This window comes from Triticum aestivum, chromosome 2A (assembly GCF_018294505.1).
Source record: "Triticum aestivum cultivar Chinese Spring chromosome 2A, IWGSC CS RefSeq v2.1, whole genome shotgun sequence".
Classification (NCBI taxonomy): Eukaryota; Viridiplantae; Streptophyta; class Magnoliopsida; order Poales; family Poaceae; genus Triticum; species Triticum aestivum.
In genome coordinates, this window is record NC_057797.1 from 162996137 (window position 1) to 163068225 (window position 72089).

Below are 72089 nucleotides of genomic sequence, written 5' to 3' on the forward strand. Positions count from 1 at the left end.
AATCCTTTTCAACGAGAATAAGTAGTATGTTAAATCCATTGCTTGTCATCAATATAAATTGGTGAAAGATGCGCATAACGCAATTCTTATTATTGTTTTCATCCAAGTGATCTAATTTCCTGCTTTCCAGAGTGGTTCATCATATCACATTCTCGGTTCGAAGTTGTTCATGATGAATAAATTCTTGTTTTCAGTTGTTCTTCTTTCTTTTCTCGGAGTTCCAATCTCCCGCAATTATATCACCACGGAGATCCATCTAAATCATTGCAAGGATTCACCTTGTGTTTTCAACTTCTCTTTCTTTTCATTTGATCTTTCTTTTACCGGAGTTCTTCATGGAGCCTCTACATTATGGTTCATCAAGGATTCAATTTCTTCTTGAAGTGTTCATTGAGATTCTTTTTAGAGGATTTCAAGCACTCTTCATCTTGCAATCTGGAGTGTAGTTCTTCCTATCTAATCTTTTGAGGTGGTGTTATGTCATTCTTGTCAATTTGATTTCGTGTTTCATGATTCACATCTTGTCAAGAATGTGATATTTTAAATCCATCAATCTCTTCATTGGAATTATCTTGGGTTATATTTCACCAAAGCCTTCCCTAAGGATTGTTCCAATTTATGGTGCTTATAAATGACCCAAGTGCTTCAATTATCCTCCCGGCGAAATAAGTTTCTCGTCTCCTTGTTCATAGCAATCCAATCTATTGTTTCCGTTAGTGGCAGAATTTCATCTCATAGTTTTGAGAAGTTTTTTTTCATAAGCCCACTATAATCTTATTCGTTTCGTTGTTGGTTTTCCCACAATTCCGTTATAACCTTCTTGGAAGGGTGCTCTCCAAGCTCATTGGCGGCAAAAGTTGGTATTTTCTTCTACATTCTTTTATTCCAATGAGTTATCTTCTATTCTTTCTTCTTCCGGAGGCATTGTGATGTTTCTCTATTCTCTCATCATCTCAAGTTGTGAAGATCATGTTCTTTCCTTTATCTAATCCATTTAACCAGAGTGTTGTGTCCTCTGCTCAAGTCCTTTTCATCCTATCAAGTCTTGCATCTATTTTCAACCGGTGTGCTACCCGAATTTGTTCTTCCTTGTTCCTCTTTTCTAACGGAGTGTTTTCAACTTTGTTCATCTCAGTTGTATTTCCTTTCATGAAATTGGTTAACCTCGCAAGGTTTGTGGTTTCACTCGTTTGTCAAAGAAGCAACTTAGTTTCTACCTCTTCTCTTTCTCTTCTGTTTTCGCTCTGGTGCCATCCTAGATCTCGGGACGAGATCCTCTCGTAGTGATGGAGTGTTGTGACGCCACAAGACCGGAGCTTCAGATGCCTTCCAGGGTTTCCGGGTTTCGTCGTGTGTTTTGTTTGGTTCATTGCATTCATCATTGCATCATGTCATCATGCCTTTATTATTGCAACCATTTCAAAACTCTTTTAAATAAATCGTATGGATCTCCGATCCATTTAAATCGAGGGAAGGGTGACTTCTCTTTATAACATATCCTCCCGATAGTAGGGAGCTATATTCAATATTTCTTTAATTTCTAATTCACCATAACACACTTGCAAAAATCCCGATGCTTTAGTTATCACAACTCTTGGCCTCTAACTTTGCCATATGTCCTTTCGTCATTTTCCGAGCTCTTCCTAATTTTCCCAACATTTTTGGACACCTCTAATTCCTAGTCCTTGTTCAAACCATTTGAATTATATTCAAATGACTTTGAATTAAATTATTGCAATCATGCCTCTCCTATTTTTCGTGGACCGTGCACATTTTTACGAGTCCGTGAAAATTATCTACATGTCCAACTTTTTCCCCTAACCTCTCTTCCTTTTTCTTTCATATCTCTGTTTTGTTTTTCTTTTGTTCTTTAGAGTGAGAGAGAGAGAGAGCTAGCCCAGCCGGCCTATAGGCCATTCGCAGCCAGGCCCTTTAGGCCCAGCCGACCCCCTAGGCCTTCCTTCCCCTGCAGGCCAGCCTGCACCTAAACCTAACCCTATCTGATGGGCCGGCCTCCCTGGCCCAAGGAGTCCCGCAGACCCACTGCTAACCCTAGCCGATCGCTACCTCTCCCTCTCGATCCCTCCTCCTCGTTCCCTCGCACCGCCAGAGACCCTTCGTCCCGATCCCCTCGCTCTCTCCCTCGATGGCCCCTCCAGCGCCGCCAGGAGCCCCGATCCCCATCTCCCTTCGCCCGATCTCCACCTCTCCTCTTGCTTCTCCTCGCGGAGCCTCCATCGCCAGCTCCTCCCTCGAACGCCGACGAGCCTGCTCCGCCGCCTCCTCACCTCCCATGCCGCTGCTGTGCCGTCCAGCGACTGCCACTGCCGGAGCTGCTCCTTCTACCGCGCGCCACCCCGAGCCGTCGAGCCTCGTCCTCGACCAGCCAGTGCCTCCACCGTCGCTGCCCCGCGCCGACGTGCGCCACCGGAGCATCAGGACCACTTCCCCGCGAGCACCACCAACCTCCGCCGCCGCTCAAGTCCGAGGGCTCCGTGTCCGCACGTCTCCTTCCTCGCGCCCGACCAGCAAGGCCCCGCATCCGCGCCGACCTCCTTTGTAACACCCCGGATGTAACTTTCCCTATTTGTACTCCGACTCTTGCCGTTTCCGGCGTTAAGTTATATTTATTTCTTGGGTTCGGGTCTTTGTCTCCGTGTGTTGTTTTGCTATCATGCATCTCATATCATGTCATCATGTGCATTGCATTCGCATACGTGTTCATCTCATGCATCCGAGCATTTTCCCCGTTGTCCGTTTTGCATTCCGGCGCTTCGTTCTCCTCCGGTGGTCATTTCTAGCTTTCTTTCGTGTGTGGGGATTAAACATTTCCGGATTGGACTGAGACTTGCCAAGCGGCCTTGGTTTACTACCGATAGACCGCCTGTCAAGTTTCGTATCATTTGGACTTCGTTTGGTACTCCAACGGTTAACCGAGGGACCGAAAAGGCCTCGTGCGTGTTGCAGCCCAACACCCCTCCAATTTGGCCCAAAACCCACCAAACTCTGCTCCATCACCTAGAGCGTTCGATCACGATCGCGTGGCCGAAAACCGCACCTCATTTGGACTCTCCTAGCTCCCTCTATGCCTATATATACACCCCCCCATTCCAAATCCCGGGTCTCCTCCCCCGAAGCCTTAAAATCCCAGATCCGTCGCCGCCGGACGAGTCCGGAGCGGACCGGACAACGTCCGCCGCCCCCACCCAGTCAGACGCCGCCACGTGGCATCTCCGCCGCCACCCGCCGCCGCGGCCCGGCGAGCCCGCAGCGGGCCCGCCCGGCCCATCGCCGCCCGCGCCTCCCCGCGCGTCGCCCCGCCGCCTGGGTCTCGCCCCGCCGCCCCGGAAGCTCGACGCCGGCGCCGCCACCTCGCCGGCCGGCTTCTTCTCCGGCGGATCCCGACGCCGCCCGGCTGCCCCTGCAGCCGTTCGCCCGCGGCCGCGCCGCCCCTTCCCTCGCGCCGCCGCCCAGAGGCGCCGCGGCCGAGCCCCCGCCTCCGTCGGCCGCCTCATCGCCGGTGGGAGGCCCGGCCGCTCCTCCAGCACCCGCCACCGCTGTCAGCTACAGTGTCTCCGCCGCCTCGGGAACCGTGCCCCGATCTGGATCTGAGAAGAGACTAGGGTTGACCCCTCTTTTTTTTACCAAGTCCCAGTATTTTTTTACACCAAGTGCCCATGTTCGTGACCCCGTAACTTTGCATCCGTAGCTCCGATTTGAGCATATAGCATATCAAAATGTTCATCTCAGAGATTACATCATTTAATTCCATTGCATCATTTTCATTAGAGTCCATCTTGATGCCCGAAATGCTGTTAGAAGAGGGCTACTTGAGTTAATTGTCAGATCTGCTACTCCGTTTAGCACTTTTGTCATTTTTGCCATGATTAATGTGTGCATGATATGCCCCTGAGTTCTTCATATGTTTTGTTAAGGGTTTTGTCATCTATCCAGAGGTGCAACCCATGTATTTTTAGGATGTGTGTGGTGACTTGTGCAAGCTTGCAAAGTGGTGCACTTGCTAATTCTGTTTTCAGGGACTTGGTGATTTCACTAAGTCCTGGGATTGTTTATCTCACGATGCCATATGTTCATGCTGTTTCCTAGTTAACCGTGCCTCTTTTGAGGATGATCAGTAAAGGAGTTTTGTTAATCTTGTTATTCTCTATCCATCCATGCCTTTGTTTGCAATTATGGAGAACCCTAGCTTGAGTCAATCGAGCTCTACTTTTGCTTCGTTGTGAATCTGGGCAGATCGTCAACTTGTTTGCGATTTTGCCGGTGTTATTGTAGTTGATCCGTGCATGCTATGCCATTGTTCTTGCCATGTCTAGATTGTATTTTGTGCCTTCTTTAGGGATGTATGCTTGTCTTGCCATGACTTGCACCGTGGTGAGTGCATCGAGCTTGTTTACATGCCTTTGTGAGTTAAATTTCAGCATGTCTCAGTTTTCACTAAGTCTGAAAACTGATTATGTTTTAGCTATGTTCGTGTGCTTGTTAGTATATTTTGTGATCCCTTTTGGCTCAAGGTCACTAAGGGACTTTTGTTAAGCTTGTTGAGTATCTCCCTGCCATTTCTTTCTTTGTCATGTTCAGGTCCTGTAGCATGTTGTTTTGCTGCTCCGAAGAGGGCTTCATGATCTGAAATTCCAGACAAGTGTTAATTTCACTAAGTCTGAAATCTGTTTTCCATTTGCGTTTTTGCCATGCTTGTTTGAACCTGTTAATGGATGAATTGGCCGCAGCTCAGTGCTAGACTTTTGTTAAGCATCTTGTGTGCATCCCTGCCATGTATTTTGTTGTCATGTTTGATGGCTGTAGCATGTTCATCTCTTTGCATTTAGATGCCTACTTGCTGTAAATCGCAAACCGATGTCATTTTTGAATCGCTTGCCATTTCCAAACCGTAACTCCGATTCCGGCGTTCTTTATATCGTTTTCAAGCGATTTCATCTCATATTTCCAGTGGCACCCTTGGAATTCCAAGTTGAGGCCAGGTTCATGCATTTCCTGTCATATCTTGCATTTTGCATCTCGCATCGCATCCCGCATAGCATATCATCTTTGCATCGTGTTGTTTGAGTTTGCATGTGGTTGATTGTGTCCTTGTTGCTTGTATGTCATGTTTGGGTAGAGCCGAGAGACGAGTTCGCTAACGAGGAGCCCGTTGAGTTTGCTCTTGAGGATCCAGTCAACTCTGACAACTGTGCAGGCAAGATGATCATACCCTCGAAATCACTACTATCTTTGCTATGCTAGTTTGCTCGCTCTTTTGCTATGCCATTGCTACGATGCCTACCACTTGCTTGAAAGCCTCCCAAATTGCCATGTCAAACCTCTAACCCACCTTTGTCCTAGCAAACCGTTGATTGGCTATGTTACTGCTTTGCTCAGCCCCTCTTATAGTGTTGCTAGTTGCAGGTGAAGATTGGAGGCCGTTCCTTGTTGAAACATTTATTTACTTGTTGGGATATCATTTTATTGCTATGTTATCTTAATGCATCTATATACTTGGTAAAGGGTGGAAGGCTCGGCCTCTCGCCTAGTGTTTTGTTCCACTCTTGCCGCCCTAGTTTCCGTCATATCGGTGTTATGTTCCCTGATTTTGCGTTCCTTACGCGGTTGGGTTATAATGGGAACCCCTTGATATTTCACCTTGATTAAAGCTTTTCCAACAATGCCCAACATTGGTCTTACCATTTGCCACCTAGCCTTTTCTTTCCCTTGGGTTCTGCAGACTCAAGGGTCATCTTATTTTAACCCCCCCCCCCCCGGGGCCAGTGCTCCTCTGAGTGTTGGTCCAAACTAGAGCCCCTTGCAGCGCCACCTCGGGGAAACTCGAGGGCTGGTTTTAGTTGTACGGATTGCTTATCTGAGTGTGCCCTGAGAAAGAGATATGTGCAGCTCCTATCGGGATTTGTCGGCACATTCGGGCGGTGTTGCTGGTCTTGTTTTAACCTGTCGAAGTGTCTTGAGTTACCGAGATACCGAGTCTGATCAGAACGTCTTGGGAGGAGGTCTATTCCTTCGTTGACCGTGAGAGCTTGTCATGGACTAAGTTGGGACTCCCCTGCAGGGATTGAACTTTCGAAAGCCGTACCCGCGGTTATGGGCAGATGGGAATTTGTTAATGTCCGGTTGTAGAACTTGAACCTTAATTAATTAAAATGAATCAACTGAGTGTGTTACCGTGATGGCCTCTTCTCGGCGGAGTCCGGGAAGTGGACACGGTGTTGGAGTAATGTTTGCGTAGGTTCCTCTCTAGTTTCTCGCTCGTGCTTTGCCTCCTCTTCTCGCTCTCCCTTGCGAATAAGTTAGCCACCATACTTGCTAGTCGCTTGCTGCAGCTCCACTCATATTTTACCTTGCCACACCTATAAGCTTAAATAGTCTTGATCGCGAGGGTGCGAGATTGTTGAGTCCCTGTGGCTCGCAGATTACTATTACACCAGATGCAGGGCCTGATGATTCCGCTCCAGGAGACACGTATGAGCTCAAGTGGGAGTACGACAAAGACTCTCAACGATACTATGTTTCCTTTTCCGATAATCAGTAGTGGTGCCCAGTTGGGGGTGATTGGGACCGTGTCGCATGTTGGGTTCTCTTTTATTTTGGCACCGTAGTCGGGCCATGAGTGTTTGGTTGATGTAATGTTATTTATGTACTTGATTGACGTGGCGAGTGTAAGCCAACTATGTTATCTCCCCTTTTATTATTACATTACATGGGATGTTTGTGAAGATTGCCTAACTTGCGACATATGCCTTCAATGTGATTATGTCTCTAAGTCGTGCCTCGACACGTGGGAGCTATAGTCGCATCGAGGGTGTTACATCCTTTCCTCTGCTTCGTTCGCGGCTCCAGCCGCCCTTTCATGCGCCCCTGTGCTACAGCTGACGCCTCTGCTCGTGGAGCCACTGTACCATGGCCAAGTCCCGCAGCCGTCACCCCTGCATCGTGCCAAGTCCCTGCGACGTGCCCCTGTTGTTGTTGACGCCAAGTCCAACGGTTAGCGAACAGGGAATATGCCGAGTACCAGGTCAACGAAATCGCCAAGTTCGTATTTCGATGTCTCCGAAATCGCCAAGTACCACGACGTCAAGTACCTCTACGCACGGATAACGCTAAGTACATGGATACGCCGAGCTTCTCTCCGAATGTGTGTATGACTACCGTAGCGCCGAAGACCTTGGATGCTCGAACGAGTACCGAACGAAACGCCAAGTACCACTATCGCGGAGTACGACTACTTCCACAATGATACGAGAACAACTACCGTCGACCCTCAAAGCCTCCGTGGACGTCAAGTCCCTCGCCGTGATCCCGAACATCTATGGAAAATTGTGCAACTAAGAACGTGAACGACTACCGCCGCCAAGATCACGAGTACCTCTACTGTCGTCATGTACCCCTACTTCCACTACCTAACATCCCGAGAACGTCTACTTCCCCTACACCGCATCGAACATGAACCCCTCCGATAACGCATGCTTCGAAGGTATAACCATCAAGACGACGCCCGTGGATGAATTCTTGCGGTGTATGAGTTGCACCCTATGTTTGCACTATGTCCGAGTTGTCACTTGCTCGGTCCTCCTCGTTGCCATGCCGTCCATCCGTGGGAACCCGGAATCCGGGATCACCCCACCATCTTTTGCATGCTCCCGTCACTTTTCCTTTTGCACCGGTATTTCCATGAGCTACCGGAACCGTTATCGTTGCCGTGGCACTCCCTTTCTTTCCACCACGGTGACCAATGTTTCTTAATGCTCTTGTCAAATTTTAATAAAAATTGCATAAACTTGAACATGTCATCCGCATCATGTTAACAACTTTAAGATGTTTAAAATTGTTGTTTGCTTTAAATTGCTAATGCACATGAGGATTTGCCAGAATTGTTGTTTGATGTTTCCGGCCTCATTTAAAATGCCTAACTTTGTATTTTAATCATGTTTCAGCTTTTGCCATGTTTAACAATATTTAATATTGTTGGGTACATAAACGAGAGAGAACTAAATAATTGATGTGGTGTTTCATCAATATGCAACTCGTTGCATATTGATCTCCACTTAATTTGTAGTGTTGTTTGTTGCACTTTGCCATGAAATGCTTCATTAAACCAGACATGCATCATATTTGGTTGTGCATCATGCCATGTTTATGGGATGGTTGTTTACTATGTTGTGTGCTTCTTTTCGGTGTTGCTTCTTTGGGTTGATTCCGATAACGTAGCGTTTATGAGGATTCGTTCGACTTCGTTCGTTTGTCTTCTTCATGGACTCGTTCTTCTTCCATGCGGGATCTCAGGCAAGATGACCATACCCTCGAAATCACTTCTATCTTTGCTTGCTAGTTGCTCGCTCTTTTGCTATGCTGCGATACCTACCACTTGCTATATCATGCCCCCCATATTGCCATGTCAAGCCTCTAACCCACCTTTCCTAGCAAACCGTTGTTTGGCTATGTTACCGCTTTGCTCAGCCCCTCTTATAGCGTTGCTAGTTGCAAGTGAAGATTGGGGTTTGTTCCTTGTTGGAACATGATTATTGTTGGGATATCACAATATCTCTTATTTAATTAATGCATCTATATACTTGGTAAAGGGTGGAAGGCTCGGCCTTATGCCTGGTGTTTTGTTCCACTCTTGCCGCCCTAGTTTCCGTCATACCGGTGTTATGTTCCTTGATTTTGCGTTCCTTACGCGGTTGGGTTATAATGGGAACCCCTTGACAGTTCGCCTTGAATAAAACTCCTCCAGCAAGGCCCAACCTTGGTTTTACCATTTGTCACCTAAGCCTTTTTCCCTTGGGTTCTGCAGACTCAAGGGTCATCTTTATTTAAACCCCCGGGCCAGTGCTCCTCTGAGTGTTGGTCCAAACTAGAGCACCGTCCAGGGCCATCCCTTGGCAACTTGGGTTACGTCGGCTCCTGTACGCTTAGCTTATCCGGTGTGCCCTAAGAACAAGATATGTGCAGCTCCTATCGGGATTTGTCGGCACAGCGGGTGGTCTTGCTGGTCTTGTTTTACCATTGTCGAAATGTCTTGTAACCGGGATTCCGAGTCTGATCGGGTCTTCCTGGGAGAAGGAATATCCTTTGTTGACCGTGAGAGCTTGTGATGGGCTAAGTTGGGACACCCCTGCAGGGTTTTGAACTTTCGAAAGCCGTGCCCGCGGTTATGGGCAGATGGGAATTTGTTAATGTCCGGTTGTAGAAAACCTGAAACTTAACTTAATTAAAATGCATCAACCGCGTGTCCGGGAAGTGAACACGGTGTTGGAGTTATGATTGAACGTAAGTAGTTTCAGGATCACTTCTTGATCACTTCTAGTTTCACGAATGTGCTTTGCCTTCTCTTCTCGCTCTCTTTTGCGTAAGTTAGCCACCATATATGCTAGTGCTTGCTGCAGCTCCACCTCATACCTTTTACCTACCCATAAGCTTAAATAGTCTTGATCGCGAGGGTGTGAGATTGCTGAGTCCCCGTGACTCACAGATTACTTCCAAAACCAGTTTGCAGGTGTCGATGAAATTGTGCAGGTGACGCAATCGAGCTCAAGGAGGAGCTCGATGAAGATCGTGTTCGTTGTGTTGTTCCGTTTCCAGTTGAGCAGTAGTGGAGCCCAGTTGGGGCGATCGGGGATCTTTTGCATTAGGGGTGGTCTTCTTTTATTTTGGTTCCGTAGTCGGACCTTGACTGTATATGGTTGATGTAATGCTATTTTGATGTATTGTGTGAAGTGGCGATTGTAAGCCAACTCTGTACCTCTTTCTTATTCAGTACATGGGATGTGTAAAGATTACCCCTCTTGCGACATGCCTACAATGCGGTTATGCCTCTAAGTCGTGCTCCGACACGTGGGAGATATAGCTGCATCATGGGTGTTATACTTCCTATTTAGGGCCTTTCGGAAAGGAGGCTACCAGACAACCTGTGTTCCATCTAACCAAACACCACACACTCAGCATATGCCTAGACAAGCCCGCAACCAAGCAGTGTGATTTGCATTTCTTCGCGGCTAGGCCGAGGAGGATGCAGGCTAATACACAATGTGCACAACATGATTGTTAGCCTGCATCTACTCAGAAAGACCCAACTGAGTCACAGACACAAGGAGGCAAGATGTAGGTAACTAACCATGCTCCTAGTGTTTTGGCTCTCCTCTTGGGTGGGTTCCCCTGTATTTTTCTTTTGTGCCTCGATGCGCTTAACTTGTATTTGTATTGACTGGAAGTCATATTCGAGTTGGAGTACAACAAATAGTGGGGTTCTTCGCCTCACCCACACCCCTTAGTGTCAAAATAAATGTTCATGCAAAATATTTCCACACCTCGACCAGAGAGATCCCTGGGAACTAGTACTTCCTTCGATTCTTTTTACTCCGCATGTAAGATTTGCCTGTAAAATTTGACAACTATTGTCCAACTTCAAATAAATATGGTAAATTTTGATAAAATTTGACTTCAAACAAATCTTACTATGGGAAGTATAAAATGAACGGAGGAAGTATTATTCAGTTGCATAAAGTCGCTAGAGCAAAGATTGAATTAAAAAATGGACTGGGGGAGTATTATTCAGCCTTGATTGATGATTTTTGCAATGAAACATTAGATATAGCTAGACTTAACTATAGTACCATCACACTTGTTCCTAAAAACTGTTGATGTCAAACAAATTCAGAAGTTCAGGGCCATATGTCTTCTGAATGTCAGCTTTAAAATAATTACTAAGGTGCTAATGAACAAATTGAGTAAATGTGTGTCTCAAGTGATATGTACTACCCAAACAACATTTGTTAGAGGAAGGTTCATTATGGAAGGTTGTCCTTCATGAGGCACTCAATTCCATCCATGCTAAAAAACAAAATGTTTTGGTTTTTAAAGTGAACTTTGAGAAAGCATATGACAAAATAAAATGGCATTTTGTTATTCAGATGCTAAAACTCAAAGGGTTTCCTGATAAATGGTGTGATTGGAATTTTTTTAACAAAGGGGGTAGCATATCTTAAGAAAAAACTAGAGGACGGGGGTAACACCAGGTCTTGGGAGGATATTTGGGTAGATGATAGAGCACTTAAGGATGAATATCCTAGACTTTATGCCTTTTGTTTTGATCATAACATAAATGTGGCTGGAACTATTTAGAGAGGGGTGGAGGGGCTTCAAATTTAGAAGAACCCTTCATGGGGAATCCCTGGACTTGTGGAATAATTTAAAGGGTAGATGTGATGAGGTGGAAATGGGAAATGGCAAAGATAGGGTTGAATGGACCCTGAGTGCTGGCAAGAAGTTCTATGTGAAATCTTTATATAGGAAAGTGAAAAGTGAGGATTGCAAATTTCCACACACACAAAATGTGGAAGGTAAGAGTTCCTGCTAAAAGCAAAGTTTTGTTGTGGTTGGTGAAAAAAAAGAATTTTAACTAGGGACTCTCACCTTAAAAGAGGATGGAAAGGTAGTAAAACTTGTGAGTTTTGTGGTAAAGATGAAACTACTAATCATCTAATGTTTTCTTGTTCTGCTGCTTCCCTAATATGGAGTTTACTTAAATACACTTTCGGGCTGAGATCCACTCCCTCTTTAATTGAAGAATGTTTTGGGAGCTGGATTAAAACCTTTCGAAAAGATGACAAAAATTAGTCCTGATTGGGATCTCTTCCCTCTTCTGGATCATTTGGAAATGCAGAAATGATGTATTTTTTTAGAATAAGAACTATAATGATGCCATGACTTTGGTCAAAGTAATATGCCACTGGATTGTGGGATGGTCTATCTTGCACGCGAAGGAACAAAACAAAGAGGTGCTGAAGCTAGGAACAAAATTGCTAGAACGTGTAGCAAATGATGTCTACAAAGCTTCGCAAGGGTGGAGATACAATGTGCTACGCCTAGAGGGATGAAGATTGCTGGTGGACATTTGAGGCTGCTCGAGGCTGCTCGTTCTGGGAGTGGCTTGGTCCTCTTCTTCGGTAGTTCTTTCTAGATGTTTTCGTTTTAAGCTTTTGTGGATGTAAGAAGTGTTGATCATCTGAGACTATGGTTGTGTTTGTGTCTGTGGTTTTCCTCATCAAACTTGACACCTGTACTGGTTGGTTGAGATGGTCTGTTGGTTGCTCTTGTTTAGATCGTGATGCTGGTGACATTCTTAGAGATGTCCAAGAATGCGCTTTGATCGCTTCCTTTTGCGTTATCTTCCTTAGTAATAGTGCGTGTGTGATTAGTTGTAGGTCGTGGGGTTGTGCTCACTGGTAGAAAAAGGGCCTGTTGTCTCGGTTCGTAAGGGCCTTTTGTCCCGGTTCTGGAACCGGGACTAAAGGGTCGGTACTAATGCCCTGTCCCTTTAGTCCCGGTTCAATCCAGAACCACGACAGATGGGCCTCCATGTGGCCTGTGCGCGGAGCCCAGGCAGGAGACCCTTTGGTCCCGGTTGGTGGCACCAACCGGGACCAATAGGCATCCACGCGTCAGCATTTCTGTGGTTGGGGTTTTTGTTTTTTTTGAAAGGGGGGGTGTTTGGGGGTTTTGGGGGGTTAATTTAGGTGTTTCATATAGTGTGTTAGCTAGCTATAATTAATAGAGAGAAGTGTCCTCTCTTATGTCCGTGCTTGGTCGATGCTACATACTATACATACGTATAGAGAGGACTAGACACGCTAGCTAGCTAGTAAGCAAACGAAGGAAACAGAAGATCGTCATGAACATATATGCATACAGAGAGAAGTGATATCGACCACCTCTCCTTCTCCGAGAGATTGGTCGAACAACAAGTTCTCGTATATCTATCCGACACTACCGGCTACATATATACAATAATTATCTCTTACAAATATAATCATACGGACTCAGGGTCCACATAGAATTCTCCGTCTTCAGGGATCACGTGGTCAAGAAAGAATGCCGCCAATTCCTCTTGAATTGCTCGCATGCGAGCTGGTGCTAGGAGTTCATCCCGCTTCCGAAACATCTAATTTAAAGAAGGGGATCAATACATATATATATATATATATGAATGAATGAAACTCAACACAAATGATGGTAATAAAATAAAATTGTGAATGTTGTTATTTACATACTTCATATTGTTCGTGAGTGTAGCCCCGCTCACAGGTCGTGTGGCGGATGGACTCGCAAACGTAGTATCCACAGAAATCATTCCCTTGTTCCTGCCACAACCACTTTACAAGAAATAGAGGTCAATCAAACTGATAAGCAAGAATGCCAAATGGTATTGATGAAACTAGCGCTTGAATGACTAGTAGATGCGCGGAACATGCTACTATAGTACTTACTTTCGGGTGTCTAAATTGCAGCTCCTTCGGCAGTCCCGGAGCTTTTCTGGTGAATTTTCTCCAAACCCTGCCGGACAAAGAAAACAATTACTTGATATATCAGGAAATGAACAAAGTTGCTGATATGGTGGATAATGATCGATTTAACTTACTTCTCGAGTATTTGAGTCATGTCTGCATAGTCCTGGGGATCTTTTCGTCTTGAGTCTAAGACGGTTACTAGTCCCTGCTCAAGCTTAATCTCTAGGAGAATATAGTGGAAACTGCACACGCATGCATAACTCATCAATTACATTACTATAACCTTGACTAATATATAAGGGAAACCGAATACGCACAAGACAGTAACACTCACTTGAAGTTGTAAGGAAAGAGTATTATATCTTTGTTTTCATTTATTACGAACGATCGTAGCAAGTTGGCCTCGGTAGCTGCGGCATGAAATTTAACCTGAGTTGCATCTATGAGATATGTGTTAATGAACCCAATATCACCGACTTGTCTTTTCTTCAATTCGGCGATCTTCAATCTGCATAATATAGTGAGGATGATTATAAATACATGCAATGAAAGAGCTGAGCTATATAGAGAGACTTAATGACAGAAGTAGTACTACTTACAGACAGTAGCAGGCGACCGTTGTTTTATCGAGGGCCAATTGATTGAAAAACTGATAGAACTCCTCAAATGGAACAGGCAACAGTTCAATTCCAACGAGGTCATGCTCCTTTTTAACTTTCACATACAAAGTACTCCTCCCCCAGAGTCTCTGCAGATTTTCAAGTACCAATCATGCAATCTTCGCATCATCGTTGATAGAGATCTTTCATCTTTGACGAGAGGCTTCCCGTACTCGTATCTTTGTATCTGCACGTCCATGGGTTCATAATGTACATCGTCGGGCAGGTAATCTGCAAGATTGCTATAACCGGGCACCATCCTCGGATCATTAGCGACGTTGTGGCTAGGCACCTTGAGCGGGGGGCACGATTGCTTCGCTTGTTCGCCGAGCTGGGCAATTTGTTTCCCAGCTCGTCGTTCTTTCAGCCTTTGATCACTGACAGTACTTCCCGACCGCTCCGCTTCGGCAAATTCCTTTCCAATAATGCGCTCATAGTTTCCTTTCGGCGGAGACTTCGGTGGTTTTGTCAGGGCAGCCAGAGTGCGCTTCGCTTTCACCGGATCTACCTTCTCCTCTGGAAGTGGATGTCTCTTTGCTTTCAACCCTTGAAACCAGTCATCCACTTTGGTTTGTGCGATCTCGGTGTTCTCCTTCGGGGTCCTCTCGTATGGTAACTTCTCTGGAGTCTTCAGAGAAGGACCGAATCTGTATGTCCTCCCGCCTCTGGCTGTACTGCTAGACGCCGGCCGAGCAGACGGAGCGGTTGTCTTCTTTACTTGCTTACGAGGCGGAGGAGAAGGACTACGACGCGTCGGAGCAGCCGGAGTGGCGGCAGGTCTCTTCCGCCCTTGCTGACGAGGCGGAGAAGGAGGAGGCTGGCTGCTCGGGCGCGCCGGCGCAGGCAGAGAAGGAGGCGGAGTGCTGCCACGCGCTGGAGAAGGAGCCAGTCGAGTGCCCTGATCGTCACTCGCCGGAGGAGGAGGCGGTGGAGGAGGCGGAGTGCCCTGACTCGCCGGAGGAGGAGGAGAAGGCGGAGGCGTCCAGTTCGGAAGGTTGATGAGCTCCTTCCGCCATAGGCATGGAGTCTTCAGAGCAGACCCCAGCCGAGTCTCCCCTTCACCGGTAGGGTGGTCAAGCTGGAGGTCCTCAAATCCCTCCGTTATTTCATCCACCATCACCCTAGCATATCCTTCTGGAATCGGCCGGCAGTGAAAAGTTGCGCCGGGTTCAGTAGGATAAACAGAGCCAACAGCCGCCTTGACCTTCAAATTCATCCATTGCGTCATAAGGTGGCAATTTTGAGACTCCGTGATAGCATCCACGGGATAGCTGGCAGGAGCCGTCAAGGCATGCTCCGGCTGAAGCAGCTCGGTGGAAGCCACGCTGCTTCTGCGCTGAGATGGCGGGGTAGCTTCGGGGGAAGCTTCGGCAGTACGTTTGCTGCGATTTGCTTCTCGTTCCTCTATCGCGTCTACCCTTGCTTGCAGCGCCTGCATTTGGGTCTGCTGCACTTTTTTCCTCCTCTCATGGGATTTGTAACCGCCTGCGTCCGGAAACCCAACCTTCCACGGAATGGAGCCTGGCGTGCCTCGTGTCCGTCCAGGGTGCTCAGGATTCCCGAGGGCCATTGTGAGCTCGTCGTTCTCTCTGTCTGGAAAGAACGTCCCTTGCTGCGCTGCTTCGATATACTGCTTAAGCTTCCTGACTGGTATGTCCATTTGATCGTTCGTCCAAATGCACTTCCCTGTTACAGGGTCCAAGGTTCCGCCAGCCCCGAAGAACCAAGTCCGGCAACGGTCTGGCCAGTTAATTGTCTCTGGTTCGATCCCTTTATCAACCAGATCATTCTCAGTCTTGGCCCACTTAGGCCGGGCTACGAGGTAGCCACCTGACCCCGTGCGATGGTGAAGCTTCTTCTTCGCAGCATTTTGCTTGTTTGTCGCCGACATCTTCTTACTCTTTTCCGATGTCTTGTGGGCCACAAATGCGGGCCAGTGATCTCTGATCTTCTCATATCTGCCCTTGAATTCTGGTGTCTCATTATTTTCGACAAACTTATTCAGCTCTTTCTTCCACCTCCTGAATAGTTCTGCCATCCTCTTAAGAGCAAAAGACTTGATTAATTGCTCTTTAACTGGGTTCTCTGGATTATCCTCTGGCGGTAGGGTGAAATTTGACTTCAGCTCAGTCCAAAGATCATTTTTCTGCATATCATTGACATAAGACACCTCAGGGTCTTCTGTAGCCGGCTTAAACCATTGCTGGATGCTTATCGGGATCTTGTCCCTAACCAGAACCCCGCACTGAGCAACAAATGCGTTCTTTGTTCGGATGGGTTCAATCGGTTGGCCGTCGGGCGCGATTGCTATGATCTCAAACTTTTCATCCGAGCTCAACTTTTTCTTCGGGCCTCGTCTCTTTACCGAAGTTGTGCTCGATCCGGAGGGCTAGAAAAAAGAACAAAGACTTAATTAATATGTGTACATACCAAAACAATGAATGCATCAATCACCTAGTCAGCACAGGCTTAACTAATATATATACCTGGCCGGACTCGGTTCGGTCACCGGAGCCGTCATCACGGTCTCCTTCTTGCACCGGCATTGGGTCACCGGAGCCGTCCTCATGTTCTTCTTCTTGCACCGGCATTAGGTCACCGTAGCCAGCTTCTTCACCCTCTCCTTCCAGAACATCGGTGTCGTTGAGAAACAATGAGACGGCATCACTTCCTTCTGCGATTATGTCCCTCAACAACGCTTCTTTTGCTTCGTCTCGAGCGGTGTCCATAGTTTCTACAAATATTTACAACATGGCAATTATTATTCAAACATGACAGATGGATATATTAGTGGCAAACGTAGAACTAGCTACCTAATCATAGTAAGGAATCATATATATTAATTAGTGGCCTCGACGCTGCTTCTCTAGGGTTTGGGGTGGCCTCGACAACGCTTCAAGGGTTTGGGGTGGCCTCGAGAACGCTTCAAGGAGGGGGTAATATCGACCCCCCCCCACGTGTTGAAGCTATCGGGAGGGGGTATATATCGACAACGACGACACTACATCTATGTCCCTCGACGACCCTCGTTCCCGATAAAAAAAGAGGAAGAAGAAGAAAAAAAGAGGAGAAGAAAGAATAGAGGAGAAGAACTCCTCTATTCTTTCTTCTCCTCTTTTTTTCTTCTTCCTCTTCTTTTTTATCCTCTTCTTCCTCTCATGTTCGAGAGGATCGCCGAGGGGTCGGGAGGTTGCCTAGTGTCAAAGGATTCAACAAAACCATGTCTTCATCATTAGGCGAAAGTAACAGGTGCATGATGGTACGAAGCTCTCCAAAGTTATTTTGGAACGGAGTCCTAGATAGGATAATTCGCTTTTTGGTACAAAGTTCAGCAAGAACCTTCCAAATATCGTTATTTGGAAGGCCTTTGCTGAAATTCATACAAAAAGGCAAATTATCCTATCCGGGACACCATTCCAAAATAACTTTGGAGGACTTCGTCATGCCCTGGTTACTTCTGGCTAATGATGAAGCCATGGATTTCTTCAATACTTTGACACTAGGAAATCTCTCTCTCGACCCCTCGGCGATCCTCGACCCCTCGAACCCTCGACGACCCTGGAACCCTCGACCCCTCGGCGATCCTCTTCTTCCTCTCATGTTCGAGAGGATCGCCGAGGGGTCGGGAGGTTGCCTAGTGTCAAAGGATTCAACAAAACCATGTCTTCATCATTAGGCGAAAGTAACAGGTGCATGATGGTACGAAGCTCTCCAAAGTTATTTTGGAACGGAGTCCTAGATAGGATAATTCGCTTTTTGGTACAAAGTTCAGCAAGAACCTTCCAAATATCGTTATTTGGAAGGCCTTTGCTGAAATTCATACAAAAAGGCAAATTATCCTATCCGGGACACCATTCCAAAATAACTTTGGAGGACTTCGTCATGCCCTGGTTACTTCCGGCTAATGATGAAGCCATGGATTTCTTCAATACTTTGACACTAGGAAACCTCTCTCGACCCCTCGGCGATCCTCGACCCCTCGAACCCTTGATGACCCTGGAACCCTCGACCCCTAGACGACCCTGGAACCCTCGACCCTCGATCCCTCGACCCTATAGAACCCTCGAACCCTCGACCCTGAAACCCTCGACCCTTGACCCCTTAACGACCCTCGACCCTCTACCCTAGTTCCCGACCCTCGACCCCTCGGCGATCCTCGACACCCTCGTTCCCGATAAAAATTAAGAAGAAGAAGAAGAAGAAGAAGAAGAAGAAGAAGAAGAAGAAGAAGAAAGAAGAAGAAGAAGAAGAAGAAGAAGAAGAAGAAGAAGAAGAAGAAGAAGAAGAAGAAGAAGAAGAAGAAGAAGAAGAAGAAGAAGAAGAAGAAGAAGAAGAAGAAGAAGAAGAAGAAGAAGAAGAAGAAGAAGAAGAAGAAGAAGAAGAAGAAGAAGAAGAAAGAGGAGAAGAAGAAAGGAATAGCTAGAGGATAAGATCGAAGAAAAAAAAGAAAAAAAAAAGAGGAGAAGAAGAAAGGAATAGTGGAGAAGAAGAGAAAATAGAATATTCTATTTTCTCTTCTTCTCCACTATTCCTTTATTCTTCTCCTCTTATTTTTCTTCTTTTTTCTTCTTCTTATTTACTTCTCCTCGTCTTCCTCTCCTCTTCTTCTTTCGACCCCTCTCGACCCCTCGTCCCTCTCTCGACCCCTCGACGACCCTGTCCCTGATAACATTTTTTTCTCCCCTCGACCCCTCTCGACCTCTCGTCCCCCTCTCGACCCCTCATCATCATCTATCACCCCCCTCGTTTTCTTTAGCATATATCCATGAACAAAAAAATAATTCATATATAGAAAAAAATGTTATATGAACATACATACATATGAGCATATACAGAGAGCATATACATAGCCAAATCCATATACAGAGAGCATATACATACATATATGAGCATATACATACATACATAGCCAAATCCAAATACATATGAGCATATACATATACACATATGAAAATTTTATCACACACAGAGAGCGGCGGCGGCGGCGGCGATGGTCAGAGCGACAGGGATCGATGGGAAGGGGGGAGCTCACTGGGGGCGCGACGGGGAGGAGGCCGGGGACGGGGAAGGAGGCCGGCGACGGCGCGGGGGAGGCCGGTGACGCGGCGCGGGGCGACGGGGAGGGGGCCGAAGATGGCGCACGCAGCGACGAGGAGGAGGCCGGCGACGGCGCACGCAGTGACGGGGAGAAGGCCTGCGGCGGCGCGGGGCGACGGCGACGGGGAGCGGGCGACGACGGGCTCGGGGCGGCGACGACGACGACGAACGGCCTGGCGGCGTCGGGGGGGAATGGGAGCGGTTGGCGAAATTTTCACAAGTGCTACCTTATATACCCAGAGCAATGGTCCCGGTTCGTGGCATGAACCGGGACGAATGCCTACCTATGGTCCCGGTTGGAGCCACCAACCGGGACCAAAGGTCTCTTTTCAGCAGCCGAAAGGGCGGGAAGCAGAGGCCTTTGGTCCCGGTTGGTGGCTCGAACCGGGACCATAGGGGGGCAATCGTCCCGGTTGGTGCCACGAACCGGTACCAATGCCCCCCCTATGGTCCCGGTTGGTGCCTCCAACCGGGACCAATGGCCTTGTGCTGGCACTGGCGCGGCCGAAAGTTTAGTTCCACCTCGCTAGCTGAAGGGCGCCGGCACTTGTTTATAAGCGCTGGTGTGCCTCCCCATTCGAGCTCCTCTCTTATGCAGGCTTTCGGGCCTAAACTTGCTACTGCCTGTGGGCCTATTGGGCCTTCTGCGGGCCTGAATCCTGGCCCATGTAGGGTTTCTAGTCGTATTCAGGCCGTGGAGGCCCAGTAGGTGGCATTTTTTTTGGTTTTTTCTTTTTTATTTCTACATTTTTTGGTTTTTATTTTTTTATTTCTACTTAAAACTAAATACTTACAGTTTTTTAGTGATTTCTTTTTGCTTTTAGGTCACAAAAATTATAAACTTTCTGTTAGTGCCATTAGTTTTAAATTTTGAATAGTTTAAATTTGAATTTTTAAAAATTTGTGTGAATCACTAGTTTATGAATAACTTTACTATAAAAATAGAATTTTTTTCTATTTATTTTTTATTTATACTTACAACTAAATACTTATAGTTTTTTAGTGATTTCTTTTTGATTTTAGGTCACAAAAATTATAAACTTTCTGTTAGTGCCATTAGTTTTAAAATTTTGAATAGTTTAAATTTGTATTTTTTAAAATTTGTGTGAATCACTAGTTTATGAATAACTTTACTATAAAAATAGATTTTTTTTCTTTTTTGCTATTTATTTTTTATTTATACTTACAATTAAATACTTATAGTTTGATTTTAGGTCACAAAAATTATATTCTTTTTGCTATTGAAGAATATTATAGTTTTATTTTAGTTGATCATAACATAATATTTTAATTGATTGTTTTTATTTTCATAAAAGTTTTGTAGTTCATTCTGTTTGCTATTAATTCATTCTTTGAGCTAAATGACCCTGAAATTGGAAAGCATTTAAAATGAACTCTGAAAAGGTTGAAAGTTGGCATGGTATCATCATTTCACCCACATAGCATGTTCCAAAAAGTAGAGAGGGTTACGACAAAAACTTGATGCACTTCGTGTACAAAATGGACAATCACTTTCGAAGTATCAAAGTTTCGGACAATAACTGCGCCACATCATTGGCTAGGACGAATGGTTCGTCTGTGTACCCAAGATTGTTTAGATCCACTGTTGTCATACCGTACTGTGGGTCTACCTGTACCCCGCCTCCTGACATATTGATCCATTTGCCTCAACACATAAAACCTTGAACCATAAGACATGAAAGCATTTCAAATGAACTCTGAAAAAGTTGAAAGTTGGGATGGTATCATAATTTCACCCACATAGCATGTGCATGTACAAAACGGACAATGGTAGCATGTTCGTGTGTTACAAAGTTGGCATGGTATCATCATAATAGTTGCGGGAGAAAGTCTTCACTTTTTCTTCGCTTGTGTCATTTGCTTATTGCGCCGTAACCATGGATAATCTTCATTGTTTATCAGGATGCTTGGGTCAGCCTTGACATTGAAGGGAGGAATTTCATGAAACTTTTCATAATCTTCAGACATGTCTGTCTTGCCGTCCACTCCCAGGATGTCCCTTTTTCCTGAAAGAACTATGTGGCGCTTTGGCTCATCGTATGATGTATTCGCTTCCTTATCTTTTCTTTTTCTCGGTTTGGTAGACATGTCCTTCACATAGATAACCTGTGCCACATCATTGGCTAGGACGAACGGTTCGTCAGTGTACCCAAGATTTTTCAGATCCACTGTTGTCATTCCGTACTGTGGGTCTACCTGTACCCCGCCGCCTAACAGATTGACCCATTTGCACTTAAACAAAGGGACCTTAAAATCAGGTCCGTAGTCAAGTTCCCATATGTCCACTATGTAACCATAATATGTGTCCTTTCCGCTCTCGGTTGCTGCATCAAAGCGGACACCGCTGTTTTGGTTGGTGCTCTTTTGATCTTGGGCGATCGTGTAAAATGTATTCCCATTTATCTCGTATCCTTTGTAAGTCAATACAGTCAAAGATGGTCCCCTGGACAACAAGTACAACTCATCACAAACAGTGTTGTCACCTCTGAGACGTGTTTCCAACCAACTGCTGAAAGTCCTGATGTGTTCACATGTAATCCAGTCGTCGCACTGCTCCGGGTGTTTGGAGCGCAGACTGTTCTTGTGTTCATCGACATACGGGGTCACCAAGGTAGAGTTCTGTAGAACTGTGTAGTGTGCTTGAGACCAAGAATATCCGTCCCTGCATATTATTGAGTCTCTTCCAAGAGTGCCTTTTCCAGTCAGTCTCCCCTCATACCGCGATTTAGGGAGACCTATCTTCTTAAGGCCAGGAATGAAGTCAACACAAAACCCGATAACATCCTCTGTTTGATGGCCCATGGAGATGCTTCCTTCTGGCCTAGCGCGGTTACGGACATATTTCTTTAGGACTCCCATGAACCTCTCAAAGGGGAACATATTGTGTAGAAATACGGGCCCCAGGATGACAATCTCGTCGACTAGATGAACTAGGACGTGCGTCATGATATTGAAGAAGGATGGTGGGAACACCAGCTCGAAACTGACAAGACATTGCGCCACATCACTCCTTAGCCTTGGTACGATTTCTGGATCGATCACCTTCTGAGAGATTGCATTGAGGAATGCACATAGCTTCACAATGGCTAATCGGACGTTTTCCGGTAGAAGCCCCCTCAATGCAACCGGAAGCAGTTGCGTCATAATCACGTGGCAGTCATGAGACTTTAGGTTCTGAAACTTTTTCTCTGGCATATTTATTATTCCCTTTATATTCGACGAGAAGCCAGTCGTGACCTTCATACTGAGCAGGCATTCAAAGAAGATTTCTTTCTCTTCTTTCGTAAGAGCGTAGCTGGCAGGACCTTTATACTGCTTCGGAGGCATGCCGTCTTTTTCGTGCAAACGTTGCAGGTCCTCCCGTGCCTCAGGTGTATCTTTTGTCTTCCCATACACGCCCAAGAAGCCTAGCAGGTTCACGCAAAGGTTCTTCGTCACGTGCATCACGTCGATTGAGGAGCGGACCTCTAGGTCTTTCCAGTAGGGTAGGTCCCAAAATATAGATTTCTTCTTCCACATGGGTGCGTGTCCCTCAGCGTCATTCGGAACAGCTAGTCCACCGGGACCCTTTCCAAAGATTACGTAGTGTAAATCATTGACCATAGCAAGCACGTGATCACCGGTGCGCATGGCGGGCTTCTTCCGGTGATCTGCCTCGCCTTTGAAATGCTTGCCTTTCTTTCGACATTGATGGTTGGTCGGAAGAAATCGACGATGGCCCAGGTACACATTCTTCCTGCATTTGTCCAGGTATATACTTTCAGTGTCATCTAAACAGTGCGTGCATGCGTGGTATCCTTTGTTTGTCTGTCCTGAAAGGTTACTGAGAGCGGGCCAATCGTTGATGGTCACGAACAGCAACGCCTTAAGGTTAAATTCCTCCTGTCTGTGCTCATCCCACGTACGTACACCGTTTCCATTCCACAGCTGTAAAAGTTCTTCAACTAATGGCCTTAGGTACACATCAATTTCGTTGCCGGGTTGCTTAGGGCCTTGGATGAGAACTGGCATCATAATGAACTTCCGCTTCATGCACATCCAAGGAGGAAGGTTATACATACATAGAGTCACGGGCCAGGTGCTGTGATTGCTGCTCTGCTCCCCGAAAGGATTAATGCCATCCGCGCTTAAAGCAAACCATACATTCCTTGGGTCCTTTGCAAACTCATCCCAGTACTTTCTCTCGATTTTTCTCCACTGCGACCCGTCAGCGGGTGCTCTCAACTTCCCATCTTTCTTTCGGTTCTCACTGTGCCATCGCATCAACTTGGCATGCTCTTCGTTTCTGAACAGACGTTTCAACCGTGGTATTATAGGAGCATACCACATCACCTTCGCAGGAACCCTCTTCCTGGGGGGCTCGCCGTCAACATCACCAGGGTCATCTCGTCTGATCTTATACCGCAATGCACCGCATACCGGGCATGCGTTCAGATCCTTGTATGCACCGCGGTAGAGGATGCAGTCATTAGGGCATGCATGTATCTTCTCCACCTCCAATCCTAGAGGGCATACGACCTTCTTTGCTGCGTATGTACTGTCGGGCAATTCGTTATCCTTTGGAAGCTTCTTCTTCAATATTTTCAGTAGCTTCTCAAATCCTTTGTCAGCCACAGCATTCTCTGCCTTCCACTGCAGCAATTCCAGTACGGTACCGAGCTTTGTGTTGCCATCTTCGCAATTGGGGTATAACCCTTTTTTGTGATCCTCTAACATGCGATCGAACTTCAGCTTCTCCTTTTGACTTTCGCATTGCGTCCTTGCATCGACAATGACCCGGCGGAGATCATCATCATCGGGCACATCGTCTGGTTCCTCTTGATCTTCAGCAGCTTCACCCGTTGCAGCATCATTGGGCACATCGTCTGGTTCCTCTTGATCTTCACCAGCTCCCCCCGTTGCAGCATCACCGTATTCAGGGGGCACATAGTTGTCATCGTACTCTTCTTCTTCGCCGTCTTCCATCATAACCCCTATTTCTCCGTGCCTCGTCCAAACATTATAGTGTGGCATGAAACCCTTGTAAAGCAGGTGGGAGTGAAGGATTTTCCGGTTAGAGTAAGACCTCGTATTCCCACATTCAGTGCATGGACAACACATAAAACCATTCTGCTTGTTTGCCTCAGCCGCATCGAGAAACTCATGCACGCCCTTAATGTACTCGCGGGTGTGTCTGTCACCGTACATCCATTGCCGGTTCATCTGCGTGCATTATATATAATTAAGTGTCCAAATTAATAGAAGTTCATCATCACATTAAAACCAAAGTGCATACATAGTTCTCATCTAACAACATATAGCTCTCCAGAGCATCTAATTAATTAAACCATACATTGAAACTATGTAAAACATTTCAATGCGAAAACAAATGCGATCATAATCGCAACCAAGGTAACAATTGATCCAACGGCATAATGATACCAAGCCTCGGTATGAATGGCATATTTTCTAATCTTTCTAATCTTCAAGCGCATTGCATCCATCTTGATCTTGTGATCATCGACGACATCCGCAACATGCAACTCCAATATCATCTTCTCCTCCTCAATTTTTTTTATTTTTTCCTTCAACAAATTGTTTTCTTCTTCAACTAAATTTAACCTCTCGACAATAGGGTCGGTTGGCATTTCCGATTCACATACATCCTACATAAATAAAATCTATGTCACGTTGGTCGGCATAATTTTCATAAACAATAAATGAACCAATAGTTATAAAGATAATATATATACCACATCCGAATCATAGACAGGACGAGGGCCGACGGGGGCGGATACCAAAACCATCGCACTATATAAGATGCAATAATAAAAGTAAGAAAATAATACAAGTATCTATGTAAACATACAAGTAAGAATATTTTTCCTTTCAGAAAGAAGATAAGAACAAGAGGCTCACTACGGTGGTGCCGGCGATGAGCTCGGCGCGGGTGATCGACGGCGGTGAAGACGGGGACGGGGCGTGACGGACCGCTAAACCTAGACAAATATTATGGAAAATGGAGTTTGGAGGTCGAGCTTGGAGAGGAGAAAGCTTAAGTAGTGTGGCTCGGGCATTCCATCGAACACCTTGTGTGCATAGGAGGTGAGCTAGAGCACCACCAAGCCCTCTCCCCATCGACCAGAGAAAAACAGAGCACTGGGGTGCTCTGCTCACGAGCGAGGGGTATATATAGGCATCTCATTGGTCCCGGTTGGTGACATGAGCCGGGACTAAAGGGGAGCCTTTGGTCCCGGTTCAGGCCACCAACCGGGACCAATGGTGGTGGGCCAGGAGCGAGGCACATTGGTCCCGGTTCATCCTACCAACCGGGACCAATGGCCCACGTGGCCCGGCTGGCCCCCTGGGCTCACGAACCGGGATCAATGCCCACATTGGTCCCGGTTCTGGACTGAACCGGGACTAATGGGCTGACCCAACCTGGACCAAAGCCATGTTTTCTACTAGTGCCTTTGTGGTCGAATCAGTTAGTTTCTTTAATAGAAATCAGAAGGGGGTCCTTCTTTCATCAATAAATAAATAAAATGGACCGGAGGAGTATTATTCAGTCACATGAGGTCGCTAGAGCAAAGATTAAATGCGTTGCACGCAGCAGCAAGCATCATAACGGTGGAGTCATGACTTGCAGCTGCACCAGACCCCAGCTGCACCGCACCGCAGCGCACAGGCAGCACCGCCACCGAGCCGAACCATGCATGCCGCGCCTCGCGAGGCACGCTCGCCACTCGCCGGGCGGGAGCGCCTGCCTGCCTCCCTCCCTCCCTCCCCTGCATGCGCTAGCTAGCTAGGGCTGCGCAGCGCAGCGCCGCGCCCGCCAATCGCCGCGCCGCCACTCGTCGCGCCACCTTCCTGTCCGCTCGACACGGCACGCAGCACATGCCGCGCATGCATGCATGCATGCAGAACCGGGGGTTAAATTAAAGTATTCCTACCAGTAGCGTCCAAAGTTTCGGTTCTCGAGTGGGGCCGGCCGGAGGAGAGGACCAAACAGTAGGACATGCGTGTCCCACGTGTAGATCTTTGGCCACTGAGGTTTCATGTGCAAAGGAATACGTAACTACGGACCGTATATGTAGGACTACGTGCCATGCACTCAAGGTTACCGGTACCAGCTGAAAATAATCCGACAGTTACCGTATGCTAGCACAGAGAGTAGCACTGCACTGTATCTATGGGCCTGTCTAGATTATCTGGACTTGAGTTTGGCTAGGAAACGGACGAGCCATCGGACGTACGCATGGTAGCGTCGTAGGTACGTAATGCGGTGCTGCTGTGCGCCACGTGCTGAGAGTGTTTCGTCACCAGCTTTGATTTCTTTGGACGATAGGGTTAGATCATCATGGATTACTCTCACAAATTTGTACGTATATGTAAAGTCTATGCCTTATGCTCGCCAACACGTGTGGAGATACGCGTACGCTAGGCGGTTTTGGCGTTGGTTGTTGGTGAGCAATGTTACTATTATATATATAACGTATACCATACCTAATACCCCTAGCATTTATATATAAAGATTGGAAAAAGTACCCCCAAGCTATTATCTCAAAGGAACATATATGTGCATAAGCATGTACATGCATGTACGTAAGTACATTGCACCTGAACAACAGGATGATACAGGGGACGGGAAAGCAAGCAGTTCCTTAGCACGAAACATCGAGCTAGTCGTGGAAGGAAAAAACGTGAAGGGCTTTTTGGTGGAGTACCAGCTCCCGGTTGGCGGCTAATGCCGCAGCATCTGCCAGCGTGACCCCACCCCACGCCCCATGAATGGAGCGGCAGCCAGCCAGCCAGCCAGCCAGTGACCGCGGCGGGACGCGCCACGGGGGACGAGGCGACACGAAGCTTGGAGGCACGCACGGTGCGGCGAACGCGATCGCGCCGCGCATGCAACGGGCCTGCCCGCGCGGTGCCTCCCCCCACTCCGTCACACGCCTGACGCCCCTCTCACTGGACGCCACTGGAATCCACAGCCCCTCCCTCCAAAGCAGCGCGCCCCGCGACTCGCCTCCGCCTACGTGTCGGCCGCGTCCCCGCCCGCTCGCCCACGTACCCCGCGCCTCCCTCCCACGTGCCCCTCCCTCTGCGCGCATCCGATTGGCCGCCCACGCCTTCTTAAGCCGGCACGGCACCGGGACCCAACGCCGTGCACTCCGTCCACCCCCGTCGGCAGACATCGACTCCTGCGTGCACGCAATGGCCATGGTGCAGCCGGTGGACATGGCCGTCAAGGCCAACGAGATCCTCGCGCGGTTCCGGCCCATCGCGCCCAAGCCCGCCCTGCCGGCGTCGCCGGCGCAGGCGCAGGCGATCGACGGCGCCGCCGACCGCGTGCTCTGCCACCTGCAGAGCAGGCCGTGCCGCGCAAGGAAGCGCGGGCGCCCGAGCGCCGTGCCGGTGTCCGCGCCGGCCGCTGCCGCCAAGAGGAAGAGGGCGGCGTACCCGGTGCCGCTCCGATGCGCGGCGGCGGCGGCCACCGACGCGGTGGTGTCCACCGCGACGAGGGCCTATGTGTCCGTGCCGGGCAGTGCATGCATGCCGTTTGCGTCGCTGCCGCCGGCGACCGCGAGTACCGGCGGGAATCTGACGATGCTCTCGACCATGGTGGCGGGCGATGAGGAGGAGGAGGAGGAGGAGAGGGATATCCCCGTGGAGCGCGACCTGCTGCGGAAGCTGCTGGAGCCCAAGGTGATCTCGCCGCGGGCGATGCGCCCCGTGGGATCCACCATCCACGTCGAATCCATCGTCCACGGCGCCGTCGACGCGGCCAGCAGCACGGCCGCCTCGAAGACGGCGGAGGAGGTGGAGGCGGAGGTGGAGACCGACGCGCTGCCGGCGATCGTCACGGACTCGAGCAACCGCGTCCGGCTGGTGAACGACGCGTACAAGGAGATGGTGGGCGCGCCCGAGTGCCTGTGGCTCGGCGCGGTGGCCGCGTCGAGGAGGATCAGCGGGGAGGTGGCGCTGGTGGTGGCCGAGCAGGCGACGCTGCCGGAGTCCCCAGGGGGGTTCTCGTGCACGGCGAAGATCGAGTGGGAGTGCGGCGGCGGCGAGCGGGCTTCCATCCATGCAGCGTGCGACGTCAGCCGGCTGCAGTGCGAGTACAGGCACTACCTCTTCGCCTGGAGGTTTCGCGCCGCCGATGCATCATCGCCCGCCGACAGCCACCGCGCCGGCGGCGAAGCATGAGACACTCAGGATCCGAGCTGCGTGCGAAACCAAGTGCACAGGTCATAGATTAAGGTGCATGTTTTGTTACTGTTAAACCACTAGGTTAAGGTGCATGTTTAGTGGTACTGGTAAACCTAGGTGAACTGTTTCCTCTTTTGGGAAGCCTGCATGGTGCATGCCCGGGTTCTAAAGTACATATGATGTTGACCGGACAACGCAAGGGAAAAATATGACGTGTGCTTTGGTGAATTGCACTTCTCCTGGCGTGTTCTGAGCTAGTGAGCTTCTTGTACTCCATTTGATAATGACTGGTGATTGCCTACGCATGTAGGGACAGGGCAGGATGTATAAAAGCCTAGCCACAGACTGGCCGCAGTCACGATCTGCCTGGCCTTCTTTGCGTGCACTAAGTTGACAAATATAGTAGCCAAGAAATTCTAAGTTGACAAATATAGTAGCCAAGAAATTCTGTGTGAACGGGAATGAACATTTTACCCTGTAAAAAAGGGAGTTAACAAACATTTTGATGAGATGAGCGACAGGTTCAGTTGCAATGCGTGCTTATTACACGTTTGATGGAGACATGTTCTAGCTCATATTGCACGACAGGTATTGAACAAAGTGAAATCAGCACGAGCGGCAGAGGAAAACAACATCTTATGAAAATCTCCAGACAACATACAAATCCACAGCTTAGGCTGCTTCCTCCGTCTTCGGGGGGCCCTTCCACTTGAAGTTCTCTGCGTACGTTTTGGGCTGCATGATTAAATATCAACCGTTAATTACAAAGTATAACAACCAATCCAATCCTGTAAATACACAACTATACAAAGAGATGGCAAAATTATATTATACTCCCTTCATCCGGAAATACTTGTAATCAAAATGAATAAAAGGGGATGTATCTAGATGTATTTTAATTCTAGATACATTTCTTTTTATCCATTTTGATGACAACTATTTTCGGACCGAGGAGTACCAAAGTATCGTGTTAGTTCCATGAATGAAAAGACGATCTATTTTTGCCATTTCAAAGCAGGGTAAACAAACTATAATTAAGCAGATTCTAGAAAATGTAAATATTTAGTGTAGAGTTGTAATCCCATATATCCTTTAGGGCCTGTTTGGACTGGAGGTATCCGTACGAGCTTCGGTACTTGGTTCAAATTTAAACTAAATACTGAAAGTATACTCTTCTTCCAAACTGGCCCTTAATCTTTCTGTACGAATCCGATGTCTTTTGTTGAAGTAGCTCACTTGTATGTGACTGACTCTAGAGAACCATATAACAGAATTGCTATCATAAACCTCAAATCCCTGGTAATATAGTTGCGTTAGTTGCGATAGCTAAGTCAAATCCTTTGCCAGGGGATATGACGAGTGCACACACGGTGATAGAACTGCCAAAACAGTAGTCTCCTTGCATCAGTGGGAACATCGGTTCAAACAGTATGGCAGCCAGTACTGACTAGCTTACCCTCATCGAGTTGCTAGTAACAAAAAGATAAGGGTCAAGTGCACATTCGATGTACTCCTAAAGTTGATGTCAGTTTTGGCTTCTCTCTACGACCTTTGACTTCTAAGTCCTGAGAACTAATGGAGAACCCGAACCAATGTCTGGCTAGTTTTCATGGATGAGATGAGCGCCTTCAGTTCAGAGTGCCCGTCTGCCGGAGACACGAATAATGTGAAGGTCAACAAATTTGGTCAGGCGCTGTGACAAAGAAGCAACGGGCTACCCATTAAGTCCAGTGTCCTCCGTCATGGGGTATTCGCAGACTCCCAGTGCTCAAGGACAGAAAACCGAATCTTAAAAATCGCACAAAGTTCCGTAAACAGGTCATGGCATTGACTTTATTAAGACGTAAATTTTCAAATCCAAATCTAAAACAGTTTAAAAACACAAAAAGAACAAATACAGTGTTTATAGTGTACTGATAATGTGCCGAATTCAAAACCCAGTTTGAACTAGCTACTATTCAGAGGTGGATTAGTCTCTTGTTTTTGGAGTAACTGGTCAAATTTGGATCAAATTTTGTGAGACACTAGATGCTCTTACATGGGGTGTCTCAACAGCGTGTTGTTTCTCAGAATTTTTGGCGGTTTCTAGAAAGGAAAAAACACTTGGGTGCACAGGGAGTACGTAAATTCTCCCGTCCTGCCTTGTCCACACATTTCCGTCCTTTATTGACCCCAAGTTGGTCTTCACCCATTACCATGACATTTCATTCTCCCTTACCTCTAATATCCCAAGATGCCCCTGGCACCATTGCCCTCCACCCCGTAGGTGGCAATACCCAAGACACCGCCCTCACATCCACCTTCCATATATGCCATAATTCCATCTCCACATCATTTCCCATAGTATAATGGACTGACATACTAATTTATCGCATCTAACATGGATTGCATTACTTGCAGAGTTACGCGCACTAAGTGCTTACCATCAAAATCATCTCCAATGTTTTCCTTTACCAGCAGATTTTACTCGCTTTCGTGCTTACAACTCAATGTTAAATACTTCCTATGACGATATGTCCATGTTGTATTGGGAAAACAACTCAAAAGTGTGCAAGCACACATTGAAAGCGATGATACATGTAAACACAAACAGATTTAAAAGACATGTAGGTTATACAGAAAAGGTGTATTCAGTTTTTTTTTTAAGATGCAAGATATGAACTGTGTAAAGCAGGAAGATGCATTAACCAAGTCAAAACAAAGGATATGTAGGATATACAGACCTTCAGAAGAGGTGTATGGCGCTTCCTAACCTGCAAAAGGATAGATATAAATGTAAGTATACAATTCTCATTTTCAAAGAAATATAAAAGGCGCATTCCAAGAAGAATGTGTTATCAAATAATACTACACAACAGCGCAAGGAGATTCAACTCAACATACATTTTACTCCAGAAATAGACTTGAAAAATGTTTATGACAGCTTCAGCTAAAAAATGTCCTTGCAAAGTACTCCCTCCGTTCCGAATTACTTGTCTTAGATTTGTCTAGATACGGATGTATCTAGCACTAAAATTAGTGCTAGATACATCCGTATCTAGACAAATCCAAGACAAGTAATTTAGAACGGAGGGAGTAACACCAAAACCCTCGGTGTCGCTAAAGTTGGAAAGGATACACTGAGCCCATAGATGACAACCTCTAGCTCTAATGGGTTTCAGAGATAAGGAAGATATAAAAGTTTGACTTCTAGTAGACATAATTTATAGCATATCTCCCAAGACATATAAACGATATATCAAAACATTTAATAGCAATCTAATCAAACAACTGACCTTTAAGGCATGTGGCATAAATGATAAATTTCAATGCAGAACAGATGAGAGGTAACTTGCGGAGAAAAGAATTTCAGCTAAATTAATTGAGCAAAATGACCAAGATAAGAACTATTCAGTAAAAAATTCGAGGAGGCATCAACAGGCAGCAGCCGAGACATACTTAAATGCCTATTTATCAAGAACAAGGACTTCACAGTTACTGGAAAATAAACTTCATACGGAGTATATGACTAGCATAAAATCTATCTCTATATGTACTTCATCAGATAGGCCTAGCCCAGTTTGGAAATGCACCTATGGGATGATGGGAACCCTTTACGACCTGCCCAGCTTGAACATTTTAATTAGAAGAAGAATCAAGAATTGAATTATCCTAGATGTTCAAAAGTGTAACAATCATTGTTTGATCTTGCAAATATTCCTGAAATTCCAGTCCTGAATAGAACATCTTATTTGCCAAGTCAACTTATCTACCAGAATACCAGTGAGGGGGGACAAGAGTCAAAGACCCACCACATATTCCCATCCGTGTTTTTCAGCAAATGCCTTCGCTGATTCGGCACTGTCAAACGTAAGTCCAGCTTCACCAACATTAGCATACGGATCACCAGTCGATGTCCATCCCATCAATGGGTTCTCCCACCTATCATGAATTCAAATGTTAGAACCAGTTTCTCAAAAGAAAAAGAAGATATTTTAAAAGGAATAGTATCTGATAGTATTAGTTTGCTAACCAAACCCTAATCCACAGAAACGAGTGATGAACATGCCAAACAGAATAACTGCATGAGCCGTGACATGAGCCACACAAAAAAGGACACGCTAACATCTCAACAAAGAGACCTGCTCAATCGGAGGTAAAAAAAATCAGCTGTGGGCTTTAATGCTGTCACGGTATAATAATCAGTGGAACCTCTAAACACCCAGCACAAATAGGTACAGGATGCATTCTCCATGGTTTACAGTTAGCACTTAGCAACAATCACAAAGAAAAAGAGGGAGAAAATAAACTGTAGCAGTGTCCAGATTATTTCCTTAGTTTCTGAGTGCAGATTCTAAATGAACTTTCAAGTACATTCCAATCAGGCTACTGAAAGTCTGAAACATAAATGACCTGCAGCAGCAGTGACAGAGCAGTCTTTTCATGTTCTTATCCTCAATCAAGGTAATACACCAGAGGTTTCAAATATTAATTGTGAGACATAACAAGTAAAAGAGCGCAGATATGGCATCCAGTGCCCCTGGTAGAACCAAAACCCATTACATAATTTTATGGTACTACTACACATGTAGAGCACTTCCATAATACATATAATAAATATAGAAGGAACTCCTCACATGTCATTCTCGTTTAAGTTCAACAAATAAGAACCAATAACCCACAGCACCTCAGGAAAAAAAACAGAACACTTCCAGTATTAATAAATATAACTATGTTGGAGATGTTTGTTAAATTTTTGCCCAGCTCAACGATGCTTAAAGGGAATGCCTGGGCCTCATCAATTCTTCATAAACATTACTCCCTCTGGTCCAAAATAAGTGTCGCAGTTTTGAACTAGGCGTTAGTTCAAAATTCCGACACTTATTATGGATCGGAGGTAGTTCAATAATCAGTGAGATATGGTATAGTCACAGGTATAATCACATCTTTCATCAAGTTGATTGTTCATTCAAACTTACCAAAAGTGAGGTGATTGCAAAGAACAATTGTTCAATAGATATACTCATTCTGATAATATCTATGATACGGATTTGTGCTTGCATAGGTGGACTCCCACCATTTCAACCATTGAATGGGCCTGGAGATCTGGCATATTCACTAACTGCACACTCATAGCCATAGCAATGAGAGAATGTGCACAGAACTCAAGGCAAATTCAGTGGTTGAGAAGTGGTAGTATTATATATGAGTGCCTCGATAAATACCAATACCTACCACTGAGCTAAGATTATACTCCCTCCGTTCCTAAATATTTGTCTTTTTAGGGATTTCAAATGAACTACCACATACGGATGTATATAGACATATTTTAGAGTGTAGATTCACTCATTTTGCTCCGTATGTAGTCACTTGTTGAAATCTCTAGAAAGACAAATATTTAGGAACGGAGGGAGTAGTAACCCAAAGCAAAATTGCACAGGCATGATGTATAAGAACATTCGTTAGTTAGCTAGAACTGCAGTCTAGCTGCACAAGCAGGCAAGTAGTAGCCTAGTACCTCAGTCACTGATAGTTTGAACTATTAACTGCCTCATGTGAGTGCTAGTTTGTTATTGACAGAAGCACATTTGTAGTTTTGATCTGCTTGAAAGCTAGGTTTTGAATTTAAAATTTTAAATCTAGGTTAAATTTACATGAGGCTTATTTTAATTTCGTTTTATTTTGAGGTAGCCCTTCTGACAGCATCACAGGCTTTTGGGATGTATGACCCGTGAGAAAGAACAAGATTAACGAACAAAGTACAACAAGAAACATACTTTTGGGTTGACACGAAATTGATTTTCCACCTCCCGACTTTGCCAGAACCTTGCTGAGATGCAGTCCTAGCTGGTGAATAGATCAGAACCTGCTTGATCACAAGGATAAGGTGACCATTTGAGAAGGGGCAAAAAGGATGAAATAAAAACAACTTGGGCTTTAGCACCAATCCTCTGAAAGTGAAATCGTGAAATAAAATCAGGTATTTAGGCTTTACAGTTTAGGACCTATCCTTCTGAAAGTTTGATAACTAGCATATAACCCATCATACCGCAAACGCCGAAGATACAGTTTCTGACCCAAAACTGTCAACTCCCATTCAAATATTCTTGGAGGCAAACATATAACTGACGACTGTGGACAATGCACAAATCTTTTCCAAGGTCTAAACTACGGCAGAATACAAAGCAAACTAGGATCATTTATCCAAAGTCACAGAGCGCAAGGAGAATTGCTGCCCTTGACCTCTCTCTCTCTCTCTCTACCCATTTTTCATTTTCCCAGATATAAGTCTCTCATCCGAATCCCCCAAGATGGTCAAACACACTTTGCCTCATATCATCATTGGGTTGGAAATTCGGTATAATCTATGCGGGGGAACCCAAACTCCCACATTCCTCCTCACCACAGCTGTGACCAATTGAAAGATACCTACTACCGATAAATTCGCATTTCGATCAAATCCAAACTCCAACCACAACTAACGCATAGACACATCGCCTCGATGCCTATAACAACCTAAAATGCTTGAAGCCCGAACATTTCGAAAGATGCCCACACAGATCCACCTGATATAAACCTATCGCAACGAAAGTGAAGCAGGGAAGGTCGAGGGAACGTTACCTTGCGGCGGAGGTGCTCCTCGGGGATCCCGGAGACCATGCCGATCTCCCCGGGCTTGATCTCCACGAGGGCATCGGAGGCCTCCGCGGAGAGCATCCGTGCCGGCGTAGGCGAGAGCAGGGCCCGGCCGAGGGAGGGGAAGACCCGCCGGAGTGGGGCGGCCATCGCGTCGGAGCCGTGCGCCGGAGAGAGGTGGGGGCAAAAGGAGAGAGATGCGGGGGAGGAGCTTCGGAGCAGACGGCCTGCAAATGTGCGATCAGGCCGCACCGAGATTATGATGAGCCCAGAGTAGGGTGTCCATTGCTCTCTGGGCTCGGCCATTGGGCCCTGTAGAGCGTTATCGTACAGGCCTACGCCATCAAAAAATGTTAATCCCCTAAAAAATAAAAAAATGTTAATACCCCTAAAAAATCAAAAATAATACCCCTAAAAAATCAATAGTTACTTTTGAAGGTAGAGCTACGAATACATAAGGAGGCCAGATGCCGGGCAAGAATCACCCCACTCCGCCGCTCCCCATCTCCTCCTTCCACCATTTTCTCCACCCTTTCAATGGTGTCCGACGATCAGAAAGAGCAGTTCTCCGGTATAAAAGTCGGCTGGGTGGCCAACCGAGTCAGCCGGATATGAGTGAGGTAGCTCGTTGCTCCACCTCCCTCGCCAAGCCCGATGAAGCAAGTTGTCGTCCCAAGCTGGCGCGTGCTTCAGCAACTCGCTACTCCAGGCCAAGTCGCGGTACCGCGCCTCCCGCAGCTCACGGTACCACGCCTCCTGTGCGTGCGACCACGCCATCCGCCGACAACGCATGTGTAGCCGCGCGCTGTCGGTTGCTAGGACATCGACGAGGTGACGGCCAACACATCCGCACCGACTGCCATCATCGAGGAGAAGTAGAATGATACGTCTCCAATGTATCTATAATTTTTTATTGTTCCATGCTATTGTATTATCAACCTTGGATGTTTTATATGCATTTATATGCTATTTTATATGATTTTTGGGACTAACCTATTAACCTAGAGCCTAGTGCCAGTTTCTGTTTTTTCCTTATTTTTTAGTATCACGAAAAAGGAAAACCAAACGGAGTCCAATTGACCTGAAATTTCATGGAGATTATTTTTGAACCAGAAGAAGCCCACGGAGTACCGGAGATGGGCCAGAAGAATCCCGAGGCACCCACGAGGGTGGGTGCACGCCCCACTACCTCGTGGCCGCCTCGGGGACCCCCCTGCCTTGTTCCCGACTCCGACACCTCTTATATATATACCCAAACTTTCAGAAGGAAACCTAGATCGGGAGTTCCGCCGCCGCAAGCTTGTGTAGCCACCGAAAGCCAATCTAGACTCGTTCCGGCACCCTGCCGGATGGGGGAATCCCTCTCCGGTGGCCATCTTCATCATCCCGACGCTCTCCATGACGAGGAGGGAGTACTTCACCCTTGGGGCTGAGGGTATGTACTAGTAGCTATGTGTTTGATCTCTCTCTATCTATCTATCTATCTCGTGTTCTTGATTTGGCACGATCTTGATGTATCGCGAGCTTTGCTATTATAGTTGGATCTTATAATGTTTCTCCCCCTCTACTCTCTTGTAATTGATTGAGTTTTCCCTTTGAAGTTATCTTATCGGATTGAGTCTTTAAGGATTTGAGAACACTTGATGTATGTTTTGCGTGGGATACCCGTGGTGACAATGGGGTATTCTATTGATCCACTTGATGTATGTTTTGGTGATCAACTTGCGGGTTTCGTGACCTTGGGAATCTATGCATAGGGGTTGGCACGCGTTTTCGTCTTGACTCTCCGGTAGAAACTTTGCGACACTCTTTGAAGTTTTTTGTGTTGGATGAATAGATGAATCTGAGATTGTGTGATACATATCGTATAATCATACACATGGATACTTGAGGTGACATTGGAGTATCTAGATGACATTAGGATTTTGGTTGATTTGTGTCTTAAGGTGTTATTCTAATACGAACTCTATGATAGATTGAATGGAAAGAATAGCTTCGTGTTATTTTACTACGGACTTTTGAATAGATCGATCAGAAAGGATAACTTTAAGGTGGTTTCATCCCTAAAATAATCTCTTCGTTTGTTCTCCGCTATTAGTTACTTTGGAGTGACTCTTTGTTGCATGTTGAGGGATAGTTATATGATCCAATTATGTTATTATTGTTGAGAGAACTTGCACTAGTGAAAGTATAAACCCTAGGCCTTGTTTTCTAGCATTGCAAAACCATTTTTGCTCACTTTTATCATTAGTTACCTTGCTGTTTTTATATTTTCAGATTACAAAAACCTATATCTACCATCCATATTGCATTTGTATCGCCATCTCTTTTCGAACTAGTGCACCTATACAATTTACCATTGTACTGGATGTGTTGGGGACACAAGAGACTCTTTATTATTTGGTTGCAGGGTTGTTTGAGAGAGACCATCTTCATCCTACGCCTCCCACGGATTGATAAACCTTAGGTCATCCACTTGAGGCAAATTTGCTACTGTCCTACAAACCTCTGCACTTGGAGGCCCAACAACATCTACAAGAAGAAGGTTGTGTAGTAGACATCATGCTCTTTTCTGGCGCCATTGCCGGGGAGGTGAGTGCTTGAAGGTATATCTTTAGATCTTGCAATCAAATCTTTTAGTTTCTTGTCTTATCACTAGTTTAGTTTATAAAATAAACTACAAAAAATGGAATTGAGGGTATCTCAAATGCTTCATCTTTTTAATATCTTTCATGAAAATAAGGATTCCGATAATTGTGCCAAAATGCTAGAAGAATACAATCAAGGTCCGACTATGAAACCAACATAAATAAAGACAACCCCAAATGCTAGATCCTCGATCGACCCGACTGGGCTCCACTACTGATCAACAGGAAACGAAACAACACAACGAACAAGATCTTCAATGAGCTCCCACTTGAGCTCGGTTGCGTCATCTGCACTGGTATCATCGGCACCTGCAACTGTTTGGAAGTATCTGTGAGTCACGAGGACTCAGCAATCTCACACCCGCGAGATCAAGACTATTTAAGCTTATGGGTAGGAAAAGATAGTGAGGTGGAGCTGCAGCAAGCACTAGCATATATGGTGGCTAACATACGCAAATAAGAGCGACAAGAGAAGCAAGGCAATGGTCGTGAACTAGAAGTGATTCTAAAACTACTTATGTTCAAGCATAACACAAGAACCATGTTCACTTCCCAGACTCCGTCGAAAAGAGACCATCACGGCTACACACACGGTTGATGCATTTTAATTAAGTTAAGTTTCAAGTTCTCTACAACCGGACATTAACAAATTCCCATCTGCCCATAACCATGGGCACGGCTTTCGAAAGTTCAAACCCTGCAGGGGTGTCCCAACTTAGCCCATCACAAGCTCTCACGGTCAACGAAGGATATTCCTTCTCCCAGGAAGACCCGATCAGACTCGGAATCCCGGTTACAAGACATTTCGACAATGGTAAAACAAGACCAGCAAAGCCGCCCGATGTGCCGACAATCGTGATAGGAGCTGGACATATCTTGTTCTCAGGGCAACACCGGATGAGACATCCTACGAGTAAAACCAAACCTCAAGTTTCCCCGAGGTGGCCACGCAGTCTACTCGGTTCGGACCAACACTTAGACAAGCACTGGCCCGGGGGGTTAAAATAAAGATGACCCTCGGACTCCGGAAACCCAAGGGAAAAAGGCTAGGTGAGGCAAATGTAAAACCAAGGTTGGGCCTTGCTGGAGGAGTTTTATTCAAAGCGAACTTTCAAGGGGTCCCCATAACACCCAACCGCGTAAGGAACGCAAAATCAAGGAACATAACACTGGTATGACGGAAACTAGGGCAGCAAGAGTGGAACAAAACACCAGGCATAAGACCGAGCCTTCCACCCTTTACCAAGTATATAGATGCATTAATTAAAATAAGAGATATGTGTAACGCCCTCGATGCGGCTATATCTCCCACGTGTCGAAGCACGACTTCGAGGCATAACCGCATTGAAAGCAATGTCGCAAGTGAGGTAATCTTCACACAACCCATGTAATACATAAGGGAAAGAGATACATAGTTGGCTTACAATCGCCACTTCACACAATACATGAATAAAGCATTACATCATCCAGTTACACACAAGGTCCGACTACGGAACCAAAATAAAAGAAGACTACCCCAAATGCTACACAGATCCCCGATCGTCCCAACTGGGCTCCACTACTGATCAACTGGAACGAAACAACACAAAGGACATGATCTTCATCGAGCTCCTCCTGAGCTCGGTTGTGTCACCTGCACGGTATCATCGGCACCTGCAAACTGATTTTGGAAGTATCTGTGAGTCACGGGGAGTCAGCAATCTCACACCCTCGCGATCAAGACTATTTAAGCTTATAGGTAGGGTAAAAGGTATGAGGTGGAGCTGCAGCAAGCGACTAGCATATATGGTGGCTAAACATACACAAATGAGAGCGAGAAGAGAAGGCAAAAGCACGGTCGAGAAACTATGATCAAGAAGTGATCCTAGAACAACCTACGTCAAGCATAACTCCAACACCGTGTTCACTTCCCGGACTCCGCCGAGAAGAGACCATCATGGTTACACACGTGGTTGATGTATTTTAATTAAGATCAACTTCATGGTTTTCTACAACAGGACATTAACAAATTCCTATCTGCCCATAACCGCGGGCACGACTTTCGAAAGTTCAAAACCCTGCAGGGGTGTCCCAACTTAGCTCATCACAAGCTCTCACGGTCAACGATGGATATTCCTTCTCCCAAGACAATCCGATCAGACTCGGCATCCCGGTTACAAGACATCCTCGACAATGGTAAAACAAGTCCAGCAAGACCACCCGCTGTGCCGACAAATCCCAATAGGAGCTGCACATAGCTCGTTCTCAGGGCACACCGAATAAGCTAAGCGTACGGGAGCCAACGTAACCCAAGTTGCCAAGGGACGGCCCCGCACGGTGCTCTGGGTTGGACCAACACTTAGAGAAGCACTGGCCCGGGGGGTTTAATAAAGATGACTGCGGCAAAATCGCTGAATATGTCAATAATCTGCCAGGATCATTTTATAGCAAAAGTAGAGCTCGATTGACTCAAGCTAGGGTACTCCATAAATGCAAACAAAGACATGGATGGATAGAGCACCACAATATTAACAAAACATCCTTACTGATCATCCTTAAAAGGGGCACAGATCACTAGGAAACAACATGAACATATGGCATAAAAATTAATGACAGGGCAAGGACTTAGTGAAATTCTAAGTCCCTGAAATCAGCATCATTGAGTAAGCTACTTTGCATGCTTGTGCTAGTCACCACAAAGATCACAAAAATACATGGCATACACCCCCGTAAAGATGGCATGGCATATAACAAAACACATGTAGAGCTCAGGATCATAGCATGCACACATTAATCATGGCAAAAATGACAAAATGCCATTTGCTGAAACAGATCTGACACAATCCTCACATAGCCCTCTTCCAACAACATTTCGGGCACCAAGATGAGCTCAAATGAAAATGATGCAGTGAGATAAAATGATGTACTCGTCGAGATGAACATTTTGATATGCTACACGCTCAAAACGGAGCCATGGATGATGAGTTATGATGCGATGAAAATGCCCAAAAATACTGGGGACTTAGCAGATTTCGAGGGGGTGGAAAGTCAACTTCTGGTTTTTCAGATCTGGGCGCGGAGAACGAGGATCGCCGGAGGAAGACTGTGCGGTTGCCGGAGACAAAGAGGGAGGTCACCGACGAGGGGCGAGGGGCCGGAGGAGGCTGGATCCATGGGCTCCCAGCCAGATCGGGTCGGAGCCGTGGTCGGCGCGGCGATGCGGGACGGTGGACGCGTGGACGGCGAAGCTTGCCGGCGGTTGGGCTCCGACGACCTTGGAGGAGCTCCGGCCGGCAAGGCACCGCAGGGCAGCGACCGTGCGCGCGGGGCGGCGCGGTGGCGCGGTGCACAGGCGGCAGAGATGACGTGCGAGGCGATGGGAAGGTCCGGCGGTTGACCGCCGACGGCGGGCGGTGGTCCGAGGCGCTCCGGCGAGCTTCTTGCCGGCGGCAACTGGAGACGAAGATGGCGTGAGGTCCGGGCGGATTGGGTGGTTCGGGCCCTCCGCGGCACGGAGCGGGCTGGAGATGGGCTCGCGGGCCCGCGAGGTGGAGGGAAACGGCGACGACACTTGGCGATGCATGGTTGGGCGAGGGCGGCGGCTGGCTGACGTGGCAGCGCACTATTGGCCAGGGTGACGTGGCTGGAGGCGGCGGACGCGTCCGGCGGTGGAGTGGACATGTCCGGCGGCGCTTAGGGAGGAGTTTTAGGGTTTCGGGGAAAAGATCTGAAAACGAAAATGAAGGGGTTTATTTATAGAGGTAGAGGGAGCTAGGAAACTCCAAATGAGGTGCGGTTTGTGGCCACGCGATCGTGATCGAACGTCCGAGATGATAGAGGGGGTTTAGGTGGGTTTTGGGCCACTTTGGAGGGGTGTTGGGCTGCAACACACACACGAGGCCTTTTCGGTCCCTCAGTTAACCGTTGGAGTATCAAACGAAGTCCAAATGGCACGAAACTTGACAGGCGGTCTACCTGTAGTAAACCAAGGCCGCATGGCAAGTCTCGGTCCAATCCGAAAACGTTTAGCACCCGCACATGAAAAAAGGTAGACAGGAACACCGGATGACATAGGAGCGCCGGATTGCAAAACGGACAACGGGGAAAATGCTTGAATGCATGAGATGAACATGTATGCAAATGAAATGCACATGATGACATGATATGAGATGCATGACACGCAAGCAATGACAAGGCAACAACAACGAATAACTAGAGGACACCTGGCACATCGGTCTCGGGGAATTACAACACTCCACCACTATGAGAGGATCTCGTCCCGAGATCTAGAATGGCACCGGAGGGAAAACGGAAGAGAAAGAGAAAAGGTAAAACTAAGTTGCTTCTTTGACCAATGAGTGAAACCAAAGAACCTTGAAAAGGTTAAGCCAATATGAGAAAGAATACAACGGAGATGAACTAAGTTGAAAGCACTTCGTTAAGAAGGAGGAAAGGAAAAAAACGATTCGAGTAGCACTCCGGTTTAGAAGGGATAAGCAAGGAAAAGAATATGAACTTGGCAAATCAAGAAGATGGGTCGAAAGGAACAACATCACAAACCCTCCGGAACAAAAGAATAGAAGTTGGATCGTTGGAAAGGAAAGAATTGAGAGGAAAAAGACATCTTCTACCACACTAGAATTTGAAAAGCATCCTTAAAAGAAGGATTGAACGGAGTTGTTGGGAAACCAACAACGAAAAAGAGTAAGCTTGTAGTGGGCTTATGGAGAACATCTCAAAAACTATGAGGTGAAAATTCTGCCACTCACGGAAAACAATGGATTTGAATTGATATTAACAAGAAGACGAGAAACTATTTTCATCGGGAGGATAAGGAAGAACTTGGGTCCTTTATAAGCACCATAAATAGCAACAATCCTTAGGGAAAGCTTTAGGTGAAATATAACCCAAGATAACTTCAACGAAAAGGTAGATGGATTTAAAATATCTCATTCTTAACAACATGTGAATCATGAAACATGAACTCAAATTATCAAGAATGACATAATACCACCTCCAATAATATGGTAGAAAGAATTGCACTCCGGATTGCAAGATGAAGAATGCTTGAGCTCCTTTAGAAAAGAATGTTGATGATCACTTAGAGAAGGAAATTAAATCCTTGATGAAACCATCATGTAGAACATCCATGAAGAACTCCGATAAACAAAAGAATGATCAAACGAAAAGAAAGAGAAGTTGAAAACAGAAGGTGAAACCTTGTAATGATTTAGATGGATCTCTGTGATGAGATAAAGCGGAAAACTGGAACTCCAGAAAAAAAGAACAAATGAGATCAAGAATTTGATGAACCTCCGGAATAAGGATTAATCACTTGGATGAAGCAAGAATAAGAATTATGTTATGCGTATCCTTCACCAATTTAAATTGATGACAAGCAGCGGATTTGACATACTACTTATTCTCATAGAGAGCATTAAGATAGATTTAGCGCCAACTTGAAGAGGCCTTCAATGAATCACCGGTAGGATTGAAAACAACAAAAGAATCGATATGATAACCAAGGAAGAGAAATTTTGAACAAACCACCATTAGAATTAAATAAACGAAGTAAAGGGATGAATCACCGGTAAGAATTAGAGAATGAATGAGGATACTTGAGGGGATTTAGATACATAAGAACGAAGAGGTCACGAGCTGACAAGAGAATAATTGAATGATGCATCGGTAAGATTTGGAGAACAATAGCTGAAAACTTGAATGAATAATATTTGAAAAGATGGCCTCCGGATAATCAAACTGAAAAGACTCCTGAATTGCTCCGGATGGGTGAAAAGAATTCTCACAATCAAAACAAATTATGAGAGGATGGCAACAAGCTAGAATCACGAATCTTGAAGAGAAAAGAACAAGATTGAGAGAAAAATCTTCTTCGGTCTTCAAATGATGAGAGTCACAACGAGAAACACCACCAAGAATTTTTTAGACGCTCTGGAAGAATCAAAAGCGAAGAGGTCGAGCCAACGATGAAAAGAATTTGAAAGATCTTGGAGAAAAAGTATTTGACTGATGGTAAATCATTCTTACGTCAAACTTCGAAAAGAAATTTGAGGATAGCTCCGGGAAAATAAGAAGAGTCAGGTAAGATCCTGGGAAAAGACCTGTGGGTTAGGGCCCATTCAAAAGAAAACACCATTGAACGATTTAAAAGAGAGAATGCACCGGTTGAATCTAAATGAGTAGAATGAGATAACATCCTCGAAAGAGCTGGAACGAAGGCAGAGTGGAAACATGAATCTCCGAGATATCTTGAGCACTCCAGAACAAATGAATAACGAGAGGTGAAAGATAAAGGAGGTGCAACGACATGGGAAAGAATTTGAACTAAGGAGAAGAATATGATTGACAAGGCTTGACTAGAATCCACCGGAAAAGAAATAGAACGAAGAATGATGAACTTAAGCTCCGTTAGAATCTTCGTGAGAACCACCGGGTAAGAATATGAAAGAATGGAGAGACTTCCACCAATAAAATGGATAGTGATAAAGAACTCTGAGTCCTTGAAGAAAAAGGGAGTGGGTGGGTGGGAAAAACAAAGGCAACTTGGAGGCGGATGAAACCAACACCGTTGAGAAGACTTGAGTTGATCTTGCGGATGTTGAAATGATTGGATCCACTTGAAGAGAAACACGCCGGTTGAGAAGGATTGACATGACAAACTCGATTATCATGAAGGATTAGTATTCACATAGGAGTATGAGAACACCGTTTAGAGAAGGTATGGAATCAACATTTGACTTCGAAGCAACTCGAATACCACAACTCAAAACAAACAAAGGATTGGCTTACAGAATAAACCGGAACAAACATATGATAGAGATTTCATCCGAAGTTTTCGTGGTGGGGCCTACATGGGCTCGATCGTACAACACCATCATGTACAAGGCAGTGCACATGACATACGAAGCATCCTCGAGTCGGCATAGCCAATGACTCTTTAAGACACAACGAGACCACTGTAAAACCAACCGTGGATAGGCGGACCACTAGACGTCGAACCCCAATTTCATATCATACATCTGTCGGAAAGATATCCTAAGAGCTACTTGAATTCCCACTTATAAACTCCCAAAACTTTCCGGTTATGCAATCAGGTGTTGGGGATACAGGGGAAGAATAATATCTCACCCAAACTAGCAAATCCTACATCCAGCTGTATCCATCCTTCAACACATAACCAAGAAACCTTCGGAAATCGTTTACCTCAACCTTCTAAAAGCATCCGTTATACGAGTTATGGCGATACTCCCGAACTCCCGCCACAGTACTGGGTGGCATCGAGGTTATCTCACCAACAACTACATAAAAGAGATTTTCGATGTCGGCGAACTCAGGTATTCTAGAACTACAACGATAAAATTGTGATGACAACACCTCGGAGCTCAACTCCCCGGGACACTGCCACAACCCCTAAATGTCAGGAGGCACCAAGAACAATGTTCTCATCAACAAACCATCGGAACGATTCCAAGATACCCGCGTGATCCTAAATTTTTTTTAGTGAAATTTGAGAAGAGAAGAGTCAAAACTCTACGTCAAGATGCCTCACCAGAACGACGAAGGGACTGAGGAGTAAAAAGAAGTCCTACTCTCCGATATATAATTCCTAAATGACTCAAAACATTTTTCTAGACTCAACAATGCCAGCGATTCGATCAAGCAGGGGGCTCCTAAGGTCGGGGAAGGCTCTGATTACCAACTTGTAACGCCCTCGATGCGGCTATATCTCCCATGTGTCTAAGCACGACTTAGAGGCATAACCGCATTGAAAGCAATGTCGCAAGTGAGGTAATCTTCACACAACCCATGTAATACATAAGGGAAAGAGATACGTAGTTGGCTTACAATCGTCACTTCACACAATACACGAATAAAGCATTACATCATCCAGTTACACACAAGGTCCGACTACGGAACCAAAATAAAAGAAGACTACCCCAAATGCAACACAGATCCCTGATTGTCCCAACTGGGCTCCACTACTGATCAACTGGAACAAAACAACACACAGGACAAGATCTTCATCGAGCTCCTCCTGAGCTCGGTTGCGTCACCTGCACGGTATCATCGGCACCTGCAAACTGGTTTTGGAAGTATCTATGAGTCACGGGGACTCAGCAATCTCACACCCTCACGATCAAGACTATTTAAGCTTATAGGTAGGGTAAAATGTATGAGGTGGAGCTGCAGCAAGCGACTAGCATATATGGTGGCTAAACATACACAAATGAGAGCGAGAAGAGAAGGCAAAAGCATGATCGAGAAACTATGATCAAGAAGTGATCCTAGAACAACCTACGTCAAGCATAACTCCAACACCGTGTTCACTTCCCGGACTCCGCCGAGAAGAGACCATCATGGTTACACACGCGGTTGATGTATTTTAATTAAGATCAACTTCATGGTTTTCTACAACCGGACATTAACAAATTCCCATCTGCCCATAACCGCGGGCACGACTTCCAAAGTTCAAAACCCTGCAGGGGTGTCCCAACTTAGCCCATCACAAGCTCTCATGGTCAACAAAGGATATTCCTTCTCCCAAGACAATCCGATCAGACTCGGCATCCCGGTTACAAGACATCCTCGACAATGGTAAAACAAGTCCAGCAAGACCACCCGCTGTGCCAACAAATCCCGATAGGAGCTGCACATAGCTCGTTCTCAGGGCACACCGGATAAGCTAAGCATACGGGAGCCAACGTAACCCAAGTTGCCAAGGGACGACCCCGCACGGTGCTCTGGGTTGGACCAACACTTAGAGAAGCACTGGCCTGGGGGGTTTAATAAAGATGACCCTTGGGCTGGCCGACCCAAGGGAAAGAAAAAGGCTAGGTGGCAAATGGTAAAACCAATGTTGGGCCTTGCTGGAGGAGTTTTATTCAAAGCGAACTGTCAAGGGGTTCCCATTATAACCCAACCGTGTAAGGAACGCAAAATCCGGGAACATAACACCGATATGACAGAAACTAGGGCGGCAAGAGTGGAACAAAACACCAGGCATAAGGTTGAGCCTTTCACCCTTTACCAAGTATATAGATGCATTAATTAAATAAGAGATATTGTGATATCCCAACAAAATATCCATGTTCCAACATGGAACAAACTCCAATCTTCACCTACAACTAACAACGCTATAAGAGGGGCTGAGCAAAGCGGTAACATAGCCAAACAACGGTTTGCTAGGACAAGGTGGGTTAGAGGCTTGGTTTAACAATATGGGGGGCATGATAAGCAAGTGGTAGGTATCACAGCATAGGCATAGCAAAAGAGTGAGCAACTAGCAAGCAAAGATAGAAGTGATTTCGAGGGTATGGTCATCTTGCCTGAAATCCTGCAAGGAAGGAGAACGAGTCCATGAAGAAGACAAACGGACATAGTCAAACGGGTCCTCACAAACATGAAATTATCGGAACCAACCCAAAGAAGCAACACCAGAAAGAAGCACACAACATAGTAAACAACCAACACATGAACATGGTATGATATGCGGGATGCGGTATGCGGTGCATATGCATGATTTGGAAAGGAATGATTGAACCTGGCTTCAACTTGGAAATCCAAGAGTGCCACTGGAAAGGTGAGTTGATTTCGGTCGAAATCGATATAAAGATCACCGGAATCAGATGCACGGTTTGGAAATGGCAAGCAAAACAAATAAGGCACCGGTCTGCGATAATCATGAAGTAGCCATCTAAATGCATCAAGATAAATATGCTACGGCACTCAAACATGGCAACAAAATACATGGTAGTGATCCACTCAAGATGCTTGGCAAAAGATGAACACTGAGCTATGGCTAATTCATCCATTAACAGGTTCAAACAAGCATGGCAAAAATGCAAAAGATAACAGGTTTCAGACTTAGTGAAGTTAACAGCATGTCAGGAATTTATCATCAGGAAGGAATGTTTAGAGCACAATTACTATATGCTACAAGAACATATCATGGCAAAGCAAAGCATGGCATGAAGCTACTCTAAGCATATAACAAAAGTCTCTTAATGACCATGAGCCAGAAGGGATCAGAAAATACAATTGCAATCATGTGAACATAGCAAAAACATAAACAGATTAAGACTTAGTGAAAAACTGGAGCATGCAAAACAGATTAACGAGTAGGCATGTTTACAAGCTCGATGCACACACTACGAGGCATTGATTGACAAACTAAGCATACACCCAGCAAATAGACATGGCATAGGAGCTAAACATGGCAAGAACAACAACATAGCATGCACGGATCAATAGCAACATCCTCGGCAAAATCGCTAAACATGTCAACAATCTGACAGGATCATTTTATAGCAAAAGTAGAGCTCGATTGACTCAAGCTAGGGTGCTCCATAAATGCAAACAAAGACATGGATGGATAGAGCACCACAATATTAACAAAACATCCTTACTGATCATCCTCAAAAGGGGCACGGATCACTAGGAAACAACATGAACATATGGCATAAAAATTAATGACAGGGCAAGGACTTAGTGAAATTCTAAGTCCCTGAAATCAGCATCATTGAGTAAGCTACTTTGCATGCTTGTGCTAGTCACCACAAAGATCACAAAAATACATGGCATACACCCTTGTAAAGATGGCATGGCATATAACAAAACACATGTAGAGCTCGGGATCATAGCATGCACACATTAATCATGGCAAAAATGACAAAATGCCATTTGCTGAAATAGATCTAACACAATCCTCACATAACCCTATTCCAACAACATTTCGGGCACGAAGATGAGCTCAAATGAAAATGATGCAATGAGATGAAATGATGTACTCGTCGAGATGAACATTTTGATATGCTACATGCTCAAAACGGAGCCATGGATGATGAGTTATGATGCGATGAAAATGCCCAAAAATACTGGGGACTTAGCAGATTTCGAGGGGGGTGGAAAGTCAACCTCTGGTTTTCCAGATCTGGGCGCGGAGAACGAGGATCGCCGGAGGAAGACCGTGCGGTTGCCGGAGACGAAGAGGGAGGTCGCCGACGAGGGGCGAGGGGCCGGAGGAGGCTGGATCCATGGGCTCCCAGCCAGATCGGGCCGGAGCCGTGGTCGGCGCGGCGATGCGGGACGGTGGACGCGCGGACGGCGAAGCTTGCCGACGGTTGGGCTCCGGCGACCTTGGAGGAGCTCCGGCCGGCAAGGCACCGCAGGGCGGCGACCGTGCGTTCGGGGCGGCGCTGTGGCGCGGTGCGCAGGCGGCGGAGATGACGTGCGAGGCGACGGGGAGGTCCAGCGGTTGACCGCCGACGGCGGGCGGTGGTCCGAGGCGCTCCGGTGAGCTTCTTGCCGGCGGCAACCGAAGACGAAGACGGCACGAGGTCCAGGCGGATCGGGTGGTTTGGGCCCGCCGCGGCCCGGAGCGGGCCGGAGATGGGCTCGCGGGCCCGCGCGGTGGAGGGGAACGACGGCGACACTTGGCGATGCGCGGTTGGGCGAGGGCGGCGGCTGGCTGATGTGGCAACGGACTATTGGCCGCGGCGACGTGGCTGGAGGCGGCGGACGCGTTCGGTGGCGGAGTGGACATGTCCGGTGGCGCTGAGGGAGGAGTTTTAGGGTTTCAGGGAAAAGATCCGAAAACGAAAATGAAGGGGTCTATTTATAGAGGTAGAGGGAGCTAGGAAACTCCAAATGAGGTGCGGTTTGCGGCCACGCGATCGTGATCGAACGACCGAGATGATAGAGGGGTTTATGTGGGTTTTGGGCCACTTTGGAGGGGTGTTGGGCTGCAACACACACGAGGCATTTTCGGTCCCTCGGTTAACCGTTGGAGTATCAAACGAAGTCCAAATGACACGAAACTTGACAGGCGGTCTACCGGTAGTGAACCAAGGCCGCATGGCAAGTCTCGGTCCAATCCGAAAACATTTAGCACCCGCACATGAAAAAAGGTAGACAGGAACACCGGATGACATAGGAGTGCCGAATTGCAAAACGGACAACGGGGAAAATGCTCGAATGCATGAGACGAACATGTATGCAAATGAAATGCACATGATGACATGATATCAGATGCATGACATGCAAGCAATGACAAGGCAACAACAGCGAATAACTGGAGGACACCTGGCACATTGGTCTCGAGGCGTTACATTATGGTTATATCCCAATATATCTATGTTCCAACATGGAACAAACTTCAGCTTCACCTGCAACTAGCAACGCTATAAGAGGGTCTGAGCAAAAGCTGTAACATAGCCAAACAACAGTTTGCTAGGAAAGGTGGGTTAGAGGCTTGACATGGCAATATGGGAGGCATGATATAGCAAGTGGTAGGCAGCGCGGCGTAGCAACAGAGCGATCAACTAGCAAGCAAAGATAGAAGTGATTTCGAGGGTATGGTCATCTTGCCTGAGATCCCGCAAGGAAGAAGAACGAGTCCATGAAGAAGACAAACGGACGAAGTCGAATGAATCCTCACAAACGCTAAGTTATCGGAACTAACCCGAAGAAGCAACACCGGAAAGAAGCAAACAACATGGTAAACAACCATCACATAACATGGCATGATGCACAACCAAGTATGATGCATGTCCAGTTTAATGTAGGCATGGCATGGCAAAGTGCACAAACAATCCTACAAATTAAGTGGAGCTCAATATGCAACGAGTTGCATATTGCCAGACACCACATTTGATTATTAGTTCGATCTCGTTTATGTACCCATCAATATTAATTGTTCTTAAACATGGCAAGGGTTGGAGCAAATGAAAACTACCTATCTAGGCAAGTTTAAATGAGGCCGGAACAACAAGCAACAAGCTCGGAAAATCCTCATAAGCATATTTATGGATTTGGTACTGTTCTGCCCTAAACATAATTTAAGAGTTGTTAAACATGCTATATGAGTGCACCATGTTAAACTAGGCATTTTTCTACCCCCTTTACATATAAAGTTTATTAAATTTGGAGCTACGGTTATTTAGTTATGAATTAAAGCATTTCAACATGGAAATATGGCAAAATATATGCAAGCATCATTTTAAACATTTTAAACATAGATGAAAGTGGCATATTATGAAACTAGACAAAATTCTAGGCATTTTTTATATCTAGTTTATTTAAATCTAATGCACGGTTTATTAGTTATTAAATGCATGATGTGCAAGGGTTTTTCTACAAAACAGACGTTCTCTCGACAAATAGCAAATCGTCCAGAACTGCAAAAAAAACGTGTCGGGCCGAATCTGCTAGCCCAACAGAAGGGAAAAGAGGCGCTGGGGGTGGCATCACCATGGGCTTGGCCCATCTGCAGAGGAGGGCGTTGGGCCTTGCAGACGCAGGGGAGCAGCTGGGCCGAAACAGAGGAGGCCTAGGCGCGTGGATGAAGCAAGGGCGCAGTCGAGCGAAGCAGGCAGCAGCGGATTGAGCAGGGAAGCAGGGGAGCGGCTGCAGCAGGACTTGGCGGCACCGGCGGCAGGGGAGGCATGAACCCATCCGGATCCAGGCGATGCAGAGGGTTGGGGAGGTGCGTCGACAGCTCGGCGTCCTCCTGGCGCTGCATCGGGAAGCCAAGAGAGAGGGAGATGTGAGACAGAGAAGGTGTAGGGGAAAAACACAGGAGCGGCGACAGGGCGTCTCACCGGGCAAGGAGGAGCTCCGGCGGCGGGCATCGCAGGAGGTCCGGGACGGGGCACTGGAGTCCAGATCCGGCTGGACCTCAGCGCAGGCGGTTCCGTGGCCGGTCGAAGAAGAAGCAGGCGGCAGGAACTTGGAGTGTAGGCGATGGAATGGAGGAGAGCTTGGGGCAGTCGACGCAGACGAGGGAAGCGGAGGGACTTCGGTGCGGCAGGGAGCTCGGCGGACAGGGTTGGGCTGGAGGAGCTCGGGGCCTCAGGTGCGAGAGGCGCGAACAACGACGAGGATGCAGGGGAGGCTCGGGCAGCCCGCGGGGCTGCTGCTGCTGGCCGGCGGCCACCGGTGCAAGGATGGGTGCCCTCGACACTTGGGCAGAGGAGAGGTTGGATTGATGGATTTGGAAGTCTCGGTGGTGGTTGGTTGGTGCGAAGGGGATCCCGAGGGGGATTTGGTGGAGTGGCGGCGCGAGATGGGATGGGTGGGACAAACCTCCTAGGTTTTAGGGTTAGACTAGATTAGGTATATAAATAGGGGAAATGAGGGGAATTAGGATCACCCGATCGAGATCGGACGGTCGATAAAGAATAGCCTAGGGGAGTCCAAAAAGAAAAACAGAGGTGTTTTATAGATGTTAGGGGATGATTCGGACCCAACGGTGACGAAAGTCCGGGTCGGGTCCAGGACAGCTTTCGGACGCGCGCGCGAGGAGAGCCGCGGGCTGACGAGGGTGGTTAGGTTGGGCCTGGCGGTAGGTGGTGGAATGTGCAGAAGGCCTCAGGCTGAGAGAAGAGAATTGAGAGAGAGACCCGGCGACAGTTTCCGGAGACCAAAAACGTCCGACGATTTGGCCGACTATAATGTCGCTATAGTTATCCGTTCGGGTAACAAACGATCTCCGAATGTGACGAAACTTGGCAGGCGACCTACTAACAACATAACAACACCACATGCCAACTTTCAACCCATTCTGAGAACATTTTCTCGGCCACTTATAAAATAATATTTCGGACATGCCGCGGGCGCATGCGATTGTGTCTGGGCTCAGAACAGACAACGGAGAGAACGAGGAGACCGGGACGGATGCAAGTTCTGAAAACATGATGATGCAATGCACATGATGACATGGCAAGATGCGACACGCGAGCAAAATACATGGCAACGAAGGCGCATAACTGGAAGACACCTGGTGCAACGGTCTTGGGGCGTCACAACACTCCACCACTACAAGAGGATCTCGACCCGAGATCCCAGGGATGGCACCGGAGAGAAACAGAGAAGGAAGAGGGGAGGTGAAACTAAGTTGCTTATTTGACAAATGAGTGAAACCAAAGAACCTTGAGAGGTTGAACAAATTGGAAGAAGGAATGCAATGAAGATGAACAAAGTTGAAAACACTCCGTTAGAAAAGAGGAACAAGAAACATTACTAGAACCTTGTAGGTTGAAAGACATAAGAAAAAGGGTTGCAATGGACAAAAAATACATTCAAGCACTCCGGTAGAAACGAGATGTCCAAGGAACGATAAAGATCAATTACGAAAACACTTGGTTGGAAATGGAAGGCAATAATATGAACTTGGCAAAATGAAAGCACTTGGATGAGAGTCCGGTTAGAAGAGGAATGATAGACACAACACTCCGGTTAAAACAAGATAGAGAATGAAAAAGAATGATATAATTTGGGCAACACTTCGATTGTAAATGGGAGGAATTGATTTATGATCTTGACAAGATGAGAGGATACTTGCTGAAATCAACAACACTGCCTCCGGAACTATTGAAAGAATGGCACCATGGGTAAGAAAGATTTCAGAAGCACTCCAGTCGAGAAGGGAGGCAAAACTTGACAAAATGGGAAGAACTTGAAAAGAGGGCACGACACTCTGGTTAAATGGATAAGAAAAAAGGAAAAAACATGATATTGACAAAACAAGATGATGGGTCGAAGAGAGCAACATCACAATGCCTCCGGAACAAATGAATGGAAAACTAGATGGTTGGAAAGAAAAAGAACGGAGAAGACGAATTGCAACTCTCGCAAATAAAATTGAAAGGGCATGCTTACGACGAAAAGGTTGAACGGAGTTGTTGGAAAACCAACAACGAAAAGAGTAAGCTTGTTGTGGGTTTATGGAAAACATCTCGAAAACTTGAGGTGAAATTCTGCCACTAACGGAAACAATAGATTGAATTGACATCAACAAGGAGATGAGAAGCTTATTTCACCGGAAGGATAAATGAAGAACTTGTGTCATTTATAAACACCACAATAGGCAACATTCCTTAGGGAAGGCTTTAGGTGAAATCTAACCCAAGATAACTCCAAGGAGGAAAATGATGGGTTTAAATACCTCATTCTTAACAACTTGTGAATCATGAAACATGAAATAAATTGTCAAGAATGACATAACACCACTTCAAAAGATAAGATAGGAAGAACTGCACTTCGGAATGCAAGATGAAGAGTGCTTGAACTCTTAGAACAAAACATGTGTTGAACACCATGTTTATTTGAGAGTATAGCTTGGCGGATCTTAACTTTGAGAGAAAATCTTGAGGACAATTGAAGAATGAAAGGAATCCTTGACGAACCACCACGTAGAGCCTCCATGAAGAACTCTGGTAACAAAAGAATGATAGAAAGAAATAGAAGTTGAAAACACAAGGTGAAACCTTGCAATGATTAGATGGATCTTCATGGCGAGATAATTGAGAGAGCTTGGAACTCCGGTAACAAAATAAAGATGAAACAATTGAAACCGAGAATTGAGTCATCGTGAACAAACTCCAGAAGAATGAATCCATCATTACGATGAAGCAAGAATAAGAATTATGTTATGCGTATCCTTCACCAATTTAAATTGATGACAAGAAACGGATTTGGCATACTACTTATTCTCATAGAAAGGATTAAGATAGATATAGCGTAAACTAGAGAAGGACTTGAACTATCCACCGATAGGATTGGAAAGAACGAATGAATTGATATGATAACGAAGTAAGAGAAATCTTGAACAAACCACCGTAAGAATTGAAAAAGAACGTAGCAAAGGCACAATTCACCTGGAAGAATTGGAAAACGAATGAAGATACTTGAAAGAATTTAGATACATGAGAATGAATAGATCATGAGCTGACTAGAGAGTACTTGAGCGATGCACCGGTAAGATTTGGAGAACGAGAGCTGAAAGCTTGAATGAATACTTCTGAGAGGATGGGCTCCGGGGAATCAAACTGAAAAATACTCCTGAAATGCTCCGGATGGGTGAAAGAATTCTCACAATCAAAAAACAATTATGAGAGGATGGCATCAAGCTAGAACCATGAATATTGAAGAGAGAATGGAGCAAGATTGAGAGAAAAATCTTCTTCGGTCTTCTAACCCGAGAATTACGACGAGAAACACCACCATGAATTGTTGAGATACTCCGGGATGAAAATTAGAAAGGTTGAACCAACAATGAAAAGAATTTGAAAGATCTTGGAGAAATACATTTGACTGATGAGAAATCATTCTTACGTCAAACTTTGAAAGGAATTTGATAGTAGCTTCGGAAAATAGAAGAGTCAGGTAAGATCCTGGAAAAGACTTGTGGGTTAGGGCCCACTCAAAAGATCCACCGTAGAACAACTTAAGAAAGATTGCACCGGTTGAATTAAATGGCTAGAATGAGATAACAACCTCGAGATATCTTGAACAGGTTGATAATGGAGACACAAATCTTCTGAGATATCTTCAACACCTCGGATACAAAAATAGCAAGAGGGGGATGATTAAGAGGTGCACCAGCATGAGAATACATTTGAAACAAGGAAAGGATATGATCAACAAAGCTTGACTTGAAACCACCGGAGAAGAAAGAGAACGAAGAATGACGAACTTGAAACTCCGTTAGTATCTTCCTGAGAATCACCGGATAAGAACATTGAGGAAAGAATGAAGAAACTTCACATCCATAAGATGGATACTTGATTCAGAAATCTGAGTCCTTGAAGAAAAATGGTGGGAGGGCGGGAAAACAAAGACAACTTGGGACGGATAAAACAAACGCCGTTGGGAAAACTGAGAGGTGATCTTGCGAATGTTGAAATGATCGGATCCACTTGAAGAGAAAGACATCGGTTGAAAAGGATTGACATGACAATCTCGATTGTCATGAAGGATTAGCATTCACATAGAAATATGAGAACACCATTTTAGGAAAAGGTATGGAATCAACACTTGACATTGAAGCAACTCGAATACCACAACCGAAAACAAAACAAAGGATTGGCTTGCAGAATCAGTCGGAAACAAACATATGATAGATCCCATATCGTATCATGTGTCTGTTGGAAAGAATTCCTACGAGATACTTGAATTCCCACTTATAAACTCCCGAAACTTTCTGGTTATGCAATCAGGCTTTGGGGATATAGGGGAAGCATAATATCTTACCCAAACTAACAATACCTACATCCAGTTGTATCCATCCTTCAACACATAACCAAGAAACCTTCGGAAATTGTTTACCTCAACCTTCGAAAAGCATCTGTTATACGAGTTATGGCAATACTCCCGAACTCCCGCCCCAGTAGTGGGTGGCGTCGAGGTTATCTCACCAACAACTGCATAAAAGAGATTTTTGATGTCGGCGAACTCAGGTATTCCAGAACTGCAACGATAAAATTGTGACGACAACACCTCGGAGCTCAACTCCCCGAGACACTGCCACAACCCCTAAATGTCAGGAGGCACCAAGAACAATGTTCTCGTCACAAAACCATCGGAACGATTCCAAGATACCCGCGTGATCCTAAAAAAATTCGTGAAATTTGAGGAGAGGAAAGTCAAAACTTCTACGTCAGGAGGCCTCACCAGAGCGACGAAGGGACTGAGGAGTAAAAAGAATCCTACTCTCCGATATATATAATCCTAAGACTCAAAACATTTTCTTCTAGACTCAACAACGTCAGTGATTCGATCAAGCAGGGGGCTCCTAAGTCGGGGAAGGCTCTGATTACCAACTTGTAACACCCACGATGCGGCTATATCTCCCACGTGTCGGAGCACGACTTAGAGGCATAACCGCATAGTAGGCATGTCGCAAGAGGGGTAATCTTTACACATCCCATGTACTGAATAAGAAAGGGATAAAGAGTTGGCTTGCAATCGCCACTTCACACAATACATAAATATATCATACATCATCCAGAATACAATTAAGGTCCGACTACGGAACCAACATAAATAAAGACAACCCCAAATGCTAGATCCTCGATCGACCCGACTAGGCTCCACTACTGATCAATAGGAAATGAAACAACACAAGGAACAAGATCTTCAGGTGCGGCAGGCGCAAACAACGACGAGGATGCATGGGAGGCTCGGGCAGCGCGCGGGGCTGCTGCTGCAGGCCGGTGGCCACCGGTGTGAGGACGGGTGCCCTCGGCGCTTGGGCAGAGGAGAGGTTGGATCGATGGATTTGGAAGTCTCGGTGGTGGCTGGTTGGTGCGAAGGGGATCCCGAGGGGGATTTGGTGGAGTGGCGGCGCGAGATGGGATGGATGGGACAAACCTCCTAGGTTTTAGGGTTAGACTAGATTAGGTATATAAATAGGGGAAATGAGGGGAATTTGGATCACCCGATCGAGATCGGACGGTCGAGAAAGAATATCCTAGGGGAGTCGAAAAAGAAAAACGAAGGTGTTTTACAGATGTTAGGGGATGATCCAGACCCAACGGTGACGAAAGTCTGGGTCGGGTCCGGGACAACTTTCGGACGCGCGCGCGAGGAGAGCCTCGGGCTGACGAGGGAAGTTAGGTTGGGCCTGGCGGTAGGTGGTGGACTGTGCAGAAGGCCTCAGGCTGAGAGAAGAGAGAGAGAGACCCGGCAGCAGTTTCCGGAGACCGAAACGTCCCATGATTTGGCCGACTATAATGTCGCTATAATTATCCATTGGGGCAACAAACGATCTCCGAATTTGACGAAACTTGGCAGGCGACCTACTAACAACATAACAACACCGCATGCCAACTTTCAACCATTCCGAGAACATTTTCTCGGTCACATATAAAATAATATTTTGGACATGCCGCGGGCGCGTGCGATTGTGTCTGGGCTCAGAACGGACAATGGAGAGAACGAGGAGACCGGGACGGATGCAAGTTTTGAAAACACGATGATGCAATGCACATGATGACATGGCAAGATGCGACACGCGAGCAAAAGACATGGCAACGACGGCGCATAACTAGAAGACACCTGGCGCAACGGTCTCGGGGTGTCACATCATGATGAAAATGTCTCTTATAAGCATGTGAATTTTTGTGGAGTGCATAGGGTTTGCAAGTACACATCAAATAGGGAAGATAGATTTTTCAAGAGGCATAAGTATTTAGAAACTAAATGGTTGCAAGAAAGGCTAGATGTTTGTGCTGAAAATTTAAATTTTCTTAGCCATCCTTGTGAACTTTGCAATGTGGTCATTTAAATATCCAATGCCAATTATTTCATGATCGAATCTGTCACACCCTAGCTAATTCAAGCATTAGAGTGTGCATCATGTTTATTTTTCTCTTAAATTTGAAATGGGGATGACAGAACCCCCAGCACCCCCCTGGAACAACTAGGGTTTACTAAAAACTTTTTCAATGAACCTGAAATGCCCTTCTAAAAAGCCCACCCTTTTTGTTTGGGGCTAAAACCTTTGACAAAAATGGTGCACTTTTTTCTAGGACATTTTAAGGTCATTGGATTAATCCTTTTAGTATTTGCATTTGGGCATTTAAATGCGATAAAATATTTTAAATGCTCAAATAATCATAAACTAAAATGTTTGGTGTTGGATATATCCTAAGTAGTAGCCATGAATAATTTTATGATTTATGGAAATGCCCTAGCATTTTTAATAAAGCCCTGAAGTTACAGAAATAATAGAATAAATAAAAAACAGAAAAGGAGAGAGAGAACAGAAACTTACCTGGCGCAGCCCACCAGCCCACTGGCTCTTGCCAGTTGTCCTCCTTCCTCTCGCCAGGAGGACGAGAAGCGTGTGGCCGGCACCCGCGGCCACACGCCGACCACCTCCTGCTTCTGCCGATGCCCTGGATGCGTCCACGAGTGCCACGCCGACCCCCACGTCCCCCTCTCTTCTCCCCACTCTCCCTGTGGCCCTCTCCCCCTCTCTGGCTCTCTCCCCATTTCCCTGCCGAGCGCAGCCGTCGCCGCCGAAAAGCTCCACCGCAGCCACCGCCGTCCATTCATTGCCTCGCCGTGCCAAGAAGCTTCGCCATCGTCCACTACTTCGCCTCGACCCATCCCCGAGCGCTCGCTCGCCCTGGAGACGCTGCACCGAGCTCGTCTTCAACCTCGGTCGCCGGAGATCCCCCTCCCCGCCCCGCTCGCTCCAGCCCTTCCCCGAGCTCGCCGTTCACTCCCCCGCAACCGCTGCGAGCTCCGTCACCATTTCCCCTCTCCCCGCGCTCGTCCGCATCCTCTAACCACCACGGCCATCGAAGCCGAAGCTCGCCACCACCACTGCACGTCGCCGTTGTGGCCACGGCCACGTTGGGTCGCAACCGAGCACGCCTTCGTCTTCCACGCACTCGCAGGAGCCCGTAGCACCCCTGCACGCCCCTCGCTGTGCCTGCTAGCGACTAGTTCAACCTCGCCCGAACTCCGGCTGCCGCGGACGTGCTCGCCGCCGTCGTTTCCGGCCACCCCAGCTCCGGCTACTGCCACCACTCGACGCGGCTCACTCCCCGCAACACGTAGATGGTCTCCGCCGTCCTTTTGGTCACCGGAGTGCAAAACCCGAGCCCTCCGTCGCGTCTGGCCTTGCCGGCGGCTAAACGCCGGTGAGTTTGACTCTGTTTGACCACGTGTGGGCCCAGGTTGACTTCCCCCCCTGAGTCTATGACAGGTGGGGCTGGCCTGCTAATTAGTTTAGGATTAGTTTTAACTAATTTTAATTAGTTTAGTCACTGACATGTGGGCCCAGGTCCCACTGACAGTTAATTAGCACTAACATAATTCTGTTAATTAGCTGAGACACTGACAGACAGGGCCCACCAGTCAGGTTTGACCTGGCCGACCCAGTTGACCCGCTGACGTCACACCTATGTCATGCTGACGCATTAATTCAATTACTGGAATTATTCTTATATAGGAAATTCCAGGAAATAGCCAAAACTTCTAAAAATCATAGAAAATCAACCATAGCTCCAAATCAAACAAGTTATATATGAAAAATGATCAGAAAAATTCAATCTATCCATCTGTAATGGTTTCATGCATGACAAAACAAGTTAACCTTGCTATTTAAGCAGAATAAGATAATGCACTAATAAGGCTATGTTAAATGAGCTAACATTTGAATCTTTGATTCAAATGAGTTCATCCCCTTCTGTTTTAGCTTGCATTAGGACAAGACACTTTCATCTTGCCATGTCATAGCATGCATCTTATTGTTGCATATTGTCATGTGTTGATTATGTTCGGTGTGCCTTTCGTGGTAGGTTCTGCCTCCGAGGATAACCCCGAGTATTCGTCTGAAGGGCAGTAGCCTACTACCACTACATCAGGCAAGCAACCCATTGATCATTCCGATACAAACCCATGTTCTCGCTTCTGCTCTTGTTTATTGCATTAAGACAACGCGATTCAAACTGCTGTGTGCTATGGTAGTTGAACCCTTATCCTCTGCATGACCTGTCATTGCCACAGTAACTAGATGAAACCCACTAGCATGTGTAGGAGTTGATTGAGCCATGTATGTGTTTCCTACCTTGCTATGCCTGCTATGCTTAGAGTTGTGTCAGGTCTGGTCCATCTGGGTGATGGGCTAGAGTGAAATGATTATATCGGTAATGTGAGGGATGTGTTGAACATGATTTGGTAAAGGTATCGATGAGAGGCCATGTAGGAGTACATGGTGGGTTGTTTCATTGAGGCCGTCCATAAGAACTGAGATCTGTATGTGTGATTTAAGATGCAGTTACTACCATACATTGGGCCCGAAACCAATGGACCCTCTCAGCTTCTTAATCACCCTAGTACTCTGTCCAGGAGTTGCAAATAGTTTCTGGTTTTTGTAGGTTATGTGTTGGCGGCCGTGCGTAGCGCTGACCCTAGGGGTGGGCTATGTTGCGGTAGATACACCGTGGCACGGTGTACCGAGTCACGCATTTGGTGTCTCGGGAACCCTATTCACATCGTTCGGGGCCGCATGTGGAAACCTCGGCCGGACTCCCTGCGGATGGAACCTGGATAGGCGATAAACCTGGACTAGAGGCTTGAGTGCTTAGGTAGGCCGTGGCCGACACCCTCGTCAGGCTTCCGCTTGAAGGTTGCCGAGTACATGTCATGTAAACGGCGGTAAGTGGTGAAAACGTGTATGAAGAAGTACACCCCTGCAGGGTATAAAACTATTCGAATAGCCGCGTCCGCGGTAAAGGACTACTTGGTTGCCTATACAGTTCATAGACAAGTTAATGGATACTACTAAAAGACTCAAGATAAGTGTGAGTACCGAGGATAGCCCTCTCGTAGGATGACGAGGGAGGATCCCCGGTGGAGTATTGTGTTGGTGAGTGGTGGACTCATGTGCGAAAACTATTTTTACTAGAGAAGTTCCGTAGGATAGCTTAGCCAAGAGTCAAAGCTGGCTTGCTGCAATAACCCCACCACCTTCTTGAGAATGAGCATGTATAGTAGGATCCGATGTAAGACTTGTTGAGTACCTTTGTACTCATGTTTGCTTAATTACTATTTTCAGACGACAACACCGCCCCCTCCGATGGGTTTTATGTAGATCTTGATGTCGACGAGTGACTAGCCACCTAGGTGGTGATCCTGGCCATGGAGGGCCCTATGTAGATAGACAGGCTTCGAGAAGCCTTCTTGCTTTCTAGTGTCTGTACTCTGACTATTTGCGTCCGCATGTGCTTGTATGCTTGTATGACTTGAGTGTCGGGTCATCTGACCCCTACTTGTATGAACATGTTATGTATGGCTCTCTGGAACCTTTAAATAAAGTACTTGAGTTGTAGAGTTTTGTTGTGATGCCATGTTGTATGTACTCATATCGGGCATATTGTGTGTATGATTGAAATGCTTGGTATGAGTGGGATCCGACAATCTAGTTGTTTATCCTTGGCAACCTTTCTTATGGGGAAATGTAGTCTAGTGTTCCTCGAGCCATAGTAGTCCGCTACAGCCCGGTTCACCGGAGTCCTGCTAGCCCAGCACTACTGCTCAGGACACTTGACTGGCCGGCATGTGTTTCACTTCGTTCCTATGTCTGTCCCTTCGGGGAAATGTCACGCGGTGACATCCGGAGTCCTGCCTAGCCTGCTACAGCCCGGGTTCCCCGGAGTCCTGTTAGCCCAGTGCTACAGCCCGGATTCACTCGCTGATGACCGACATGCTCGATGTGATTCATGTATGCCTGTCTGTTGGAAATATGCCCTAGAGGCAATAATAAATTAGTTATTATTAAATATTTCATTGTTCATGATAATCGTTTATTATCCATGCTAGAATTGTATTGATAGGAAACTCAGATACATGTGTGGATACATAGACAACACCATGTCCCTAGTAAGCCTCTAGTTGACTAGCTCGTTGATCAATAGATGGTTACGGTTTCTTGACCATGGACATTGGATGTTGTTGATAACGGGATCACATCATTAGGAGAATGATGTGATGGACAAGACCCAATCCTAAGCCTAGCACAAGATCGTGTAGTTCGTTTGCTAAAGCTTTTCTAATGTCAAGTATCATTTCCTTAGACCATGAGATTGTGCAACTCCCGGATACCGTAGGAGTGCTTTGGGTGTGCCAAACGTCACAACGTAACTGGGTGGCTATAAAGGTACACTACAGGTATCTCCGAAAGTGTCTGTTGGGTTGGCACGAATCGAGACTGGGATTTGTCACTCCGTGTAAACGGAGAGGTATCTCTGGGCCCACTCGGTAGGACATCATCATAATGTGCACAATGTGACCAAGGAGTTGATCACGGGATGATGTGTTATGGAACGAGTAAAGAGACTTGCCGGTAACGAGATTGAACGAGGTATCGAGATACCGACGATCGAATCTCGGGCAAGTACAATACCGCTGGACAAAGGGAATTGTATACGGGATTGATTAAGTCCTTGACATTGTGGTTCATCCGATGAGATCATCGTGGAACATGTGGGAGCCAACATGGGTATCTAGATCCCACTGTTGGTTATTGGCCGGAGAGTTGTCTCGGTCATGTCTGCATGGTTCCTGAACCCGTAGGGTCTACACACTTAAGGTTCGATGACGCTAGGGTTATAGGGAAAGTGTGTACGCGGTTACCGAATGTTGTTCGGAGTCCCGCATGAGATCCCGGACGTCACGAGGAGTTTCGGAATGGTCCGGAGGTAAAGATTGATATATAGGAAGTATGGTTTTGGCCACCGGAAGTGTTCCGGGCATCACCGGTAGTGTACCGGGACCACCGGAGGGGTCCGGGGGTCCACCAGGTGGGGCCACCAGCCCCGGAGGCTTACATGGGCCAATAGTGGGAAGGGACCAGCCCCTAGGTGGGCCGGGGCGCCTCCCACCAAGGCCCAAGGCATCCTCAAGAGGAGAGGGGGCAAACCCTAGGCGCAGATGGGCCCTAAGGCCCACCCTAGGTGCGCCCCCCCCTCTCTCTCCCCCTTGGGCGCCTCCCAGATGGGATCTGGGGGCTGCCGCCACCCCTAGGGAGGGAACCCTAGGTGGGGGCGCAGCCCCTCCCCTCCCCCTATATATACTTGAGGTTTGGGCTGCCCAACACATGTGATTTGCTCTCCCTGTTGGCGCAGCCCTACCCCTCTCCCTCCTCGTCTCTCGTAGTGCTTGGCGAAGCCCTGCTAGAGTCCCGTGCTCCTCCAGCACCACCACACCGTCGTGCTGCTGCTGGATGGAGTCTTCCCCAACCTCTCCTTCTCCCCTTGCTGGATCAAGGCGTAGGAGACGTCACCGGGCTGTACGTGTGTTGAACACGGAGGTGCCGTCCGTTTGGCACTAGGATCATCGGTGATTTGGATCACGACGAGTACGACTCCATCAACCCCGTTCACTTGAACGCTTCCGCTTAGCAATCTACAAGGGTATGTAGATGCACTCTCCTTCCCTCGTTGCTAGATTACTCCATAGATTGATCTTGGTGATGCGTAGAAAATTTTGAATTTCTGCTACGTTCCCCAACAGTGGCATCATGAGCTAGGTCTATGCGTAGTTTCTATGCACGAGTAGAACACAAAGCAGTTGTGGGCATCGATATTGTCAATTTACTTGCCGTTACTAGTCTTATCTTGATTCGGCGGCATCGTGGGATGAAGCGGCCCGGACCGACCTTACACGTACTCTTACGTGAGACTGGTTCCACCGACTGACATGCACTAGTTGCATAAGGTGGCTAGCGGGTGTCTGTCTCTCCCACTTTAGTCGGATCGGATTCGATGAAAAGGGTCCTTATGAAGGGTAAATAGAAATTGGCATATCACGTTGTGGTTTTGGCGTAGGTAAGAAACGTTCTTGCTAGAAACCTATAGCAGCCACGTAAAAACTTGCAACAACAATTAGAGGACGTCTAACTTGTTTTTGCAGCATATGCCTTGTGATGTGATATGGCCAAAAGGATGTGATGAATGATATATGTGATGTATGAGATTGATCATGTTCTTGTAATAGGAATCACGACTTGCATGTCGATGAGTATGACAACCGGCAGGAGCCATAAGAGTTGTCTTTATTTATTTATGACCTGCGTGTCAACATAAACGTCATGTAATTACTTTACTTTATTGCTAAAGCGTTAGCCATAGTAGTAGAAGTAATGGATGACGGGACAACTTCAAGAAGACACGATGATGGAGATCATGGTGTCATGCAGGTGACAACGATGATCATGGAGCCCCGAAGATGGAGATCAAAAGGAGCAAAATGATATTGGCCATATCATGTCACTATTTGATTGCATGTGATGTTTATCATGTTTTACATCTTATTTGCTTAGAACGACGGTAGCTTAAATAAGATGATCCCTCACTAAAATTTCAAGAAAGTGTTCCCCCTAACTGTGCACCATTGCGAAGGTTCGTCGTTTCGAAGCACCACGTGATGATCGGGTGTGATAGATTCTAACGTTCGAATACAACGGGTGTAAGCCAGATTTACACACGCAAAACACTTAGGTTGACTTGATGAGCCTAGCATGTACAGACATGGCCTCGGAACACAGAAGACCGAAAGGTCGAGCATGAGTCGTATAGAAGATACGATCAACATGAAGATGTTCACCGATGTTGACTAGTCCGTCTCACGTGATGATCGGACACGGCCTAGTTGACTCGGATCATGTTTCACTTAGATGACTAGAGGGATGTCTATCTGAGTGGGAGTTCATTAAGATGAACTCAATTATCATGAACATAGTCTAAATTGTCTTTGCAAATATGTTGTAGATAAATAGCTCACGTTGTAGCTCCCTGTTTCAATACGTTCCTAGAGAAAGACTAAGTTGAAAGATATTGTAAGCAATGATGCGGACTAGGTCCGTAGTCCGAGGAGTGTCCTCACTGCTACACAGAAGGCTTACGTCTTTGATGCACCGCTCGATGTGCAAACCCCTACAACGTCGTCTGTGGATGTTGTGAACACCTGACAGACACATCCTGATGACTACTTGATAGTTTAGTGCACCATACTTTACGGCTTAGAATCGGGATTCCAATGACGTTTTGAACGCCATAGAACATATGAGATGTTCCAAGAGCTGAAATTGGGATTTCAGGCTCATGCCCGTGTTGAGAGGTGTGAGACCTCTGACAAGTTCTTTTGCCAACAAGATGGAGGAGAATAGCTCAGCTAGTGAGCATGTGCTCAGAATGTCTGGGTGCTACAATCACTTAAATCAAGTGGGAGTTAAACTTCCAGATAAGATAGTGATTGATAGAGTTCTCTAGCCACTATCACTAAGCTACTAGATCTTCGTGATGAACTATGACATGCAAGGGATGGAGTTGATCCCGGAGCTGTTCGCGGTGCTTAAGACCGCAAAAGGTAGAAATCAAGAAGGAGCATCAAGTGTTGATGGTTTAACAAGACCACTGGTTTCAAGAAGGGCAAGGGCTAGAAGGGAAACTTCATGGATGGCAAACCAGTTGCCGCTCCAGTGAAGGAACCCAAGGTTGAACCCAAACCCGAGACTAAGTGCTTCTATTGTAAGGGGAACGGTCACTGGTAGCGGAATTACCCCAAATGCATGGTAGATAAGAAGGCTGGCAACTTCAACAAAGTATATACGTGTTATTAATGTGTACCTCGCTAGTACTCCTGGTAGCACCTGGGTATTGGATACCGGTTCAGTTGCTATTACTGGTGACTTGAAGCAAAAGCTACGGACTAAACGGAGACTGGCTAAGGGCGAGGTGACGATGTGTGTTGGAAGTGTTTCCAAAGTTGATGAGATCACCATCGCACGCTCCATCTGCCTTCGGGATTAGTATTGAACCTAGATAAATGTTATCAGGTGTCTACGTTGAGCATGAATATGATTAGATCATGTTCATTGCAATACGGTCATTCATTTAAGTTAGAGAATAATGGTTATTCTGTTTACATGAATGATACCTTTCATGGTCATGCACCCTATGTGAATGGTTCATTGAATCTTGGTCGTGGTAATACACATGTTCACGCCAAAAGATGTAGAGTTAGTACCACTTTCTTGTGGCACTGCCGCTTAGGTCATATTGGCGTAAGATGAATGAAGAAACTCCATGTCGATGGATGTTTGGAGTCACTTGATTTTGAATCGCTTGACACATGCGAGCCATGCCTCATGGGCAGGATGACTAAGACCCCGTTTTCAGGTATAATGAAACGGGCAAGTGACTTGTTGGAAATCATGCATGCTGATACGTGTGATCCAATGAGAATTGAAGCGTGCGGTGGATATCGCTATTTTCTCATCTTCACTGACGATTTGGGTAGATATAGGTATATTTACTTAATGAAGCACAAGTCTGAAACGTTTGAAAAGTTCAAGCGATTTCAGAGTGAAGTTAAGAATCATCATAACAAGAAGATCAAATTCCTACGATCTGATCAATGAGAATTTCTGAGTTATGAGTTTGGCAAACACTTAAGACATTGTGGAATTGTTTCACAGTTGAAGCCACCTGGAACACCACTGGGTTATGACGTCGTAATCGAACCTTATGAGATATGGTGCGATCTATGATGTCTCTTATCAATCTACCGTTTTCATTTTGAGGTTATGCGTTAGAGACAGCTGCATTCACTTTAGATAGGACACCATCTAAGTCCGTTGAGACGACGTCGTATGAACATTGGTTTGGCAAGAAACCAAAGTTGTCGTTTCTTAATGTTTGGGGCTGCGATGCTTAAGGCTTCAGCCGGAGAAGCTCGAACCCAAAGCGGACAAACACATCTTCATAGGATACCCAAAGGTGACAGTAGGGTATACCTTCTATCTCAGATCCGAGGGCAAATTGTTTGTCGCTAAGAACGGGTCCTTTCTCGAGAAGGAGTTTCTCTCGAAAGAATTGAGTGGGAGGAAGATAGAACTTGATGAGGTTGTCGAACCTTTACTTCAACCAGAGAGTGATGCAACACAGAAAGATGTTTTCTGTGGCGCCTACGTCTGTTGAATAGGAAGTTAATGATAGTGATCATGAAGCTTCGGATCAAGTTGCTATCGAACCTCGTAGGTCGACAAGGATATGTACTACTCCTAAGTGGTACGGTAATCCTGTCTTAGATATCATGTTGTTAGACAACAATGAACCTACGAGCTATGGAGAAGCGATGGTGGGCCCGTATTCCGACAAATGGTTAGAAGCCATGAAATCCGAGATAGGATCCATATATCAGAACAAAGTATGGACTTTGGTGGACTTGCCCGATGATCGGCAAGCCATTGAGATAAATGGATCTTTAAGAAGAAGACGGACGTGGGCGGTAATGTTACCGTCTATGAAGCTCGACTTGTGGGAAAGAGTCTTTTCACAAGTTCAAGGAGTTGACTACGATGAGAATTTCTCACCCGTAGCGATGCTTAAGTCCGTCGGAATCATGATAGCATTAGCTGTATTTTTCGATTATGAAATCTTACAGATGGATGTCAAAACAAGTTTTCTTACCAGTTTTCGTAAGAAAAGTTGTATGTGATACAATAAAAGGTTTTGTCGATCCTAAGGATGCTAAAAGGTATGCTGGCTCCAGCAATCCTTCTATGGACTAGAGCAAGCATCTCGGAATCGGAATATATGTTTTGATGGAGTGATCAAAGCTTTTAGGTTTATACAATGTTTGCTAGAAACTTGTATTTACAAGAAAGTGAGTGGGAGCACTACAACATTTCTGATAAGTATATGTGGATGACATATTGTTGATCCGAAATAATGTAGAATTTCTGGAAAGCATAAACGGTTGTTTGAAGAGTGATTTTCAAAGGAAGACCTGGATAAAGCTGCTTACATATTGGGCATCAAGATCTATAGAGATAGATCAAGACGCCTGATGATACTTTCAAAGAACGCACACCTTGACATGTTTTTGAAGGAGTTCAAAATAGATCAGTCAAAGAAGGGGTTCTTACCTGAGTTGTAAGGTGTGAAGTTGAGTAAGACTCAAAGATTGACCACGGCAGAAGAAAGAGGAAGGACGAAGGTCGTCCCCTATGCTCTTGTCATAGGCTCTATACGGTATGCCATGCTGAGTACCGCACCTGATGTGTGCCTTGCCACATGTCTGGCAAGAGGGTACAAAGGTGATCTAGGAGTAGATCACCAGATAGCGGTCAAAATTATCCTTAGAGGAATAAGGAAATGTTTCTCGGTTATGGAGGTGATAAAGAGTTCGACGTAAAGAGTTACGTCGATGCAAGCTTAACACCTATCCGGATAGCTCTGAGTAGAGATACCGGATACGTATAATGGAGCAATAATTTGGAATAGCTCCAAGTGGAACGTGGTAGCAGCATCTACGATATAAAGTTTTGCGAAATACATAGGGATCTGAATATGGCAAGACCCGTTGACTACAACCTCTCTCACAAGCATAACATGATCAAACCCAGAACTCATTGAGTGTTAATCACATAGTGATGTGAACTAGATCATTGAGTCTAGTAAACTCTTGGATGTTGGTCACATGGCGATGTGACCTGTGAGTGTTAATCACATGGCGATGTGAACTAGATTATTGACTCTAGTGCAAGTGGGAGACTGTTGGAAATATGCCCTAGAGGCAATAATAAATTGGTTATTATTATATTTCATTGTTCATGATAATCGTTTATTATCCATGCTAGAATTGTATTGATAGGAAACTCAGATACATGTGTGGATACATAGACAACACCATGTCCCTAGTAAGCCTCTAGTTGACTAGCTCGTTGATCAATAGATGGTTACGGTTTCCTGACCATGGACATTGGATGTCGTTGATAACGGGATCACATCATTAGGAGAATGATGTGATGGACAAGACCCAATCCTAAGCCTAGCACAAAGATCGTGTAGTTCGTTTGCTAAAGCTTTTCTAATGTCAAGTATCATTTCCTTAGACCATGAGATTGTGCAACTCCCGGATACCGTAGGAGTGCTTTGGGTGTGCCAAACGTCACAACGTAAATGGGTGGCTATAAAGGTACACTACAGGTATCTCCGAAAGTGTCTGTTGGGTTGGCACGAATCGAGACTGGGATTTGTCACTCCGTGTAAACGGAGAGGTATCTCTGGGCCCACTCGGTAGGACATCATCATAATGTGCACAATGTGACCAAGGAGTTGATCACGGGATGATGTGTTACGGAACGAGTAAAGAGACTTGCCGGTAACGAGATTGAACAAGGTATCGGGATACCGACGATCGAATCTCGGGCAAGTATCATACCGCTGGACAAAGGGAATTGTATACGGGATTGATTAAGTCCTTGACATCGTGGTTCATCCGATGAGATCATCGTGGAACATGTGGGAGCCAACATGGGTATCCAGATCCCGCTGTTGGTTATTGGCCGGAGAGTTGTCTCGGTCATGTCTGCATGGTTCCCGAACCCGTAGGGTCTACACACTTAAGGTTCGATGACGCTAGGGTTATAGGGAAAGTATGTACGCGGTTACCGAATGTTGTTCGGAGTCCCGGATGAGATCCCGGTCGTCACAAGGAGTTCCAGAATGGTCCGGAGGTAAAGATTGATATATAGGAAGTATGGTTTTGGCCACCGGAAGTGTTCCGGGCATCACCGGTAGTGTACCGGGACCACCGGAGGGGTCCGGGGGTCCACCAGGTGGGGCCACCAGCCCCGGAGGCTTACATGGGCCAATAGTGGGAAGGGACCAGCCCCTAGGTGGGCTGGGGCGCCTCCCACCAAGGCCCAAGGCGTCCTCAAGAGGAGAGGGGGCAAACCCTAGGCGTAGATGGGCCTTAAGGCCCACCCTAGGTGCGCCCCCCCTCTCTCCCCCTTGGCCGCCTCCCAGATGGGATCTGGGGGCTGCCGCCACCCCTAGGGAGGGAACCCTAGGTGGGGGCGCAGCCCCTCCCCTCCCCTATATATACTTGAGGTTTGGGGCTGCCCAACACATGTGATTTGCTCTCCCTGTTGGCGCAGCCCTACCCCTCTCCCTCCTCGTCTCTCGTAGTGCTTGGCGAAGCCCTGCTGGAGTCCCGCGCTCCTCCACCACCACCACACCGTCGTGCTGCTGCTGGATGGAGTCTTCCCCAACCTCTCCTTCTCCCCTTGCTGGATCAAGGCGTAGGAGACGTCACCAGGGCTGTACGTGTGTTGAACACGGAGGTGCCGTCCGTTCGGCACTAGGATCATCGGTGATTTGGATCACGACGAGTACGACTCCATCAACCCCGTTCACTTGAACGCTTCCGCTTTGCAATCTACAAGGGTATGTAGATGCACTCTCCTTCCCTCGTTGCTAGATTACTCCATAGATTGATCTTGGAGATGCGTAGAAAATTTTGAATTTCTGCTACGTTCCCCAACACTGTCTCCATAGGTCTGTGCCGCTTTGGGTTCACGACTAGCCATGTCGGCCCGGGTTCTCTGTCATATGGATGCTAGCGACACTATCATATACGTGAGCCAAAAGGCGCAAACGGTCCTGGGCCATGGTAAGGCGACACCCGTGGGGATACCGTGTGTGAGGCCGCAATGTGATATGAGGTGTTACCGGCTAGATCGATGTGACTTGGAATCGGGGTCCTGATAGCGTTGACATCAGAGCCGGACTGCCTGTAGGTTCGTTGAGCCAAACTGGTCGATGTCGAGTCTAGAAATGCTTTAGTTATATGTAGGGGAATTGATTGTGGGAGGGAACGTAAGGCTCTTTTACTCCTTTACCTTATGCCCTCTGATCTGAGTCATTCTCTTCTTATTCAACATGGGTTAAGGACTAGGCTCTCTCCTTCTATCAGGTTCACGTGTTACTAATCCGTAGTAGCTTATAGGATTGTTGTTACAAGCCTCAGTACAGTTTCTACTACTTTTAGTATGTTGCTAGTTGAATCAGAACCTTGATATGATGTTGTTGAGTGGTATTGCAAACTGTTGTGGATGTCTCAAATCTTTTTCTGAGCATTTACAGCTGTTATGCTATCCAATTTTCCCTAGAAATTCTAATGCCTTTGCATTGTGCTTGTGCTTTCAGATGGCCACTCGTGCTCAAAACCAAGTGGTTCGCCTGACCTGGTGCCTTGATGTGCCCGGTCATACTACTATGTTAGTCCGGGTAATGACCGAGACGGGTTACCGTTGGTATCCCGAATACACTGTCGAAGAGCAATTCCGAGATTTCAACCAGAGCTAGTACCTCTGTACCGTCAGGATATATCCCTCTTATCCTAGAGCCACTGAGCCCCTTCACTGTTCCTATGGACTCGGGGTTACTGTTGAGATGGCTATGCAGGATGCTGCCTATTCCATGATGACCATCATGCGAGTCCGGACTGGCCTGCTTCGGAACACCGACTTTCGTTATATGCTAGCTTCACTTCCGGGAGCGCAAGGGTATCTCTAGGCCATTTATGCTGACCCCACACATGAGGAGTCACTACTCCGCACCACTGCCGAGATGCTCGAGGATAAGGACCGCGAAAATCGGGCCTTGCGTATGGAGCTTTTTAACTCTCGTGCTGATCACTAGGCCACATTGACTCGGTTTGCACCGGTGGTATAAGCAGGATACATGGATCTGAGGGATCTGTACCATGTAAGGTCTGGATTGCCGGATTGTATGGAGTGGCGCGATGTGGGAGGCATCACCCCACCTCATGGTCCCCATCTGCCACCACCTGTGGGGCCAAGGCCACATCCGAGTCCCTTTGGTCCGCAGGCTCCGCGGGACCGTCTGTTCCCATATGAACATGTTCCACTTCTAGGTTTTGGTGGCGACTTCTATGAGGATTACTACGGAGCCGTCTGAGCTAGTAGTAGTTCCACTAGTATTGTAGTAGTTGTATTCTCCACAGTCCTGCGTGACCGTGGGATATGACTTGGTGTGTATCACGCTCCGCAGGTGTAGGAAAATAATGTATAGGAGCTTGGAATGCCTCCGATGAGATGTAATGTCTTTCACCGTAGTTGTACTCTAGCCTAGGCTTGTACTAAACTATGTACGGTGTGTATGACCAATGGTATATATATGGCAGTTTCTATATTACCATGTCGTGCAATGAACATCTTAGCATTCCATGTTATCCATTACATTCTGCACTTCCTTGCTAAGTTTGTGCCATCCTTATCTAAACCGTTGTCTTGTTTTCTCCTAGGATGGTCAACACCCGCAGCAACCCTGCTGCCCCGGAGCAGGGGGAAGCCAGTGTAGCTAGGGGTGAAAATCTGCCTCACCCGCCTTCTCTGGCCGAAGTGATGCTGGAGGCGGAAAGAAACAAGCGTGAGACTA

The 72089-nt window shown here is 46.5% G+C and overlaps 2 protein-coding genes across 2 annotated transcripts; one reads left to right on the plus strand and one right to left on the minus strand.

Moving 5' to 3' along the window:
• Positions 1 to 26845: 26845 nt before the first annotated feature.
• Positions 26846 to 28513, plus strand: LOC123188142 (uncharacterized). Its single transcript, XM_044600186.1, has one exon. The coding sequence runs from the start codon at positions 26861 to 26863 to the stop codon at positions 28277 to 28279; it is 1419 nt and encodes a 472-aa protein (XP_044456121.1). The 5' UTR covers positions 26846 to 26860; the 3' UTR covers positions 28280 to 28513.
• Positions 28514 to 28727: 214 nt separating this feature from the next.
• LOC123188143 (NADH dehydrogenase [ubiquinone] iron-sulfur protein 4, mitochondrial) lies at positions 28728 to 35218 on the minus strand. Its single transcript, XM_044600187.1, has 5 exons — positions 34883 to 35218; positions 34039 to 34127; positions 32074 to 32203; positions 31006 to 31035; positions 28728 to 29017 (listed from the first exon to the last, which is right to left on the minus strand). Exons 1-5 carry the CDS (start codon positions 35201 to 35203, stop codon positions 28955 to 28957), a joined length of 633 nt encoding a protein of 210 aa, XP_044456122.1. The 5' UTR covers positions 35204 to 35218; the 3' UTR covers positions 28728 to 28954.
• Between the last annotated feature and the right edge of the window lie 36871 nt (positions 35219 to 72089).

What these genes read in the sequence shown, in the direction of transcription:
- LOC123188142 (XM_044600186.1), top strand. Translation starts at nt 26,861, where the DNA reads ATGGAGCGGCAGCCAGCCAGCCAGCCAGCCAGTGACCGCGGCGGGACG.
- LOC123188143 (XM_044600187.1), bottom strand. Translation starts at nt 35,203, where the DNA reads ATGGCCGAGCCCAGAGAGCAATGGACACCCTACTCTGGGCTCATCATA. An exon ending in AGGAGCACCTCCGCCGCAAG is followed by an intron (nt 34,128 to 34,882) that starts GTAACGTTCCCT and finishes GTGATCAAGCAG; the next exon opens with GTTCTGATCTATTCACCAGC. An exon ending in AACACGGATGGGAATATGTG is followed by an intron (nt 31,036 to 32,073) that starts GTGGGTCTTTGA and finishes ATCCTTTTGCAG; the next exon opens with GTTAGGAAGCGCCATACACC.